The sequence below is a fragment of the Mus caroli genome, unplaced genomic scaffold, assembly GCF_978045245.1.
Source record: "Mus caroli unplaced genomic scaffold, Mus_caroli_1 scaffold_17, whole genome shotgun sequence".
In the NCBI taxonomy this organism is placed as follows: domain Eukaryota; kingdom Metazoa; phylum Chordata; class Mammalia; order Rodentia; family Muridae; genus Mus; species Mus caroli.
Window position 1 is genome coordinate 92,707,152 of NW_028227272.1, and position 71,911 is coordinate 92,779,062.

At 46.9% G+C, this 71,911-nt stretch overlaps 1 protein-coding gene across 1 annotated transcript; it reads left to right on the plus strand.

The window, feature by feature from the left end:
* Positions 1 to 22,196: 22,196 nt before the first annotated feature.
* On the plus strand, positions 22,197 to 39,657 carry Ets2 (ETS proto-oncogene 2, transcription factor). The gene is made up of 10 exons (XM_021184567.3): positions 22,197 to 22,421; positions 26,152 to 26,223; positions 29,303 to 29,414; positions 31,083 to 31,202; positions 31,500 to 31,700; positions 32,952 to 33,035; positions 33,582 to 33,800; positions 34,621 to 34,884; positions 36,436 to 36,554; positions 37,496 to 39,657. The coding sequence occupies exons 2-10, from the start codon at positions 26,152 to 26,154 to the stop codon at positions 37,709 to 37,711; spliced, it is 1,407 nt and encodes a 468-aa protein (XP_021040226.1). The 5' UTR covers positions 22,197 to 22,421; the 3' UTR covers positions 37,712 to 39,657.
* The last annotated feature ends 32,254 nt before the right edge of the window (positions 39,658 to 71,911 follow it).

Here is a 71,911-nt window from a genome sequence, read left to right on the forward strand (position 1 = left end):
GGCTGGTGATGCAGAAATGTGTGGACTCCCCCCATCCCCCATGCTGGTGATGCAGAAATGTGTGGACTCCCTGCCCCCCTCCATGTGCTGGTAATGCAGAGATGTGTGGACTGCCCCCATGCTGGTGATGTGGAGATACGTGGACTCTGCCCCTCCCATGCTGGTGATACAGAGATTTGTGGAGCCCCCTCCCCATCCTGGTGATGTGGAGACATGTGGACTCTTACACACACACACACACACACACACACACACACAAAACGCCACCACTTCAGGGGGCCCATTTAAAGATATAATCGTCAAAGTTCAAACCCAAGTTTATTTGTCTTCTTTTCCCCAGAATAGATGCTTGCTTTGTTATTTTTCTCCCTTTCTCTTCCCCCAGCAGGATGCTCAAAGCGCGGAGTGTGCTCCCTTCTTCTGCTGCAGCTTCCTTTTAATATCTAATATCTCCTAACCACGTCATGGTTAGGAAATCTAATCATCTAATTCTATTGCAATTTCTCCTGTGACTGTTGCTTCACTTGTGTCCTCTTTGGGATGTATTGTCAGTTTTGTTTTTTTGAGACAGATCTTCATGTAGCCTAGGCTGACCTCCAATTCACTATGTAGCTAAGGATGACCTTGGACTCCTGACCCCCCCCCCCCCCGCATCTACCTCCCAATTGCTGAGATGACCTACATCACCAAATGCTGTTGATGTGACACTGGGGCTCCAACCCAAGGTTCACACATGCTAAGCCAGGGCTTTCTCACCCTCCTCTCCCCACCTCGGGGGGAACAAGGACCTAACCAGGGCTGACCTGGAATATACTTAGGAAAATTATGATTTGAGCAAGGGATTCCAAGGGCCAAGATGACGCTATATGGTTCTGGATGAATGAAAGCTGAATGCCTCATCTTACCACACACCCTCAGAGCCACCAAGACAGAGGGACTGGCATTCTGCACTGGGCTCCACCATTGAGTGTCTCCAAAGAGAATGTCAAGCTTGTGACAGGGATAGGTGTCCATGTGGTGACTCACTAGAAACAACAAATCAGTGGACCATTAAAACTTTTATTTAATACTGATGTTAAGAATGGCACAAAATAACTCACATATTATAATCCTTCCCCATACATTCTCTCTTGATCTTAAAGCAAGGCGAGTTTTCTTTTCTTTTCTTTTCTTTTCTTTTCTTTTCTTTTCTTTTCTTTTCTTTTCTTTTCTTTTCTTTTCCTTTCCTTTCCTTTCCTTTCCTTTCCTTTCCTTTCCTTTCCTTTCCTTTCCTTTCCTTTCCTTTCCTTTCCTTTCCTTTCCTTTCCTTTCCTTTCTTTTCTTTTCTTTTGAAACTGGCCTTAGAAATCGCCCAAGGAGAGGCAGAATTTGCCCATCCGCGTTCATTTGTCTGTGCTGATGGTGATGTTTCCTGTATACAGTTCTGGAAAATTTAAAAGGGAAACGTGGAGGGGACTTTATGGAAGTCCACGCATTCGGCATCCCTTTAGATTCACCCCAGTGTTTCAACCAACTGGGCAGACATTTAATAATCCACCTTTATAACAATCATAAAAGCTCAGGCAGTTTAGTGTATGATGTCAAACATGTCTTAAAAAGGAAAGGACTTTGAGCACATGAGAGAGACCTCTGCGGATACAGACCCTGTAGAGGTCACACAGTGACACCTCAGCACTTTCCTGGGTCCCCTTCCTCAGCCCTGTGCCTTCATCCCAGAGGCCACAATATCTGACTTTGCATTTTAAATGAGGGCTACTGAGTCCCAGCAGGAAGCAGATGAAGGGCAATTGAGTTTGAGTTTGAAGCCAGCCCAGCCACATACCTAAGGAGCTCAAATCCAACCTGGGATTCACAGGCATAGCCAAACACACAGCATAAAGGTCCCCAACAGGCATTGGGGCTCCAATGGCTTGGAGATCCCCGACCCTGGCCCACCCTTTCTGTGGGTGCAGAGTCATGGTCGCCCAGTAAGGGTTTTGTTTTTATTTCCTACCTGGTTTCTGTATACCTCAAAGGTCTTTGATGGGGCCTGTGACTCACTGGTGACCCTGTCTGGACTTTCTCCCTCAGATAGCATCTGGGTGACTCATGCCCATGACACCTGGGAGCCGGTGGAGGTACTGTTTGCTCAGGCCATACTCACCACCTCTCTGCTCTTCCTGGAACACTGTCCAAAAGCTGGTTGCAGCCATCCCTGGCTCTGTCTCTCTCTCTCCTCTCTGTCTCTGTCTCTGTCTCTGTCTCTGTCTCTCTCTCTCTCTCTCTCTCTCTCTCTCTCTCTCTCTCTCTCTCTCTGGAGTCACAGAAATGACACATTGGCCTAATCAGCTAGCTGCCACATGACTGAGAGGACCTGGCTGATTCTGGGAGTGAGTATGAATAGGTGACCCTAGAGTGGAGGTCAAAGCAGGCCAGAGGCACCTGTTCAGAAGGCCAAGCTGTCCCAGGACCTCGTACCCCACCCCCTCCTCCAGTCAGCTCTCAGCCGGTCACCTTTGCTCCACTCTCAGAAGGGAACATTCACCTTGGTTGTGATGCCTCCTCTCACTCCACGGCTCCACCTCGTACCTCCCAGAAAGTATAAAAGGTTTCTGTGTGAGCGGACCGATGCCCACGAGCAGAAACTCAACCAAGACTGTGAGCCTTGCAGTTGGCCCTTTCATGGCCATGAGCTCGGTCATTGTTTAATTTAGAAGTTGTCACTTGGTTTTGAGCAAAACTCAATACCTGGATGTTCAAGTTGCACTGGAATAAGCAGCAAATAAGCCCATGGCAGAGACAGAGCCTTGGCAGAGCAGTGGAGGGAATAGGCCTTGGGCCGTGTTGCCAAGCAGCCATGAGACCTCAGGAGCGTACGATCGCACTGGGTACCCAGATTTTCTCTTCTCACCATCGAGGAGGTTGTAACAGTCTACATCTGGAGACACCTGGGTTCCGGAGCCTCTTGACCTCTGACATCACAACTCTCACAAGCGTCCTTGGCTTTCGGTATCCTTACCCCTTAATGTGCATAGCGTTTTCCAGAAGCACAGCTTTGCAAGGACTGACTCCAGAGGCAAGTGTGAGACCGCCCCATCACTGTTCGCAAAGGCAGAATCGGACCGTTTATAGAAATGTTGAACAATGGCGTCCCTCAGCTAACCTTCCTGTTTCAGGAAATGCTGCTTTCCATTTTTTAAAAGTGCCACTTGCAGAAACAAGCCTTCCTACTTTAAAATAAATGTTCTAAGCACTTGTCTGTTTTGATTTCTTGTGGTTTTTGTTGTTTTTGTTTGTTTTTTGTTTTGTTTGTTTGTTTGTTTGTTAGACAGAATCACATACACACACACCAGAGCTCCTGTGGATTTTTAAAACCCAGTTGAGAATGTAGCCGTGGAAACAAAATGGCTCAATAACTGTGCTTGCTACACAAACACACGGGCCTGAGTTTGGATTCCCAGCAACCATGCGGAAGCCATGTGTGCCCATAATGCCAGTGCTGGTGGGTAAAGATAGGAGGAAACCCCTACTCTACCTGAAAAAGAACCAGGGCACTCTGCAAGCCACTGTCTCAGAAGGAGCAAGGTAGAGCATTCTAGAGGAAGCACATGCGCACTAAAGCACACTTTAAAGGAACACTCCCCCAAACGCTGCTCACAGGCCCCAAACTGAGCTCACAGTCCTGGGAAACCATCTCTTCAAGGATCCTAGCAGCAAAGCAGCTACCCCCACACCCAGACACCCCACGCTTGACCTGTGCCTGTCTGGGGAAAACAGCCTGTAACTTCCCCATTCTGATTCCTTACCCTTAGCTACGAAGACCTCAGTCTGAAGCACTAATGCGTGGCTTTCCTGAACACTGGTCGCCATGCTTCTGCGTTCTGTGTCCTGATCTCAGTGTGGCCAGAACTTGACACTCCACCTCTTGCATTAAATAAAGTTTGCTCTAGCTGTTTGGGCCATTGAGAGTCTCATCTTTGATTTCTTCCTCCAAATTTGCTTTTTACTCATCCTTACACACACACACACACACACACACACACACACACGGCCAGCATGCAGGACACATAAGCAGAAGGACTAAAAGTTGGAAGCCAGCCTGGGCTACACAGTAAGATAGTGCCTCAAAAACACAAACCAGAATCAGAGTTCCTGAAAAGTTATAAGATTCACAAAATTTCCTAAGGAACAACTGGAAGGTGTCCGTCCACCCCGCTGTATGCACGTTGCATGGGGGGCTCAGGATGCAGCCTTCACCTGTGCTGGACTCTCAGAGATGCAGCTGCTCCAGGGTCAGCCCGCACCCATCACCCACTAACCTTGCCCTGAAAGGAGCCTAAATCACCACCGCATTGGCTCACGAAGTAAGCCACAGGCGGAACTGTTCTTTGGTCTGTCATCGGTATCCTATCCAGAGTGTTCACATTTAAAAAACGTGTAGATTTGTTTATTGTGTTTTATGTGTATGAGTGGTCTCCCTGCATTTACATGTGTGCACCACATGCATATGGTGCCCAAGGAGTCCAGAAGAGGGTGTAAGACCACCTGGAGCTGGAGTCATGAATGGTGTAAGCTGCCGTGTGGGTGCTGAGATGTGACCCCGGGCTTCTGCGGGAGCAGCCAGTGCTCTTACCCACTGACTCATGTCTGCAGGTATTCTCCAAGAAACAGACTCACCCAGCGAGAATATGTTTCCCAGTCTCCCTTGCAGCTACATGAAGTCGTGCAACGGAATCCCAAGTAATTGCCACCTACTTTTTGAATCACTGCCCTTCAGAGACGCGTGCCTCGGCTTCTCTCCTTACTCAGGCGTGTGGGAGCTAAGCAGGAAAAGACGACATCGAACAATCATGGAGTTACCTTGGGCCATTGTCCGGAAGACTCATGGACAGAACACTGAATTTCTATCTCACTGGAGCCCCGGTGCTCCTGGGCACTTTGATGGACACTTTATTTGTAAGTGTGGTTTTTCTGTGAGCATCGGATCATTTGTTTTAATTGTATTTTTGTTGTTTTCAGACAGTCTCACTCTGTAGCTCACAGTGGCCTAGAACTCATATGATCTCTTTTTGCCTTATAGTACCAGGATTACAGACCTACCCTCCATCCCCCCACACTCCCTATTCCTGTCCCATGCCTCACTCCCCCCACCTCCTTTGCTGTATTTTCAGTGAGAAGACACAGTTTGTAACTAAGGCCCCTCAGAAACACCCTTCTTCTGCCCAGCAGCTCTGTGTTGATTTGTGGCATGAAGTTCTTCTGAGAGGCATCCTCAGCTATGACAGCCTATGAGACAGAAGCCACTAGGGTCTACAACATGACTCTAGGAAGGAGTGCGTACACTCCTTAGTCAGCCATTGCAGGAGGATGCACAGCTTCCTCAGGTCCTTGGAACTAATGAAAACAGTTTGTGTCAGGATAGCCTGGAGGCCTCTCGGTGACGCTGAGAAGGCTGAGAAGCCAGACCCATAGAATCTGTGGCCAGACATGTGGCACATAGTCGTTTATCTTCACAGGCAAGGTCACAGAAGGAGCTAATGGCCCCCAGCAGCTGTCACCTAGAGGGACAGTCCTCGTAACATACTCTCTGGCTTTACGTTAGTCATTGGTGAATGACTCTGATCAGGGTTAAAGGTGACCCTGAGTGGTTAGTTGGATAAGAAGAGAGTCATAAAGAGCTGGAGTAAGTGGGACAGTGCTACAGACAAACCTGGCTCTCCCCATTCATCCTTTAATCATTGACTAGATGCAGGAGTGCTCAGAAACACCTAGAGATCCCAGGCACCCGTAGAAAGTACTGGAACACCATAAGGAACATGTCAAGGCTCTGCCCTCCCTGAGCTTTTGTTTGTATATGGGAAAAAGATAATAAGATTAGCAGAATACTAACAAGGTGACTTTCAAAGTGACAAAGGCTAGGCTGGGCGTTAGCAGCTGAGCTAGGGACAGGAGGCTGAGGGCCCATAGCAGCAGGGTCAGAAAGCATTCTGTGCCATTGAGTTTGAATTATGAAATAGGCAGACTTACAGCCGCCGGGGACGGGGGATTCCGAGGCACCCTAAGAACAAAGGCCCGGGAGCAACAACATTGGCTGTTCCAGGACAGTGGGCACAAAAATGGGCTGGGCACTGGGGTTGGGGGATGGACTGGTGGGCTGCATATCAGCCTGGGAGGTGGGACTAGTGGCTACCAAGAGAATGTGATCCTATCCTTTGCTTAGGATTCAGAAGAAATGGTGACCTTGTGGGATTTACCAATGATAAGGTTGGCTGCTAGGTGAGGGGAATCAGAGCGTGGCCTGGCTGCTGAGTGGTCCATCCCAGTGGTGGTGATGACCAGAGGACAGCAGGGGATGGCGGTGAGAGGAGGGTCCAGCCGGCCTGTGGTTTGTGATGGAAATAAAGCCCAGAGGACTAAGGGATGGTAGATGGTTAGGCGGTGAGAAAAGAAATTTAGAATGAGTCCTGGAGCCTGGAGAGCCAGCAGATGGCCGGTCTTAGTTACATTTCCGGTAGCTATGACTAATTACATAACGAAAAGCAATGTAGAGAAAGGGGTTATGTCTATTCATGAGAGGCTACATTTCATCATGGCGGAGGAGACTCAGAGGCAGCAGGCTCCAGGGTGACCGGAGCTCTATGCTGGAGCATCTCACATCTTAGTGAGCAAACAGGAAGTACACAAAGCTGCTCAGACAGTTCCCAATTCAGCATCCTACTCTTCACACCTTGCCCTGCCCCCAATCGCCTCCATAAGACACCCCCACACACACACCCCACCCCCCACTCTCTCAGAAAACAAAGTTCTCTGACCTTGAGGAACTTGAGCCAATGGGGAGCGTTTCACCTCAAATGCTGCATGCTGGGGTCACTCCGTGGGCAGAAGCCCCTTCTCCGTTGTATCTCTTCGGGGATATTTATATTTTGGTCCGTCATGGGAGCCCTATCTAGAGTAGGTAGACATGTGTCTTGAGTCTCCCCAGGAAAAATTTTTTACACAGCACAATTGGCACCTGAAGATGAATTTGGGGAGCAGTGAATACATGGTCCTGGCTGGGGGGGGGGGGTAGCAAGGCATGCAACTGAGGCGGAGAAGCCTAAGCATTTCCCAGGAGGAAATTCCCCAAGAACTGTATGGTGTGCGTGACTGTGGTTGCATGGCTCCTGTCCTGGGTAGTGAGATGAGTAACTACAGCCGAGTCATCATCAGGAGTGTCTGTGAAGGAAATCTCAGGATGGCGATCTTCGTCTATGTGAAATGGGACGTCATGCCTGCTTGATGACTGGGGTCTACCACAGGAACATGGAGATGCCCTGAAAACAGTTAAAGGGGTTTAGAGGAAACTTGGCCATCTTTGAGATTTCAGCATAAGGGTGAAATTGTCAGCCATAGGGGCAGATGTTGCCTGTCCACTGTTATGTGCAGCTAGAAATGCACATGAGGCCAAGATGGTGGCTGAGCAGGAACCTGTTCGTGTGAAGAAGCAATTGTAATGAGAAAAGGAAATGGGCAGCATCCTCTGTGCTAGGATCTGGCAGGTGATAACGAGATAAACGAGAGGGAGAGATGAAGATGTTAGCTTGCTGCTTCTTACGGCTTGGGGGCCTCAACTCAAAATCCCTTCCTGGGACCTAAGAACTGGGAACCCATGGAAAGATTCGGAGAGAGAAGAAGAGGAGATGATAAAAGCAATAGAGGATTCAAGTCCAACCTTTAGCAGAAAGAGAGAGAAAATCTAAAACCCAACATGCAGATGGGGCATTAACCATGATTTGGTGCTAGAAACTGGTGTGATCTGAAAATACTCCGCATTTGAACTGCTGGAATTAGTGGGCAGTGTCCCACCCTGGCCTGTGAGGCTGTGGGGCATGGGAGCAGTCTGACCGCCGGGGGCACAGGAACACTGAGTACTGTAACCTCCCATCCCTGCTGGATTAGCTTATGAGAGCCATTAGGTTATCTTCACTAGGGAACTGGGGATAAGGGGCTGTGTTTGAACCCCAGCTCCCTGGTCCAGATGGAACTCTGTTCACAGAGGAGTTCAGAGACTGACCCATCAGGGACCTCAAGCCTGGTGTGGACCTTCAGTGGCTTTGCTGAGTCTGTTGGCGGGACAAGGCCTTCAAAACGCAGGACCGGCTTTGACAGATCTCAGTGACTTAGACAAGGCTGCAAAGAGCATCTGTAAAGTAGAAGAAACAAAGGTCGAGAAAGACAACAGAAAAAGGAAAGGCAAAGCAGAGGAAGAGGGCTGTAATTCTTAAGACAATAGTGGCAGGATTTGTGTCTCACTGGAGTTCCTAAGGAAACACACACACACACACACACACACATACACACACACACACACACACACACACACGAGAGAGAGAGAGAGAGAGAGAGAGAGAGAGAGCTAAAGGACTTCTGACAGCTTAAGGCCTGAGGAGCTGTTCACAGAAGACACCCATGAACTCTAACCCTAACCCCTTAACCCCTAACCCTTAACCCCTAACCCCTAACCCTTAACCTAAACCCCTAACCCCTAACCTTTAACCCTAAACCCTAAACTTTAAACCCTAATCTGGTTAGGGTTAACCAGTGAACAGGTGAAGACAACCAAACCTGGCTAGGCTGGGTAATTATCCCCACACACTGAAGAGGGTACATTTCCCGCTGCAGAAGGTTATACTAGGGGCAGAGGTGGTTTGCCCAGCCAGGATCTCCTCCAATAGCCAGGTATGATGTATGGGAAGGTGATGGCTACAAGCACATCCAAAGTGCCCGTCTGATCTGGGGAGCCAGCAGGCGCAGCAGAGGAGAGAGAGCAAGACTACATTTCCCTTTGGCCCTGAGTAGGGCTGAATAGATTAAGTCAGGCTCACTAAGAGAGCACATCAAAGAAGGAGAAGAGGAGGAAGGCTCTGTGGAAGAGCTCCAGGATACGGATGTGAAATGGCTCAGGGAGGATGACTGAGGATCACAGGGGGCTGAGTAACTTAGCTCCTCCATCCATGCTTCAGACCCAGTCTTGATTGGTGGATACAAATGGATAGAGCCTTTCCGTGCTGTTAGACCTTGCTTATCTGTGACTTTAATATCGTCTTAGTCAGGATTTGTATTCCTGCACAAAACATCATGACCAAGAAGCAAGTTGGGGAGGAAAGGGTTTATTCAGCTTACACTTCCACATTGCTGTTCATCACTTAAGGAAGTCAGGACACAAACTAACACAGAGCAGGAAGCAGGAGCTGATGCAGAGGCCATGGAGGGATGTTGCTTACTGGCTTGCCTCCCCTGGCTTGCTCAGCCTGCTCTCTTAGAGAACCCAAGACTACCAGCCCAGAGATGGTACCACCCACAAGGGGCCTTTCCCCCTTGATCACTAATTGAGAAAATGCCCCACAGCTGGATCTCATGGAGGCATTTCCTCAACTGAAGCTCCTTTCTCAGAGATAACTCCAGCCTGTGTCAAGTTGACACACAAAACCAGTACAGTGCTAGTATCTTTTTAATTGTGAACTGGTGGTGTCTCCTGATACCTGTTGAGAACAGATGGGATCCCACTGGCTATTGGTTAAGGGGTGGGGTTCAGGATGTTGTCCTGCCCATCATCTGGAAAGGTTTTGATAATGATAACCTCTGAGTGTTTTGCAGGTTTGGAGAGACAACCTGGTACACTGTCACTATCACCTACCTCACAACCCTACTGGAACCAGGTGAATTGTCCTATGAGCTGTTGGCCAGGGAACACCCCCCGCCCTCATAGCTACAAGGATCATGAAGGCCATTGCTGCTGTATACTGTATACTGTTGGTTGTATAGCAGGCCTAGACAGCAAGGCCCTGCTGAGACAGCTCATGTGCATGTTTTGGCTAACGAGAAATTAAACTGGGAGTAACCAGGAAACACTCGCCCTGCTAACTGGCTTGTGTATTGTCAGAGGGGGCCATGCAGGTGGAGAAAGCCAACATTCCTGCTTAGCTCCGGACCCTACATGCTGAAATACAGTTATGCTAGGCAGGCTGTGCCTGCCTGTGCAATAGTGTCTGGGCTGTCACAGGTAAGGCCTTCCAGCTCCACAGGAGGGAACTCACATCTGTCTGGTACTGTGAGCTGTAACAAAAACCCGCAGCTGGGAGGTCATAGGTCCCCATGGGGAAGGGACCGCTATGGTTTTACTAGATGGGTGTGATGTGTCTGTCTAACTGCCCACAGGCAGTCTGTCTGTCTACACCCATAGATCACTGTCATCCGTCTCAACTCATAACCACTGATGACGATGCTGAGAGCAAGTGGCTGTTACTGCTGCATGGTGGCTCTTCTTTACCCATAGGTGGGCGTCTACAGTCGTGTAGAGGCTCAGGGATCATTGAGGAAGAGGAGGCAGAAAAAAATTATGTAGTGAGAATTTTGGTTTTTCTAAAAACCAAGTCACAATGTGTTATGTGACTATGTTTTTATCCCAGGTATGGGATATGGGGTTGCTTCAGTTTGTCCACAGCTGCTAACTATTGCTGGGAACAAGCAAAAGAAATCTATTCTAAGTTCTACCCTTTCGTTTTCAGACTCCATTTAATCATAAGGAGAAACTGAATTCAAGGTCCGAGTGCCCCAGGGGAGCTGAGGACTTCCCAATAGCCGAACAGCTTCGTTGTAAGCAGTTGTCTGAATCCAGCCATCTCAAGGACAACTTCAATATTTTGCTGCCAGGGTGAAACAAATTCATGTTCCCAGGCCTGGGAAGGAGCTCCTATCCCACTTCTCCAGAGGTGTCCCTAATTGTCTGTTGACCGGTAAGGAATATAGAAATTGCTGTTATCTAAACCAAGGTGCCTAAGTTATAAAAGTACACAATGAGTTGGCATTTGTGCCCTAATTAACCACAGCCATCTGACCATCCCCTTTGTCCCTGTTCACTCTGAGCTCCGGACCTAATGTCTAGGAAGATGAACTAAGGACCCTGAAAGCCCCAGCACTCGGGAGGCAGAGGCAGGCGGATTTCTGAGTTCGAGGCCAGCCTGGTCTACAGAGGGAGTTCCAGGACAGCCAGGGCTATACAGAGAAACCCTGTCTCGAAAAACCAAAAAAAAAAAAAAAAAAAAAAGGACCCTGAAAGCCAGCTACCCTGGATGCGGCTTAGTTTCTAACGAGTACTCCCTTGCTTAACCCATAACGCCAAAATACAACTGGATAACGCCACAGCTCCCCCCCCCCCCAGTTTCCCCCTCACCTCGTGTTCCTATCCTTTAAAAATGTTGTACCATCTCCCTTCGGGATGCAGTTCCGATCCTGAACTGGCCACATCCCTGAGCGTTTCACAAAGTAAATAAAGTGTTCAGTTTTAAGCTTCCATATCTGGACTGAGTTTTCTCAGCTCCCACCCCAAACCCAACACTAGGATTGCCTCGTGCTCTAGGAGAGGCGTGACTTTTGCCCAGCTGCAGACAGTTTTAATTCTGGAGACTTTGGAGGAGGTATCAATGGGAGAGCCTCTAAGAAGATGCTGTCCTACTGCTGCTCCTGGTTGCTGTTGTTGTGGTTGGTCAAGTGGTCATGAGCAAAAAGACAAGAAGAAGAGGAGGAGGAGGGATGAAGAGGATGAAAAAGAAGGAGGAAGAAGAGAAGAAGGAGGAGATATCCTGACTACAAAGATTGGACTTGCCCCATGAAACGACACCCCTAATGAGCAGGAAGTAGCCTAAAGAGATGTAAGCCCCCTTTCTCCTCTACCTAGTATTAGGAGTTGGAAGGGCTTGGGGTAGAGAAGGGTGATAGATATAAGAGGCCAATAAAATAGTCAAAAAAGTACCCCCCAAAAAGGTAACCACTGGGATAAGAAGTAGAACACTGTGGAACAGTTTCTTCTGAGACTGAAACATTCCATCCTGACGGGACACTCTTTAAAACAGGAAGGTGAACTTCCTTTCAGGCAGCCCCTGGAAGTCCCTGAAACTGACCAAATTCACTATCCCACATCCTCCCACCCTGCTAACATAAATAATAAAAGCTGGGTGCTCTTTAAAATTCATACTTTATTTAATTTTGTCATATTTTGTATATTTACATGTACATTTTTTATTTCTACTGTATACATTTATTATTTTCGAGCTAGCGACGCTGTAAGGACGACTCTCAGAGAACAGCTGCAAAGAAGGCTCAGACCAGAGCAGCTGCCTAGAAGAAACAGAAACCAGCTGAGCTGCCTGGAAGAGGTTTAGACCCACTGAGACACCTGGAAAGGACACTCTCCAACCTGCTGAGCTGCCTGCAGGCTGTGCAGTGTGCTCCAGGTTCCCGGCTTTGTGAGATGAATCCATGCTTTGGGTGGGCTTTGGTTCAGGCAGCTGTCTTTGAGTCATTTCTGCTCCTGTAAATAACCCTTCACCCACATTCCTATAAGTAACCCCAACAAAGGCCATTGGTTCCCCAAAGTCGACTTCGGTGATATCTGCACTTTGGTCTGCCATGGGTTCCCTTTCTGGGGTGAGTAGACAGGTGTGTGGCAGCTCCCCAGGAAAAGTTTTGTCACACAGCAGCAGTGAACTAAGGTAGATCTATGTGGCCAGATATTTTGCATATCATCCCTGCCACAGATCAACAGATAGGCTGGAAGGAACCCAGTGTGGTCCAACACAGCCAGGTGGTTATGACAGTGACTAACTTTCAAAGGTGGGATGGCGCCAACCTAATTCAGAGAGCAACAAGGGCACCAGGCAGGGGCCAGGTCTGAGTGGAAGGAAGGAAACAAAGGCAGCGGCCTCCCCCAGAAGCCAGAGAGAGCAAGTGAGAGGCCCTAAGGCACAGCAACATGGCATCCAAACCAGGGGGCAGTCTAGACTTCGGGCCCTGGACTAAAGGTGCACAGGTCTGGGGCTGGCTTTCCTCATCAAGAGTGGACTCATGTTGAGGGGTTCCCAGCGACCCAGCTCTGAGGACCTAGAACTGGCAGGGGCTTGAAAGCCCACATGATCCATGATCCCCCCCCCCCCTTTCTGACTTTCTTGTCCCTGACACTATTGCAGGAATTTCTGGGAAACTGAGTCACCAAACTGTTTTCATTTGGGGAGAGGAGCTCCCTGCTTTTATTAACAATAAATAAATAAATAAATAAATAAATAAATAAAATCTGCTAGTATTCAGATTTGTAAGCTCTTAATCATGTCAATGGTCTCCCATGTGAATTGTAGAGACTGGTCGCCCCTGGGGCTTGCAGTTAGCATTCCAAAACATAATTGCCCTCATAAACTGAGTGCTGATTCCACTGGCTTCTGCTGGTTTTAGAATTCCTCCTCCTCCTCCTCTTTCTTCTCCTCCTTCTCCTTCTCCTCCTCCTCCTCCTCCTCCTCCTCCTCCTCCTTCTTCTTCTTCTTCTTCTTCTTCTTCTCTCTCTCTCTCTCTCTCTCTCTCTCTCTCTCTCTCTCTCTCTCTCTCTCTCTCTCTCTCTCTCTCCCTCTCTCCTCTCCCTTCTCTTTCTTTTTAGACAGGAGCTCACTCTGAAACCCTAGCTGGCCTGGAATTCACTGTGCAGAGCAGGCTGGCCTTGAACTAGTAGAGGCTGGGACATCTGCCTCTATTTTCCGGGTGCTGGGGTTGAAGCTCTGACGTGGGCTGCTCTCATTTTCTTGGAGAGAATGAAAGCACTATGCCACGGAGGAGTTGATTGTTTCACTCTCTGTACCAAAAAACAAAAACAAAACAACAACAACAAAAACGTTTTTTTTTTTTTTTTTTTTTTCTTCTTAACTGTCTTGATAAGACACTCATTTTCTTTTCTTAGACAATTTCTCATCACGGCTTCCCACTGTGCTTCCAGCCCCTCTGCCTTCCATGATCACTTCTCATGGGGCCTGTACTTATTTTCCGGGACTGTCATGGCGTTTTGTACAAACCAAGTATCTTAAATGAGAGAACTTACTGCTGCTCTGTTCTATAGGCCAGAAGTCCAGAGCCTAGGTGTCTGTAGGAACCATGATAGCATGGAAAGCCCCTGGGGAAGATCCTTCGTCACCTCTCCCGACTTCTGGTGGCCCCAGGCGTCCCTTGGCTGTGGCTGCATCAGTATAATCTCTACCTCCATCTCTAGCTAGCCTTCTCTTCTGTGTCATGCTTCTGTGTGTGTCCCTCCTAAGGATATTATCATCAGAATCAGGACCCATCATAGTAGCCCAGGGTGGCCTCATCTTTGGATACCCGCTGTGACAACAAAGTCTGTTTATCCAAATTAGACCACACTCCTAAGCATCAGATCCCGGGTGGGGTCCATCCCTTTTACCCCTCAGGATCGCACTTGCCATCCTTTGTAGAGAGTGACTGTGGGTCCAACTTCATCATGGTGGAGTACATATCTGGCAGTTGGTTACATCTGAGGTGTTCTTGCTAGTCACGTGGCTGAGACAGTTTAGACTCCCAAGTTCTAAAACAAATCTTTGTGGGGCTTCTAATGACCGCCAACAGGAAGAGCTTGGAATCTGTCCCCTCTGCAAAGCACATTGAGGTCAGAGTCGCAGCTCACTGTCTGTTCCCATGTCTGTATAAAGAGCACAGAGCCAAAGGGCCACTGAGTCACTCACCACGTCTCTCACGTAGACTAGGGTGACGATGCCTTTTCTACCGTAAGGAAAAGAGGTGAGGGGTGGCGTCTTGGTCCGCACACACCTAAAGCTCTGTTCTGTGTGAATGGGAGAATATTCTAGAGGAAAACTCAAGAGCTAGTGTTGGAGCTTCGGGGATAGGCTCTGGAACTTACACTGGCGACTTACATTTACCTTCCCAAAGAGCAATGTCACCGATCGCTGTGGCCAGGAGTGTTAAAAACACAATATAAAGGATGGGAGTGATGAGTTGGCTCAATGGGTAAAAGCACTTATCACCATGTGTGACTGCCTGAGTTTGATCCCTGGAACCCACATGGTGGAAGAAGAGAAATGACTCCCACAAACTGTCCTCTGACCTCCATGTGTATGCCATGATGCATGAACACACACACATACATTAAGTTAATGTAAAATTAATTGATTCATCAAAGTAGTATGAAAACGAGAATTCTGTCACCAGTTAGCAAAGCATCATCACGTCTCTACTCTTAACCCATGCATTCACATGTCGAGGATACACAAAGACCTTTTGGGAGCTTTTCAGAATTAGATGAGGTCATCAAAGTGGGACCACGAGGAATGAGAGGCTTGTGGGAGAGAGCTGCATGACGCATCCTGCCTCTCTTGGTTTGTGGCACCTCTGTTACAGAAAGAATACAGTCACATATGCCCAGATGCCATAAAGGCTTATGCTAAACATTTGATGTGAAACCGTCTGAGGAAAAAAAGGGTCAAATGGGAGAGAGCCAGAGGGCCCAGGGGAGGGTAACGGGATACAGGGGAAGATGCTCGAAGTCATGATGTCCTTGAATAGAAATGGCCTTAGCAGCCACACATAACACATTTAAAGAAAATCCAAAACAACCCCTCCCCCCTCCAAAGCGGGAAGAAGATCTCACCAGATGTCAGCACCATGCTCCCAACCTTTCCAGCTATGGACTTAATTAATAAAAGTCTGTCCTTTATTAATTACTCTGTCTCCAGCACCTTGCTGCAGCAACAACACACAGAGTGACTGATGTTACATAGTGTGTGTATGTATATGTGTGTCTGTTTAACCAATGGAACTTTAATACATACCAGTGCTTGCTAACCAACATGTTTACATTTGAAAGGTGACAAAGAGCCATGCTGAGAATTAATCGGGGAAATTCATTCCAAAGATATTTATTAAATGCTGTGTTGGAAATTTTTCCAGTGCTGCAGAAAGGTAATACCAAACCAAACACAATTCTGGCCCTAATGGAATGAGATTTATGCTGGAAAGACAAAGAATTAATTAACATGATAAAATAATCAATTAGCTAATTAATTAATTGATTAATTATCAATTAATTGAAAGAAAAAACTAGGAAATGTTGTTGAGGAACACCTGCCTGACAAGGGCAAGGTCCCATCTCCCGCATGACAAACAAACAGTCAGAACTAAAAAGAGTATTAAACAGCGTCAGGGGTTTAGATAAAAATAAATGAATTCACTTGATGTAGTCAATTAAGTTGAAAGAGTGTCACTGAGCAGCCTGGGACAATCACCAGGTGGCTTCTCAGTTTAGCTAGGTTGGATTTGAGAGAGAAGGCAGGTAAGGACAGGGGGTGGAGTCTTGGGAGAGAAAGGCTCAAGGAAGCCTCCTGGCTGGCAGTTGGGGGGTGGGGGTGGTGGATGGGGGAGGAGGGAGGTTGTACTGAAGCCAGAACAACAGCCTGAAGTGGGAGAAGGCCTCTGGGAGGAGATGAGCCAAATGGTCTCATGGAGAGCCAGGTCTCATGGTGTCTCCCAGAACTCTGGCTTTTCCTCTGAGTTACAGGATCAGCTGGAAGGCTTTAGCTGAGGAAGGGCTCGCTGGCTGATCTAACACAGTCCCTCTGTTAGAAGTCTCGAGAAGAATGCGTAGAAGAATTTAAATTCACAAGTTCCATTGAAAAGTCATTTTCTAAATGTCAGACGCCTGCTTCTCCCCCCCCCCCCCACTAAAGTACAGCAAGCAGGTGGTTCTTGGCAGGAAAGCAGTCCACTCCTTCTGACACAGACACCGAAGGGTGGGATGGAGATGAAGACTTGGGAGGCACACTCGCTAAGTTTAGTCAGTCTTCACACTTGCTACCGAGAAGCACATATGCTCCGGCTCAGCACCGGGAGACGGTTTCCTTTGTCTCTCCCCACACCGGAGCCCAGCTATTTTGGGGTGGCCAAGTGTCTGGAAGAGGCTCTGCTACTCCTGATTCTGCCAGGAAGGATGGGGCTTACAGGCTGAGGCAAAGGCTGGATGGGTTATCAGCATGGTCTTGCCTCCTCCTCCCCAAACTGAGGCTGGTTCAAGAAACAGACATGGAGCTATATATGATGTCCTTGCCGTGGTGTTAAACACCCTACACAATTCAGCCATCACTCAGACCAGCAACTTCCCATGTACCTGCAAACAGAAATGGGATAGTTGACCACAAAAGAAAACGGAGACTGTGAAGGAGACAGTGAGACTGTCTTTGCAGCAGAGACCACACACTGCACACACACACACACACACACACACACACACACACCCGGGACAGTGACTGCTGGCTTCCTGTACCATGGATGGCGCCCTTCCTAGGGCTGCGTTGAATTCCCAGAACAAAATGGAAAAGAATCTCTTGTTCAAAATCTGTGATTTTCAAGATGGCAATAAAAGGGGAATGAAGGTAAATGCTGGCATCCCAAAGGCTGTTCACTTGCTAGGAGACTTGAGGCAACACCAGCATTCTGTGAGACTCTTCCTGAAGAAAAGGCCTGCTGATCTTCCCCCATTGAAAGCTCAGACAGGAGGCTGGCCTTCCTCCTAGTTGAAAGGCAGCAGTGGGATGGAGAGATGGATCAGGGCTAAGAGCACTTTCTGCTCTTCTAGAGAACCTAAGTTCGGCTCCGCGCACCCACATCAGGCAGCTCACAACCCCCCAAGGGACCCCACACTGTCTTCTGGTCTCACTGGGCACGCAAATACATACAGATAAAAATGGTTGTTTTTGCAACTGGAGCAAAGCACGTGGAGTGGAAACTACCGCTGTAGAAACCGGGGTCTGTAGCTCCGCTACTCTGGAACAGACATGATCTTAGAATATGTCCCAGGACGTGGGGAGTCTCCACTCCTCAGAGGCAGCACAAGACCCCGAAGCCTCTGCTTTAATCTTAAACTTCCAGGTCCCAGAGCTGGGAGACCTGAGTCCTCACTGTTTGTAAACCATTCTCTGGGTCCAGTTCTCCACAACCACAGCAAACAACTGAACTACCCCCTTCCACATCAGTTTATGCAGATATATACTCATATATATGTATATATATATGTATATATGAGTATATATATACTCATATATATATATACACATATACATATATATGAGTATACTGTGGCTGTCTTTGAACACACCAGAAGAGGGCATCAGATCCCATTACAGATGGTTGTGAGCCACCATATAGTTGCTGGGAATTGAACTCAGGACCTCTGGAAGAGTGGTCAGTGCTCTTAACCGCTGAGCCATCTCTCCAGCCCATTGCACCTGGCTTTCAAGACTTGGAACCAAACTATCGCACTGCCATAATGATTTCCTCCACGCCTACTGAAGCCTGTTACATTATCCTTTAGGTCTTTAATCCAGATCGCACCTTAATCCAGGTTTTGTCTTGACTCTGGAAGTACGTCAAAGACTGAATTTTGCTGGAAGGTCTGACTGGATTGTGAACAACTCTTAGTTTATTTGTGGTTCAGCGATCCTGGTGGCTCAGAGCTAATGTAGAAGTCATGTTTGATTCAGAAGGGGAGAAAAAAAAACCCTACAAATCATATATCTGTACAGGTCTGACTCAGCACAGACACATTTATTTAGAGATTATCAATTTTACAAATACCATGGGTCCTTATTACGAATTCAGTTGTTCAGACATGCCTAAGGCACACCACCCTGCAGGTTAATACCATGGTGGATTTTCAAAACAGTTGATGCACTTCAAGAATGGAGCCGTAGCCTTATAAGGGAAGCAGTTGTGTAGGGTGATGGCGGAGTGGACAGCATAGCACTGAGACCAGGGGTGTGGCCCAGTCCTGCAAGAAAACTGCTCAATGTCCCTGAGCAGGGAGCCAAGCCTCCTTCGGCCTCAGTTTCCTTCTCTGTAAGTATGAGTATTGACCTTATTTACTGCCTCTGAAGAGTTTTCAAGCTTCGAAATTCAGATTTAACTCCAGGCTTCTCTTAACTACCAAAGCCAAGAAAATCAAAGAAACCAAGACTTCTCTTGACAGCAATGGTCTTGGCGTTCCTGGTTATGAGGCCTGGGCCTTTGGCCATGAAAAGTGAGCCTGGCAGGCAGAGACCAAGTCTACCTAGGCAGAGAAATGGCTGATGATGCTCCCTATTTTCATTTCATTGTGTGACCACCTTTGTTCTGTGGGCTGGACCTCAGACCAGAGACCTACAGACACTTGCCCCAGGGGCCACAGCTGGATAACCAGCAGAAGGCTGAGCTAGGGTGATCCCAGGCAATGTGACCTAGCAGCTGCCCTTAGAGGTTAGGAGAGCAGGCTCCACGCAAGGAGTCTGTCTGTCTTCATGCCTAGGGCCCTGAGAGACACAAGAGACCTCAGGCCAGCAGAAAACATGCTAGAGGGACAGTGGGAAAATATTTTTCCCAAGGATTGTCCATCTTGACATTAGGGAAGACCTAAGGCCTTGACAGGCATTGGGATCCCTTGGTGGGACCTGGAGAGACTTCCAGCTCCCATGTCACACAGATTCCCAGGACCCGTGCAGGCTGACAGACTGGTGAGAGAGGACTGGTTTGGAAAGGTGTGGGGTTAGAAAGTCTGCCATTAATCTGTACCTTGACCCCAACACCAGTGGGATTTGTGAATCAGTTAACTACTTCATGACGCATTCCAGGCCATACTCAAATTGGTGTAATTCTACCTCCCCACACACTCCAGGCCCTTACTTGCCTCTGCTTTCCCACCCTCTGGGTTCAAAAGGCTCCACTCTGTGTGCGATCCCCACAATCCAACCTCAAGGGGCAGGAACACAAGCCCCACTTTCTTTTGTCCTCTCCGCCTCACACTGTGTTTGCAGAGTGAATATTGTACACCTCAGACTAAATGTTTAACTTGGAGCTGGGACCCCGCCCTCCCACCCCCCAAGATAGAGCCTTTGAGCCAGATCACAAGGTAAACACAGCCAGCTCTTCAGGAGGCTGAGATGCTCGGTTTCTGAAAAGGATGACTTAATGGGTTAATCATTGTTTCATAATTATGCCCAGGTCCTAAAGAACTCTGCATTTCACACTCTAGGTAATTCATATGCTCTTTCATATTGTCTCCCCTTCTGTTCAGAGGAGGGTTGGCTACATTTGTCCTCATGCTGCTCCCCCACCCCCACCCCCCACAGTCCACCTGCTCTGCTCCTCACCAGCTCCAAGCCAACGAGCCTTCCCCAGCCTCCATTTCCTCCTAACGCCATTGACTTTTGATCTCAGAGCAGAAGGAGTGCGCTTTTATTAGATTCAATTTGCAGAAAGGCCCCAGCTTCCCTGTGAATCGAGCCATAATAGTCAATGAATAATCACAGGGCTCAGCCAGGCTAGGCTTTAACTCCTGCTCAGTAACTAGGAAACCATCCAAGAAGAGGAAGGGGGTGGGGACCAAACAGAAAAGGTAAATGTGTATCTGTTATGTTCCTGAGTATGTAACTGATCAAGGCTGAGGTGGGCCAACCACAAAGCAGAGGCCTGTCTAGGGTATGCTTGGGATCCGGGTTGCCTCCTCCAGAGGGCCAGGCAGAACACAAAGGTGCCTGACGTCTGTGAGAGCTTGCTGGTCTGCTGTGCTTGTTCTAGCCGCTGTTGGTTTACATTAGGTTTCCACATACTCAGACCTGACAGGTCTGGGGTGGCTTTCCTGAATTCCTCTTCATGTATATGACAGTTTTTCCCCCCAGAGATTTTCCTAAAATGCTCCTAAAAGAGAGTTTAGAAAAACTTGTCATTCAGGAATTTAGAGCCCATCCCTACCAAGTTCTCCGTCCTGCTGATAAATTCTTTTACAGGTTTGCTTCATCATCTAATCAAAGTTTAATGACACGGGTACTGTGACACTTGGGTACTAACTTCTTTTGTAGCTTTCTGCACAGTATTACCAAGAGCTGCCCTCCAGCTGTCAGCCTGAGTAGCCCTGAGAGGCTTGGCTCAAGAAGGCCTTTGTGGACCAAAGAAGTCCTCGAATGCCCACGGTCTCAGGAGCAGAAGTGATGGAAGGAAACAGTCCTGTTTTGGGTATCTGAACTTCAAGAGATCACTGTGTGTACCAAGCTTCTCAGATACGTGGTCAAGGCATGAAAATACGTGCAGGAAGATAGGGCCAACTGACACACTCCTTCAGACAAGTCAGTACCTTCTGCTATTTTTTTTTTTAAGTTAGCATATGCTGTTCCATGTCTCCATGGTAACAAAACAGGGACTCTTTCTTCTATTTATGGAGTTCCTCCTTGACCTGGGTTCTCTGGTCTGGATCTGAATACACACTGAGAAGCCATGAGGAAATATCAATTCCCTCTGGACCTAGCTGTTTTAGCTTAGTGGATTAGGACTTGACTCCTGCAAAGGTGATACACTGGAGAGAAGTATCAAGTGCAATAGTATCTTGATTGGCAATAATTTCAGATGGGGAGTTGCCATGGAAACCAGGAACCCTGCGGTACCAGAGAAGCTAGAGCCTTCCACTCCCTTCCCGGCAAGGCTGTCCTTGTAATGTACCAATCGTCAGTCCCGTGGCCTTGCCTGAGCTTGCCATTTGCAATTTCATATGCCATCTCTGGTAACAACCTAAACTTGAGAAGGAACGAAATAATATTCAACGTACACCTGTGCCTACGGATGAATCCCACAGGTTTCTAATCATGGACTCAGCACCTTCTGACCAAAAAGGAAACAACTCTTTGGCTTGTGTTTTGACCATGAATTTGGGAGAGTCACGCTGGACTTGACATGTAGTTGACCTGGTAGACCATGTTAAGTAGAACACCAGTGCCTTGAAGGATTTACTAAGACTAATAATAGATGGCGCCGGAGTGCTCGGCCAAGTCGGCGCTGAGACTCGGCTCAGCCCTAGGGGGCGCCATCCGCGCCGAGGCAGTAGGAGGGGCCTTCCCAGAGGAGAAGCGGCTGCGCCACGTTCTGCTCTTCCACTCGCGACTCCGCCACCCGCCCACTTTGCGACTCCCTAATCCCACGTATGAGTCTTTTCACGACGGAAGGACCAGAAATCAGGACCCACACGTAGCTCCAAGCACAGGGCAGGCTCCACCGCAGAAGCCTAACCACCCAACCCAAGTGCCACCAAGGCCCCCAGCTCGGACCTGCAGACAGCCTTGCGCCCGGAACGCGGGCGGATACGGCCCTGCCCTTCTAGCTGGACCTCCTGGGCATAAGGCCCGAACCGGGCTCCAGGAGCAGGGGCCAGTAGGCAGGCGACAGCGAGCTGCAGGGGCGCAGAGAAGGGCCCGGGAGCAGCGTGGATCAGCCGCTGCCAGAGCGCGCTCTCCTCCCACGCCGGCCTCGCGCTCGCTCCTCCTCCGCGCTCTCTCCGTCACCCCTGCTGTCCCCTCCCCCGGTTCCCTCCGGCCCTCCCCCAGCTCCAGAAGAGCGCGCGGCCAGGAGATCGGGCTGGTTACTTCCTCCACCGCGGCGCTGAGCACGGAGTGGACACCACTGAGGCCCGTCAGTCCCCGCCACCGTCCCCGGCCCCGCGCGCCCGGATCGGCCCTACGCCCTCGTCTCGCCGGGCCTCGCGCGCCGGGACCGCCGCGATCTCCTCTCCCCGCCGCCCTTCCGCTGGCCCTGCCTGCTGCGGCGCGGTAAGAGCGGCCCCTGTGCGCGATGGTCCTCGGCAGAGACTCCGCCCGGGGTGGGGTGTAGTGCGGGCGGCCCCTGATCCCGCCGGGCGATCGCGCGCCCCAGAGCCGCTCCGGCTGGTTCCTAGGCACCCAGTGGCCTCGGAGGGGGACCCAGGCATCGGGCAGGGCGCGGGCAGACCGCTTTTGTTTTGGGGAAGCCAGTGGCCGCCCCGTGCGGTTCCTGCCCGGGGTGCGCGACTGCGTTTCTCGAGGGGGCTTGAGGCACCTGGAGAGGTGGCCGAGGTAGCCCCAGGTTCGGGGTGACTTGAGTTGGGAGGCGCTAGGCCTGGAAGGATGTGGGGGTGTCCGGATCATGGGACACTTGGGAAGTTGCGGCTCCCGGGAACGTGTCACCTGCTTGGCCAGGTCTGGGCTCCCCTGGGCCCTGGGAAGCCAGCACGGGATACAGTCCAAGTAGGGGTGCTGGTGGCTGCTCTGCCTTTATTTTCTCCTTAAAGCATATGAATGAAGGGGTAACCTGAAGCGTTTGCGTATTTGACTTTTTTTTTTTTCTAATTTACTATTTAATCTCATAAGACTTGTACTAGCTTGCACTCAATTTCAGGGGAGCCTAAAATAGTAGTTGACTCGCTACTTATTTAGAAAGTAAAGCGGTGAGCAGTCCTGGTTGGAGACAGGAGTCATTTAATTCGACAGTTGAGAGACTTGCTCCCGCTGTGGAAGCTCCTGCCTGCCTACACCACCGCCAATCCGGAGATACATCTCAGTGTTAAGCTTTTATTAAAATCTGAGTAATCTTGCAGTGCAGTTAATGTGAACACCGCGCATCCCACGGGGAAATAGCCAAACTCTCATATATGGAATTAGTCATTCATTTCTCTAAACTGATCGCTAAGCAAAAAGCAAACCAACCTTCAAAGGGTTTTGTTCTTTTATTTTAAATACAAACGCATGCTGTCTTATATAAGTGATTACCTGTTCCACTAAGGATACAGTTATCCATGAAATTCTTGTTTAAAAGCCTAACTATTCCCAGTCACTACATTTCTGCCATTTTCTCCCATTTCTTGTTACTTTTTTTTTTTTTAGCCCACCACCAGTACCAAAAAGTCTAAACTTGAAATTGATTTATCTAGAGTCTTGACTTGTCCCAGGGGTTAGCAAGCACATCCAGTCGGATAAATGAACTTAAATTTGATTAGCTGTGGGTCTGCCTGAAGCCATTTAGTGGAGGGCTTTAATTCTACATTTTTTTTTTTTTTTTTTACAAAACTCATTAAAAGCCAGGCAACAAAGGAACCCTGTTCTGCAGCCGGTAATTACAGCATTTATGTGGGAGTGGGAGCCTCCCTTTTCTGCTCCTGTTTGTACACAAAAGGCAGGGGAGCTCTTCCCCATCTCCGAAGCTATTCTCTGCCCATCTCAGAAGCGAAAAATCACAGTGAAGTCCCCAAGTGTCTGTACACTGGGGCAACAGAAAGCGCTGTCCGACAGGCCCTGGAGAAACCACGTGGACACCTCTGCCTCTGCTGCTGGTTTTCTACAGGAGGCTTGTGTTTAGTCAACAGGTTACAGGCTACAGGGCTGACTCCATCTAAGTAGGCGACATGAAGTTCTCAGTTAGCGAGCGTTTCACAGGACTGAAGTGTGACAGAAAGGCCTGGTTTGCTCATATTTGTGTGCTCTCTGCTTCAGTGGGGTGGGGTAGGGAGAGCCCATTCAGGCATGGTCAGGATGTAAGGCCCTACTGATCTGAGGCGTAATCGCCACAGACACCCCCAAAGGAGTGTAGTCCAGGCCGGTGACCCAGTGTCACTGGTCCTCAGTTGCCCCAGAATAAAGTGATTTTACGTTTGGAACCTGGACTCTCAGGAGGATTGAGGAAGTGGGACTTGAGTCTTCACATCGGGAGCTAGGCATGCTGTTGTGGTGGTCTTCGTCTGTGAGGAATATTGAACCCTCAGTGGGTATAGCTGGTCTAATATACCAAGGGAGAACCTGAACAAGTGTCCCCGCTTTGGAGACTGCACAGTCCCTGTTGTGACATCACCAGGATGGTGGCTCCTTCAAGGCCCCTCAGCTTTTCTGGGCTGCTTTAACCCTGATCTGCATATCTGGGCTCCCAGCAGCCTTCCCCTAAGGCCTCTTTCTGCTCTTGTGGCCTTTTATCAAGGTGTGAGTGTGTGCACTCACACATGTCGGTGTATGTATGCGAGTATGCGTTCACTAGGAAATTGTTAAGCCATCTGTCATTGGCCCATAATGTTGACTATTAAAAGAACACAAGAAAGAGGGATCAAAGCAAGTTAAATAATTCTTTGAGACTATGCTAGCTGCTGCCTCTAGTGAGTTCTATCAGTTGCATGCTAATTTTAGTGACTGTGTGTGGTTAGCAGGTGGGTGCCCATGAAGAAGAACAAGGGGGTGGTGGTGGCTGGGGGTTGGACACTCTACACAATGGAGCTATCGAAGGCTCCTGTTCTATAGCTTGGAGCCTGGAGAACGGAGAGCTGCCGTCCAGTGATGGTGATCTCTGGTGTGTGGAAATGAGGCTCCGTGACTGGGTCCGTCTAATGCTCTGATATTGTTGAAGGGCCTTCTTTCATTTAGCATGTCATATTAGGGCTCCAGAAAAATTTTTCAGACCACTGCAGTTAACATTTTGTTTTTTGTGTTTTGTTTTGTTTTTTTCCTTCAACATGCTCAAAACAGTCTTAACAGATCAAATCGGTTTTACTATATTCAGTCAACCTAATGTATTCACAGCGTTATATAAGCACAAAGTAAATCTCCAAAGGACTGAGACGTCTTCCTTTCTCCTACTGGCTCTTGAGATCTGATGTGTATCTTCTCTCAGAGCCTGTCTCCCTTCACAGTAGCCATGTTCATTGCCAGTAGCCACAGGTGGCCAGCTGGTGGCTGCTTGGTTGGTCAGCCTAACTCTGGCATATAAGCCCCATTATTAAAGCAAGGTCTAGCCTCACGAAGAAATGCAAAACTGTGCTACCCACCAAGGAGAGATGTTCTCAGATAACATAATCAGAGCCCAGGATCTGGGACAGTGTGAGGGGTTGGAGGTTCAGGGCCGTGTGCTTCTGTATAGCTCAGAGAAGAGTGGGTTTGTGTGTGTGTATGCTGGTCTGACTCTCATGGGAGCTTCCAAGGCAGGCACCCCTTTGTGGCTTCTATTAGGGTCAGGTTGAATTGACTGCCCTGTGTAGGACAGGAGATGGTGGCTTTGTGGCCCTTCTTGGCACCACCTGAGGTCTCACCTCAGTTGACCATGAGTAACACAGCCTCCTTGCTCAGCTACGCCAGGGTTCAGGGAAGCCCGTGGAGTCTCACATCGAAGTGGAACTCAGTGGGACCCCTCCCCAGATCTTGTTCTCCTTGAGAGCTGCTTCGCCTGGATTCCTTTTAAATAAGAATTCCTGTATCCGAGTGTGTGGACGTCGGCCACCGGCAGTGTTCCGTCTGGCTAAAGACTGAAGCCACGGACAGGAGTGGTGGTGCACGCCTTTAATCCCAGCACTTGGGAGGCAGAGGCAGGCGGATTTCTGAGTTCGAGGCCAGCCTGTTCTACAGATTTAGTTCCAGGACAGCCAGGGCTACACAGAGAAATCCTGTCTTGAAAAAAACAAACAAACAAACAAACAAAAAAAAGACTGAGCCACCATCAAAACTGTACTTCAATGGTAACCTCTGACTCTGTCTCACTTTTTTTTCTAAGATGAATGACTTTGGAATCAAGAACATGGACCAAGTGGCCCCTGTTGCCAACAGTTTTCGTGGGACACTCAAGGTATGTGCTTCTTATCTAAATTAGCTTGACGGTTTTAGAAACTACATTAATCAAGAGAAAGCCCCCATGGCCCTGAGTTTTAGATATCTTAGCTGTGTGGCTCTGATGAAATTGTTTCCTCTCTTTGAGCCTCAGTTTTCTGTGCTGTCAAATGGGTATCTTGATGCTATTTGTACCTGTCCCCCAAAATATAGAAGTAGTTCATTTACAGATGAGTTCATCCTGAAGTTCCTTTCAAATGGGAAAAAAACAAGTCCCATGATTCTTAAAGAAAACAGCTGGAAAGACCGATCATGGCTGATCAAGAGGGCTGTTTGTTTCTGAACTTCCTTGCCTTTGTTTATTTGTGTCTGTGCACATGCACCATGATACACACACAGAGGCAGGAGGATAGTTTATGGGAGTCAGTTCTCCTTTACTTCCACCGTGGAGGTCCTGGGATTTGAACTCAGGTCACCAGCCCTGGCCCTGAGTGTCTTCACTAGTCAGCACCATTATTCCTGGAAGGCTGTTTAACTTACATGAAGAAGTTGAAGAATAGGCATCTTGTGCTACTTCCATCAGGAGGGGCTGCACCTGCCAGGTTAGAGGGAGCCTGCTCTGTCTGCTGCAGCAGCTCAAGGCTGTTTATGCAAACTCCAAACAGACTAAAGACAGAGCTGGCTCCCCTGTTGTGGCCGTGACATGTTGTCATCCTTTTGGAACACTCTTGTAGCATAAACTGGTCATTTCTTGTGTAAGGGTGTGTGTGTGTGTGTGTGTGTGTGTGTGTGTGATAAGTGTGTAGTGTGTGTATATATGTGGGTGTGGTGTGTATGTGTGGTGTGTGTATAATTGTGTTTGTGTGGTGTGTGTATATGTGTGTATGGTATATGTGTGGTGGCTATGTGTGTAGTGGCTATGTGTGTGATGTGTATGTGTGGTGAGTGTGTGTGTATGTGTGGTGTGCATGTGGGTGTGGTGTGTGAGTATGTGTGTGAGTGTGTGTGGTATGTGTGTGGTGGGTTGTATATGTGTGTGATGTCTTACTAGTTTAGTAAGCCTAGCACTAGGAAAGTAGACACAGGAATCCTAGACAAGACTAGCTTGTAAGCCACAGGTTTAGTGAGAGATGCGGTCTCAAAAATAAAGTGGAACGCAATAGAGAAAGACACTTATCACTAGCCTACACACACACACACACACACAGAGTCACACAATATTCACATACATATACACAGACATCACACACATAGCAAGCCAGTCTCTAGTGTTGGCTCTTGCCTAACCTTTTCTTTGAGGTAGGGTCTCTTGCTCTCTGCCGGCTGGCCCCAAGTTTCTGGGGGTTCTCCTGTCTGCCTCCCTTCCCAGCACACTGGCGTTACAGGCCAGGGGTCCCCTGTGCAGCCTTGCATGGGTCCTAGGGATCCTAATACATGTGCTCATGCTTGCCTAGCCAGTTCTTTTCCCACCCCACCTTCCCCCGCTCCCCCAGCTCCCTAAACCATCTTTAAGGTTATGTGTCTGGTGTAAACTACAGAGGCAGAACCTGGCACCTGCTTTTCTGTTTGATTTAGTCACGTCCCTTGAGTGGGGGCAGAAATGGTAAATGGTATAAGGAATTAGTGTGATGGAGAAGAAGCTACACACCCCCCTAAGGAAAAAAAGCCCTCTGTAAACTGAAAGAGCTTGCTGACGTCTGGTTTCAGAGAAGACGTTGGTTTTCAGAGTCTGTGTGGAAATGTGTAGCAAGGTTTGCACTGTTCTTTAACTTCCTGGTTTTAAAAACAGAACTTCCAGAGAGACACTCTCTAGAGGCCAGGGCAATGAGTGGGGGAGTGTTTTGGTTTGGTTTTGTTTGTTTGTTGTTAACATCTATTTAATATTTCACCCAAAATACCTGCATAAAATCCTAGGTAGAGTACTTCACGTTTCTCAGTGGGCCTGTCCTCCCAGGTAGTTGCCAGTCCCGGGGGGTTGAGGATTTGGGGTTGGGGCGGGCAGCCTGTCTGTCCTCTTGTGCAACAACAGGTCTGTCACTCGCTCTTCTGTGTTTCTGGAATGAAGGCACGGTGTCGGGCTGACTTATTTGTAAATGTGTTACACATTTTATTCGCCCGTGACTCAACACACGGGTCATTGTGTTACACACAATGTAAGATTTCCAGATTATGTTGGGAAATAGAACTTTTCTTCACCTTTCCTAAACAAACCAGGCTGGGGTGGACCAGCCTTGCCCGGCGCTTATTCACGCTCCTCCCATTCAGGACTGCTGTTTCGTAAACATGGAGTCTGTGAGCTCATTCAGCCGTCCACACTTTCCAGGGCTTGGTGTGTATATCCGATTCTTCCTGAAAGATTCCTCTGAAAGCCTTCCTGTGGTTGAAGTTTCTCTTCTGCAATCTCTTTTTTTTTTTTTTTTCCAGAGCTGAGGACCAAACCCAGGGCTTTACGCTTGCTAGGCAAGTGCTCTACCACTGAGCCAAATCCCCAACCCTTTTTTGCTTGTTTTTTTTTTTTCTGCAATCTTTTTTTATTTTTTATTATTATGGAAAATATTAAGGCTGTTTTCACAGATTACTATTGTCTGAACTACTGTGTGTGATGAGGAGGAATTCCCTCCCTTCCCTTAAAGTGGTAGATACTTCAAAGGAGCTTTTTATTTTATTCAAAGATAAAAATAGCTTGTTATTGTTTTGATTTCCCGTTTCTTCCCAGCCTTTGCTTTTTATTTGAATTGCATGACACCAAAACCCTGTGTCAGCTCAGATTTTTCTTTTCCTACACACCCAATCTGACGAAAGAGGTCTTGGTCTTCCCTGAAGACCTCTCAGTGTGGTTCTGTGATCCTGTTGTTTTTAGATGTATTTCATTTATTAAGTTGATTGTGCTGATAAAATAATCTTCCAGGCCATCTGGCCCTGTGAGGTTAATTAAAGAGTGTGGAGTGAGATAGAATTGTTTGCATTACTTGGAGGTCATTGGCCTATGTTACCTTAGAATGGCTGATGTCATCAGGACCCATGGCAGGGTTACTTGGACCACTAAGAAAGCACGCCATCAAGTGAGTTCACGTGGCATTTCTTTTTCTTTTCCACAGCGCCAGCCAGCCTTTGACACCTTTGATGGCTCTCTGTTTGCTGTGCTCCCTTCTCTCAGTGAAGATCAGACACTCCAAGAAGTGCCCACGGGCCTGGATTCTGTCTCCCATGGTAATTTGTCCTCCACCCTGACAGATGCATGGCTTCCCTCAGCATCGGGTTAATGAAGACATGATCAGTTAATAGAGATAGACCATTCTCCAGCCAAGAATATCGATATCTTGAGTATTGGGTATGAGAAGTCTGATAGAAGCCTGGGGCCTGGGAAAAGACAGTTTTCCTCTTCTGTGAGCGAACTGGTCATTCTGGTGTCGTCACAGGCAGTTCCCACCTGTGAGCCGAGACCTGTCACTCACAGCTCGGAACTCTGAGAGTCATACTTTGTTGTTTTCAAACACTCCCTCATCTCCCTGGTGTCTTTTTCAAATAGAAGGTAGTGGGCATGGAAGGGTGCCCCAGCTTACACGCATGGACACATGCACACACAAGTGGACATGCACATGCACACGCCCATGCACACACATGGACACACATGTGGACACACACACTTTTCCCTTTGAGTCTTGGAACCACAAATTACTCTTGTTCCTCTTAACCCTTTATAGTTCAGTAGTTCTCACTGCCATTCTTTCAAAGGCCTAGCATGTCACATATGTCTCTACAACTACTTCAGACAGTAATTGGTTGGACACATTCCAGATCGACTTGTCATATTTATGAAGTGGGTGCTCAAACTCACAGCCCACAGAGATCAATTAAAGGTCCCGTGCTTTCATAAGTTTGGTGTTGTCTGGCAGTCACTTATCGTTCCCGAAATTTCTGAGAGCATCAGAAAAGATTCCTTTCCAAAAAAGTTGTGGGTGTGCCCGTTTTACCGTGATGTGTTGTCTGCGCCTGACATGCCCGCCTTCCTTTGCCAGTCTGCTTAGTTTACTGGACACAGCTTCCATCAAACACGGTCACTGAAGGCAGCCAGGGACGATAGCCTTTTGACATTGCAACCTGACATTGTCATCTACAGAGGCCAGGCTCGATCGATAACCATGCTGTCAAGTTACAAAAAGTAAAACCTCATGCTTTGAATACGGCTGACCGTTTTGTGTTGGGCTACGTTCACGGTGGCGCTCAGCTGTGCACAGGCTGCAGGCTGCAGGGTTGGACGCTTCTGAAGCGTTTTGAACAAAAACTGTAAAATTTTAAAAATTTCAATACATTTTAGGTAGGAATGGTGTCTGTGCATCTCTGCTTTATGAAGCTTTGCCAAACATTTAATTTTTGTTTTAAAAGTTCACACACACACACACACACACACACGAGGACTTAGCCGACTTGGAACTCACTGTGTAGCCCAGGTTACCTGTCATTATTCTCCTGTCTGCCAAATGCTGGGATTACAGCTGTGTACCACAAAACTCATTTTTATTCTGGATTTTCCTTTCCATAATTGGAGTAATTTTAAGAAGCACAATTGGTTTTTATTCCGAATGTCTTTGCTTACTTTTTTAAAAGAAAAAAAAAAGCATGTCAAATTATATCTCTGTGATTACTGTAGTAGAGTCTACTTTTTAAAAATCTTTCCTTGTTTGCTTTTGGAGTTTCTTTTTTAGTAGTACTGGGTACAGATCCCCCTGCATGCTAGGTGGCACTGCTTGGCACCCCAGCCTTGCAGCTGGAATCATGTCAAGATCTGTGATCGGGGTTCTCTGCAGACTGGGGCTTATGCTAAGCTTCTGTCAACATTGCCACCTGAGTCCTGACGTCCCTGTGGTCTCTCTCTAGACTCGGCCAGCTGCGAGCTGCCTTTGCTCACTCCCTGCAGCAAGGCAGTGATGAGCCAAGCCTTAAAAGCCACCTTCAGTGGCTTCCAAAAGGAGCAGCGACGTCTTGGCATCCCCAAAAGTAAGTGCTGAGCTTTGAGGCTGGTGAATATGTGGTGGGCCTGTCTTTAAAATGCTCCTGGTTATCTCGCAAGAAATGTAGCTGCCCTGAGTGTGGCCTGCTGTACACCTAACCCCACACTCTTTAAACACCAAGTGCCATTTGGTATCTTAGAACATGCCTGTGTCACAGCGGGCTCGTGTCTTATTCATGTCCTGATTTGGCGCTCCCTGGGCTTGGTGAATTGTTGAGGGCCACGTGCCCTCCTGGTCTTCCAGATGTTCACTGGTGATGTCCTTTCTTGCCCTCCCTGCACAGACCCCTGGCTGTGGAGCGAGCAGCAGGTGTGCCAGTGGCTGCTCTGGGCCACCAACGAGTTCAGCCTGGTGAATGTGAACCTGCACCGGTTTGGCATGAACGGCCAGATGCTGTGTAACCTCGGCAAGGAGCGCTTCCTGGAGCTGGCGCCTGACTTTGTGGGTGACATCCTCTGGGAACATCTAGAGCAGATGATCAAAGGTAAGGTACAGGACTTGGGAGGCGGAGACCCAGGGAAACAGAAGGTGTGACCTTCCTTCTACCTCAGGCTGCCCAGTGGTAGAGTCCATTGTCTCAGAACACCCCCAAGCAAGTCAAACGGGGAGGTGATGACGGGTCTTCATTCCACGGAGTGAAGCGTGTGCAATGTTCGTGGAGTGCCAGGTGTAGCCACAAGGCAATAGCCTGAGTCACCAAATTGCTGACTGTTACCAGACTGTACTGGTTGTACCAGCTCAGAGCACCTTGGATATGTAGGCCAGCCAGGGTAGCAAGTGGGTGAACTCACTAGGAGGACTGCGAGAGACGGGGTTGCTTGAGTGTAAGGCAACCCACCTGGATCACTGTCGATTTGGTCGGAAGTGACTCCAGGTCACTGAGGATTTTGGAGAATGGAACTGTAACCAATGATTTATATATACATCAAAATGTTAAAAGCAGACACCAGACTCAAATCTCATCCAGGCTAGAGACCTCTCTTGTCACCAGCCTTAAAGATCAGTGAGACCTGCTTAAAAGATACCTGGGTTTAAATGAAGGACAGCGACAGCAAGACTAACAAGTTAAAACAACAACAACAAAAGTTTTAGCACCATGGTTAAACTTTCAACTTATAAACTCAGAATTTCATTTGGGGTTCTGTAGCCAGGCTGGCTTAGTTATGCTTCCTAGAGCCAAACAAACAAACAAACAACAACAACAACAACAAAAAACACCTTTAAAGAGTCCCTGATTCCTGGGGAGCCTGGACTGGTCTTACCTGATGCATTTCTGGGAAGCCATTTGTGTGGCAAGTCTGGACTCCTGGGCTTTTGTTCAGTGTGTGTGTTTGTGTTGCTCGGCTTCGAGGAATGAAATGTGTGATTGTGATATGTGTGATTTCCCTGTGGACCTCAGGGCATCCCAGACCAACCTGTGGAGGATGTGAAGCCTCACAGAGGGCAGGAACCAAGTCCTTTTTCTCTCACCCACTGCTTTCCCAGCCCCAGGACAGATGGCTCTTCATAAACACACAAACCGGGCTGTTCTGGACAGTGACATCACTGATTTTGGGAAACTTACCCCAGATTATTAGGAAAATATCTTGTAATTTTAAATATAAAGAGGCGTAAGCTGAAATGGAATGTGAAGCACTGGCGGTGAGGCGAGTCGTCCTGGTGTCCACATGACAGGAAGTTGAAATATGGCTCTCCTTGTAGAGTTTTCAAACTGTCTTCTGTGTCTTGTTTTCAGAGAACCAAGAAAAGACAGAAGACCAATATGAGGAAAACTCTCACCTCAACGCGGTTCCTCATTGGATCAATAACAATACATTAGGTTAGTCGGGTGATTGTGCCTTAAGATCTCTGGTTTTGTTCTCTGCAGCTCCTCAGATAACCTAGACTTATACTCTTCCTATTGTGGCTACACGCAGCATTGATCCACTACGCAGCTGAAATGTGTAATGAGAATCTAAGATTTTGACTAACTCAGCGGTCTTAAAATGAAACCAAGAATGTACGCTATTCCTTGATGAGTTAGGATACTCTTTGTATATTGAGGTGACCACTGCTATGCTGGGTCAGTTGTTCCTTGAGCTTTTTAATGTGGCTCCTAGAAAACTTAGCATTGCTTAAGTGGCTCCTACATAGGAGGCAACACTTGCTCTAGACCATTTTAACCATAAAGAGGAAGAAGAAGTCAGTAGACACTAATGTGATATGACAGAAGAGGTGGCCAGAACAAATGTGTAGAAAACTCACCGTGCCCTGGACTCTTGGCACCGGGATACCCGTCCCAGAACGGGGTCTTCTGTGTGTGGGTCTAGCTATTGGAACACTGACTGAGTCTGCCGTCTGATGTCTGATTCATCCTTTCGTTCAGGCTTCAGCATGGAACAGGCTCCATATGGAATGCAGGCACCAAGCTACCCCAAAGATAATCTTCTGGACAGCATGTGCCCGCCGTCGGCCACGCCTGCAGCTCTGGGCTCTGAACTCCAGATGTTGCCCAAGTCTCGGCTCAACACCGTCAGTGTCAATTACTGTTCCATCAGCCAGGATTTCCCCAGCAGCAACGTGAATTTGCTCAACAACAGTTCCGGTAAGAGAACGTTCTAGAATAAGGCTATTATTGGTTTGTCCTGGAAGCCAGTCAGGATGAGAGATGCTTGGTAAGCACACCCTGTCGTTCGGCCATTGGAGAAGGAGGCTAAAGGACTGGGCCACCTTCCAAGCGACTTTCCAAAGAGCAGACTCATAACCTCTTTGATATTGAGTGAGCAACATTGAATAGCTAGAGGACTTTAAGCTAATTTCCCTATGGTAGAGTACTCTGTGGAGACACATGGGGGTCCACACATCTGAGATTGTACATCTGGTTGAATTAATGGGGCTGTGCGTTCCTTTCTTAGCTGCCGTCCACACAGAGACAGAATTTCTATCCATCTGTAAGGTTTCTTCCCAGCCCTTCCCAGCCCTCTTTACAAGAGTGACCCATTAGCCTTTGCGTCATTACGGATTGGCTTTTGCTGCCGTCCTGAGACGTCACACGTGGGCTTTGGCTGAATGTCTTCTTTGGGGTTTGTTTGTCTTTCCCGTCTGAGTTTTATCCATACGGTAGCATTTTTCTCTTTCTTGTGATCGTAGAGTGATTTACCACATGCGGCTACATTTTATCCATTCTTCTGTTGGAGGAAGGTTGTTATTTGCATATAAAGTTGTCTAAGAAATTAGTGCCTGAGTTTAAGAGTGCTCTGAGGAGGTCTCAGTGACGCTGTACCAGCCGTGTGTATAGCTGCCTTGGGGGTGGTTGGCGGGGATGCAGGAGTTAGGATCATGATGCTCCTGAATTAATGACCCAGGGGTACTGAGTCTTCTCATATCCTGGAGGGGCCTCAGCATTGTTTGGTGGTTTTTACCAGGAAAACCCAAGGACCACGACACTCCAGAGAATGGTGGGGACAGCTTCGAGAGCTCCGACTCGCTGCTGAGGTCCTGGAACAGCCAGTCGTCCCTACTGGATGTACAGCGGGTACCTTCCTTCGAGAGCTTTGAGGAGGACTGTAGCCAGTCTCTGTGCCTCAGTAAGCTGACCATGTCCTTCAAGGACTACATCCAAGAGAGGAGCGACCCAGTCGAGCAAGGCAAACCAGTTATTCCTGCAGCAGTACTAGCTGGCTTCACTGGTAAGTGAACACTCAGGGCCCCAGCGGGCTCCTATGTGACCAAAGCACCCACCACCCTTACCCAGGCCTTGTCCAAGTTTGCCTGGGATACTCACACTGAGGCTCCCTGTATACAAGCCCTATAGGGCCAGGCTCATAGACGTTTTATGTTAGGATCTGGGGAGTGGGGAAGATCCCAGGCCACGCCCTCTACCTGGGACGGGAGGTGGAGAGGTAGGAGGTCGGACAGACTCTAGCCCTGGCTCTGACTCACACTCTAGATCTCCAGGAATGTAAACTGACCTGGGGAAGGGCAGGAGCCAGCTCAAGGGATGCCAGCACTGTTTACCCCTCTTGGCCTCCAAAACCATCCTAGAGAGGATGAGAGCCCTCTTCTAGGCAGAAAGCAAATCTTAAAGCTGTTTTTAGAACCAGACAATTTTCAAAACTGGGGCAAAAATATCAAGAATGTTCTTTTTTTTTTCCCTCCAGATGACTTTAAATAGATCCCCTTTCTGTATGCTGGCCACAAGAAGTCACTGTGGATTTTAAAGCCCACTTTTAAAGATATGAGATTAAAATGAGGATGTAGGGGTTTTCTTTTCATTGTCAAAAAATAGCTGCATATATGTATAAAAATTCATAAAGGGGTCTGAATCTGTGGCTGTTCTGATACCTAGGAATCCAAGAACTGCTAAGAAAACCCCACAGCATTAGGAGTGTCTACCAGGATGGTAATAGTACTGCCGTTTGTTTGTTAGCCCCGTGGTGTTAGCATAGGTAGTGTGGCCCAGCCTGTGGCCCGTGGTGTTAAGTGTGGGTAGTGTGGAAACCCACTGGTGAATCTGTTCAGAGGTGACAAGTCCTAGTGGCCACTCAAGTGACTTTCTAGCTCAGTCTGGTTCAGTCCTTGCTATGCTTCCCCAAAGCCTTTTATATCTGAGGAGAAGGTGACAGCTTATGGTCAGATCTCGACTTTCCTTCCCTAAGCCGTGACAGGGACCCAAAACAAGTTGCTCTACATCCTAAGAGAGACAGGGCCACAGCAAACCTCTCTCTCAGAGTAGTGGTTTTCAGTACCCATGTAGCAGACAGACAGTTGTCCGTGTAGGTCACCCCTGTGTGTCCCATGCAGCAAGTCTCACGAGACCGTTTGCTTATGGTCGTGAGGGATGGACCTTTGATAAAATGGCCCTGGAGTCCGCCCCCATCCCCACTGGGCATTTTCAGCAATAAACTTTTAAGGCTCTTGTATAGGAAAGCAGTAAACGTCAAGACGGTTAGTGCTCATGAGAGTTGCTGGTCCTGTATCCTCCTCCCGGAAGGAGAAACACAGCGGCTGAGGTAGAGCCTTGGCTAAGCCATCCTCTTGGAAGCCTAGTGGGTAGGGAAGGGAGTGGACAGTGGCTCCTGCCCATTACAGTGTTTACTGGGTGCTCCCTGGAGCCCTGCCTACTCATCAGCACGATGCCCAGTAGAGCCATGTTCTCAAGACAGCCTGGTCACTGAGAGAGAGGGTCAGATCCCTGACGATCTCAGACTCCCCGTTTAACTGGCCTCCCTTTACCCCAGGAAGCGGACCAATCCAGTTGTGGCAGTTTCTTCTGGAGCTACTCTCTGACAAGTCCTGTCAATCTTTCATCAGCTGGACGGGGGACGGATGGGAGTTCAAGCTTGCTGACCCTGATGAGGTATGGCCACTGGCGCTGTCAGTCTCAGTCTGTCATGTTGGGTCCTAAAGCCAACCCTTGGCACAAGGAAAGCCAACAGAGCCAACAAGAGCCCTCCTCTACCAGGAATCCCTGGCTCTTAGGCTGAACTATAGCCGCTGCCTCATGGATAGATGGGCCTGGTATTCATTGGCCAGTGCCTTCCTCTGTGGACATTGTCTGTCAGAGGTCTCTGGTGACCCCCAGCAAGCTCTAGAGGGAGCTGACCTTTGTTCCTAGTTAGACAAAGCACGTAGCTGCCCAGCAGCCTTCAGGGCTGGCATTGAGGCTCCCTGCTGGAGAAGGCTTTGGTAGGCATGGTGCCAGCGATCTGAGTAATCTGTCACCCTCTCTGTATCTGGAGGAATGAGTGTGGCTCATGGGCCAGAAGAGTCTCTTCAGCTATCACATGGCTTGAAATGTGTCTCAGCTGGCAGAGTGGCTGCCTTGGGTTCATCTCCAGCACCACGTCATAAATCCGGTGTGATGGCACATGCCTACCTGTAACCACAGCACCTTGGGTGAGGGCAGGGGGTAGGGTGGGATGGGGAGGCAGAAACTGAAGGATGAGAGCTTCAAGGTCATCCTCGTCCACACAGTGAGTTCCTGGCCAGCTTGGGATACAGAACACTCTGGCTCTTTAAAAGAGAGGAAAGGATGAAAACTTGAAAGAACCATGAGGGCACTCCTGGTTCCAAATGGCTGGTCCAGGAGACTATGCTGAGATGGCACTGGGGACAGAGACAGGGACATCACCGGCCCTTGTACAGGGAAGCATCTGCATGCATTTATAAAGGTCCAGACTGAACATCTGTCGGTCCCAGTGACTGTCAGGTTTTTCAGGGTGAGCACCCAGGGTCGGAAGCCAGTCATGACCCAAGAGAGGACATAGGTGACCCTGACCTTTCTGTGTCTTCCCAAAGGTTGCCCGCCGGTGGGGGAAGAGGAAAAATAAACCAAAGATGAACTACGAGAAGCTGAGCCGGGGCTTACGCTACTACTACGACAAGAACATCATCCACAAGACTTCGGGCAAGCGCTACGTGTACCGTTTCGTATGTGACCTGCAGAACTTGCTGGGCTTCACTCCCGAGGAACTGCATGCCATCCTGGGCGTCCAGCCTGATACAGAAGACTGAGGGCCTCTGGACCACCCTGAGCCAGTCCCGGGCCCCGGGGACTGAGTGGGAAGCCCGTCCTGACCCACTTGCTCCAAAGACCCATGGGAGGGCAGGATGGAACCCCTCTGGGGAGAGCCACCAAGCAGCAGTGGCCTTTCATCCACGCCTCTTCCACAAGCCAATGCCCCATGGTGGAAACCGGCATAGCCTCTCTGTCCTGTATGAGACCCCCGAAGGGAAGAGTCTCTGGGAAGCCACTGTGGCACCAAGCAGGCCGTGTGCATTGTGGCTATTTGAGATGCTCCAGGGAGCCAGCATGTGGTGGATACACAGACACTGAGAAACATTGTTTTTCCTTCGGCCTTTTGCCTCCAGGAGTAGCAAATGCAAAAAGCCACCTCTGCTTGAGAGGGCCCGGCAGGTGGAAGGTGTGATTGTCCATTTCAGAAGTCAGTTTGTTTGTACATACTATTGTATCTTAGAATTCTCCTAATCCTCCAACAGTTCTATTTAACAGAAATTGTATATTGTATTTAAAGTAATTATAACTTGTCTGAATCAAGAATGCAGATACCTGATAGGTTATCCTTTTATTTTATTTTTTTTCACTAGTACATAGGAACGTCATTTTACACCGATTTAATCTCTTAGAAGCCAACTGAGAGAAACCGTGATATTCTGTTTTTGTTTTATTTACCAGCAGGAATGGGGTCTGAAGGATGATCCTGGTTTTCACTTTTGTTTTGTTCTGTTGTTATTATTGTTCATTATCTGACCAGGACTTTGTATATTGTTTTTTTTTTTTATAAGAAACTTAATGTTATTATTTGAGGGTCCATATGGCCTCTCCACTCTCTCCTGGACTGTAAAAGCTGTAAAGCGGTATTTTTCTTGACAAATGGCACATGTTTTCCACTTCCCTGCATGCCTTAAGCCAGTTTATACACAAATGTATTTTATTTTTTGGCGTAACCGTGTTTTCCAGGCAACTCCCCTCCCCCAGCCAGTCCTTCCCTTCCTTCGCCCCAAGATATTCTGTGTGACTACAACAAGAAGACTATTTTTGGAAATATATGTCTCCTTTTCAGATATCAGAAGGGATTTATGTAGCAGCTATTTTTACTGCAAAAGTAACTCACTGGAAAAAAAATATTGCAATTTGTATGAAAGCTTTATTTTTATCTTAGTCACATAAAGGGAGATGTGTCGGGTGGGCAGGGCTCAGGGCAATCAGGAGGGATCTTCCATCAGCCTTGACCTTAAGTGAAGTGTGGTGCTTCCTGTCTTGCTGACCTGCTATGTCTCTTAACCATCTGGGCTGCATGCTCCTCTTTCTGCTCCGTGTGCTCAGAGATTTGCTCCTCTTATTTTTTTGGCCATGGATACCCAGAAGCACAGACAGAGCAAGCATGCTGGGAAATGGTGTATTGGACCAGTTCTGTATGAGGAGGTTCTCATCTAGTGAAGAGCTAACTCCACCGTGAGACCCCCACGCTTTCATCTAGTTGTGGACTGGCTTCGCCGTTTACCAGCACGGTGACCTCAGACCAGCAAGTGACATTGATAAAGAGCCGTTATACCATGAGACCACACGGGACGCAGGACCAGCTGGGACCTGCTGTGCCAGTCCTGGGAGGTCTTGGCCTGCATGCCCCGAGAGAAATGCTTTGTGGTTAAGCACAGGGACCTGTTTGTCGCTGGGACATCTGTGTGTAATATAAACAGACATGGGACTTGGAATATCCTCCCATCGGAGGCCTAATCCTCAGTCAGTTTATGTACAGTGGAGCCACACGACATTGCCAAGTTTAACCTGAGTCTTGTCAGCCAACATGACGGTTTTACCTGGTTGAATCTAACAGTCATGGAAGTCCTCAGAAGTCTTTGGCTGGGTCTTAAGTATGAAGGTTTTGTAATTTGGCCTCCTCTTTCTCAAATAATAAAGTATTTGGTTTATGACAAGGCCTCTTTGTAATGTTGGCTCCTTGGAATATTCCTTCTCTTTTTCCAGTCTTCATACAAACGAGGTAGATGAGGATTTGAACCCTCATCTGCATGACATGAAAGTCCAGTCTACAGCTCATTAATCTAGAAACAAGATGGAATCCACTGAGCCCTTCCTTGAGGAATTAGGAAAAACAAAAGCTATTTATTGTGGAAAAATAAAATCTACCTGGGAAGGATTAGAGTAGAGGTTTGGAGAGAGAAGAGATTTTAGGAAGCTTGTGTGAATTGCTAGAATCTAAAGTTGAAGTATCTTTGTTCTTTGAAGCCAGGGCACCATTTCCCTCACTGGAGTTCTGAGGTGACAATGTGGCTAGTAGTCTCAGGGTGCATGCTCTGGCTCCTAGGACATGTCCACAAAGATACTGAGAAACCACACCCATGCCTCTTTACAAGTGTCCTAACTGTGACAGTATTAACACTCAGCAGGGGCTGAAATCTGTGCCCAATACCCATCAGGGAGCTGGTGGCAAACACTTGGAAAACACCAGTTGGTTATTGTATTACAAATTAAATTTTTAAAAGTTAAATCAGAGCAAGAGAGGTTAAGAGCACTTGTTGATCTTGCAGAGGACTTAGGTTTGGTTCCCAGCACCCATCTGGAAGCTCACAATCATCTGTAACACCAGTTCCAAAAGACACAACACCCTCTTCTGTGGCAATGCAAGCATGTGGTGTACACACATGCAGTTGATTTTTTTTTTTAATGTTCAGAATTCTCATTTCAGAATCACATATATTAGCCTAATAGCACTTGGAAGATTTTTTTCAAGTACATTATAGCATTGTTTCCTATGTTTACACAACTCTTTAATATTTGAGCTCTTGTGTCTTGAACATAAAATGAAAGTCAGGCCTAACAGATTCATAATCACATCAAGGAGGACTGCTCAATGGCTGTCAGATATTGTGGACATTCTATATGATACTGCAACAGACATGGTAACCAGAGAAGGTGAACTGTGGTCAGATGAAGCCACACAGTAGCTTATTGTTACTGTGTTCTACCACATCAGTCTATTTTGGATCTTTGCCCGTTTATGATTTTGTAACCTGCTTTCATTATTTGGAAAACACCTCTTCAAGTGATAACACAGTTTAGCAGATACAGTCAAAGGGTTTCTGAACTTAATATCACTGCCGTCTTTACAGAAAAGTGCCATGAAGTTGTCAGACTCACAGTGACAGATAAAAATTCTTAAACATTGAAAATTCGGCCTTTTAATATCAACAACCATCTTTTCCTACTTTGTTTTCTTTGAAAGTATCAAGCTGTCTCATCTAATTCTGAGAAACAATCAGCCAAATATCCATAGTAAGATTTAGTTTGTCAGTTGTTCTTTCAGGAAAAAAAAAAAAGTAATTGGATGAAGTGGTTAGTTTAGCTGGCAACTCAAACATGGCTGCACTTCCTGGGAACAGTCACCATGCTTTATTCAGAATACAGCAGGCTTCTATTACAGAATTGAGAAGAAGTCTGTTCTATGAGTAAATGAATCTTAACTGTTTTATCAAATCCATTCTTACATATGACTTTTTTTTTTTTTTTTTTTTTTTTTGTGGGGAAGAGTTCTCTTTTCTTCACAGTGTAATAAAGAAAACAATTGACAACCTGTTCTGACCTCCGAAGGGGCGCCTGGAATTCTTAATAATAATTTGGTTTGCACCAAAGCCAATGTCAACACAGTTAATAAGAGTAAATAGGTTGGTATTATTACAAAATGTTTTATGTCAGAAACCTGAGGACTATGCCTTGAGAGACATTCTGGAGAGGAGAGATTCTTGCATAGAACAAAAGGGACAGAGTATTGTAGAGAAGGGCAAATGAGCCCTTGGCCCCTGGAACCCACTTTCCTCATCTCCATCACACCCCTCCATAGTTAATGAGGACACATTTTTACTTAAATACTTGAAACCTCTTTCTTGTTCTTTCATGATGCACCACTCCAATCCTAAACCTTGTAAGAAAAAAGTTGTGTATTTTTCCACTTATCTTTGACAGTTCTGAATCATACTAGATTATAATTATCTGTTTAATAAAAGTGTTACTTTCTATCGCTAAACAAAATACTTGAGATCATCTATTTATAAAGAAAAAAAAGGTTTGTTTGTGATCACAGCCTGGGTGAGGTCAGTCTGTGGTCAGCAGATCACCTGGCTGCATTGCTTTGCATCTGTGTTGAGTAAATGCTTCATGGTGCCAGCATTGGCACAGCAGAAATGCCTGCCCTGAGAACAAAGAACAGAAGAGAAAAATGAGGCCAGAGTCTACAATCCCCTTCAAAGGTGCGCTCCCCATGATCTGAGGATCCCTTGAGAGTTCTCACTAGGCCCTAATGGAGACCAGGCCATGGATATCACACATGGACATCTGAGGACATTCAAAGATCAACCTATAGCAGCAATGATACAATTCTAAGAACTATCTCTAGGGGACTGGGAGTTGGCTTTGTAGGTAAAAACGCACTTGCCTCCCAAATCTGATGACCTGAGTTCAATCTGCACAACCCACAGCAAGAGAGAACCAATTCCTAAAAGTTGACCTCTGACCTCTGCACAAGTGCTACAGCATACACACACAATAAATCAATTAAAGGTTTAAAAATGGTAAAGCTTTTGTAAAAAAATAATTTCCTTGTGATATTAGGAATTGAAAACAGGGCCCTGCATTCACGAAGCAAGCACTGTACACTGAGTTGTGTCCTCAGCACTTGAATTATTTAAAATGAATTATTTAGAAAACTACTTCTAGGTACATTGTCTTTTAAAAAAATTCTAATATTTTCTTTAAAGGTACAAGAAAATGATGTGTGGGTTTTTGCACACGACTATAAAATAACGGCTCCAAGCCCACCAATGAATCTAATGAATCAATAATACTTTTATTATAAGGTAATTAGCTATTTGTGGCAATATCATCAGTTCAGATGTTTTATATGTGTGACTGATTTCAATTTGATATAATTTTTATAAAATCTTCCCAAAAAAGAGAAGGAACTATATATATACATATATATATATATATATATATATATATATATATATATGTGTGTGTGTGTGTGTGTGTGTGTGTGTGTGTGTGTGTGTAGAAAAGTAATTTTTCGTTAACATTTTATTACATTTATATGAGACATACACATGAGAGAGGGAGAGGAAGAGAGAGGGGGAGGGGGAGGGGAGGGGGAGAGGAGACCCAACAGCATTCATGTGGAAGTCTGAAAACAACTTGTGAGAGTCAATTCTCTCTGTGGGCAAGTGGAACTGTGTCACTAGACAGGAACTGGGAAGGTTTAGTGGAGTCAGGAACCCCGGTACTCTCATATCTGAGAATGGTAGGCACCTTTTCTGCTCCTAACCTGGTTCCTGACCTGGAGCGCATGACCATGACTCCCCACTTGAGGATCATGACCTCTGGTCATAGAGCACAGAACACAGAGTTCTCCGTGCTAATGAGGTATCTGGATGGGCCTTGAGGGTTTAGCCAATAAGCCTCCCTTCCCAGACATTCCTTTCTGCAAAAGGTTTTTAATCTCTGGTCTACCCTGAGTAAGTTGTATACCTCCATTTTCCACTATGAATAAACAGTTTGAATAAGTAATCAAGAACTGCTGTAGGGGGAAGCTTCATCATAGAGAGACTTACCCTGAGCTAAGTCAGAGCTCCCCTCCCCCACCCCCATCCCCCACCCCACCCCTCATCACTGGCCCTGCCTTCCCCACCCCCCATTCTCAATTCCTCTTGCTTCCCAGCAGCAACTGGGTGCCCAGGAGTATGAGAGCACCAACCTTGGCCTCAGCCTGCGTGATTTCTCACCAGGGGTTGGGGCACCCATCTTAGGCTGCATTCTGCCACCCTGGAGCGGGCACTGGCACTGGCACCACCATGGTGGAGAGGATGGAATGTAGCCTAGCACCTCCCTGTTTGGTGCTTGAGTGGCATTCACGCACCCCAGCAGCAAGGCTGAACTCGAACCTACATCTCTCCTTCTACCATGTGGGACCTGGGGATCAAACTTATGGTCAAGCTTAGCAGCAAGGGCTCTTATCCACTGATCCATCTCGCCAGCCTCTCATATTTTTCTTAACTCGAGACTGAGCCTCTCTGAGCTGAGGAGTGTGGGTAGCCTCTCCATGGTGGGGAAATAGTAAAGTTAAAACAAGGGGCAGTGGTGCACATCTTGTAATCTTAAAACTCGAGACACAGAGGCAGGAGGGTTGTCAGAAGTTCAAGGCTATCTTATTCTACATATGAAGTTACAGGCTTGCCAGAGCTACATAATGAGAAAACCAGCAAGACAGGTAGGAAGTTAATTCAGTCCCTTTGTGCTTATATCTCTTCTTGGCCTGTTGGCATAAAAGACATATTGATCAACTGAATTAGAAAAAAGACTCAGAGATAATCTCACACGCTTACAGACACATGATTTTTCACAAACAAGTCAAACAGATACACTGGAGAAAAGACAGCATCTTCAACAAATAGTCTTGGCCAAACTGAATAGCTTTATGTAGAATATAAATAGATCCATATCTATCACCCTCTACAAAACTCAACATACCAGAACGTCAACCTAAGACCAGGATTCCTGAATCTCGTAAAAGAAAAATGAAGTAATGGGCTTGACCTTATGGGCACAGGAAAAGAATTTCTGAACAGGAAGGATATTGATAGGATTAAAACCCAATCAATAAATGGGACTTCATAAGGCTGAGAACCTTCGTATGGAAAAGGATACCACCAGGCAAAGCAAGACCCTATAGAATAGGAAGAGACCTTTGCCAATTAATTATACACGTGCTAGAAGTTTAGTGCCTAACATATACAAAGTACTAAAAAAAAAAAATCAACAAAACAAACAGCTTGGTCAAAACGGAATACAGAACTGAGCAGAGAGTTCTCAAATGAAGAACACACAAATGGATGAGGAAGGCTAAAGAAATGTCCAACATCCTTAGCCATCTGAGAAGTGCAAAATTAAAACTACCTTGAGATTTCATTTACCCCGGTCAGAATGGCCAAGACCAGTAAAACAATTGACAGCGTATGCTGGCAAAGATGGGGTGGGGGGGAGGCTTATTCATTGTATAACCACTATGAAAATCAGTACTGGAGGTTCCTCAAAAAGCTGAAAATCAATCAAACACAGTATGCAGCTATATTACTTTTGGCCATATACCCAAAATACTCTCTCTTGCTATAGAGATCCTCGCTCATCTGTGTTTGTTGCTGCACTATTCGTAATAGCTGGGGACTGGAAACAACCTAGCTGTGCACCTCCTAATAAATAATAATGAAAATCTAGACTATTTATATAATGAAATATTTTGCAACTGTTAATAAAAATGAAATTATGAAAAGTTCAGGCAAATGGGTAGAGCTAGAAAAAAAAAAAAAACCATCCTGGGTGAGGAAACCCAGACGAAGACAAATTTTGCTTATTTCCTCTTATGTATGGATGCCATCTCTTAAGCTTTAGATATGTGTGCTTCAAATCAAATAGCCATCGAGGTAGATAATAAGGGACTGGGGGCGGGATCTTCCAAGGAAGGGGAAAGAGACTGTAGTGCTGTAAAGAGATACAGAAAACAATACTAGGAGGGTGAAATGTGGAGGGCGGGGGGGGAGAAGGATGGAGGAGAGAGTTGGGGGAGGGGTAACTAACACCAAAGGACACAAAGCTCTAAAAGCTTCCTAAAGTATACACGTATATGAAAGGAATGTAAATGGAGTCACTGTGTAAGGGGCAAGACAATGCCTCAACTGCACATCCTATACTACTAAGTATAATCTCCAACACCAAGAATGCCTTACATCACCGGAGAGAGCAGTCCATAAACAGGTCTGCCCTCACCCCCAATACCACAGGCCGTTGCAAATGCTATTGGTTGCTATCCATACATGATGGTAAGGCCCTATCGCTGAAGACACAGCTTACGTATGTCATCAACCATGAAGAACCTGAGATGCTGCCCCACTAGAAGCTTCACCAGGTCTGACCAGCAGACACGGCACCCGGAAGTTACTCTGTGCTCTACCAGAGGGGGGAAAGCAGTCATCAGAACCAAACTTCAGCCTACAGCAATCAGGCGCTTGTCCGATAGACTGGTGCAGGCGTGGCACAAATGTTATGGTAATAACCAAGCAGGTTTTGCCAGATTTAAGACCTACTCCATGAGACAGAACACAGAGGTGACTCTGAGGTTATATAGGTCATGGGCCTAAGAAAAGATCAATTACTGTGACTCTTCTAAAGGACATTAGCAATAAAACGTAGCTTAATGCTATACTCCTATGCCCACAGATGGAAGCATCTCTCAGCCCTTACCAGAGAAGCTTCTTGCAATAGATGAGAATTGACACAGAGACCCACAGCTAGATAACGTGCAGAGAAGATGTCTTTATCAAGCCCTGCCAGACCTCATCAAGGCTCAGGGATCTTTATGAAAGTGGAGGGGAAAGATTGGAAGAGCCAGAGGTATCAGACATAACAGGATTGATAAAATAAAATAATAATAATAATAACTCACAGAGACTACAGTAGCATACCAAGACCTGCACAGGTTCAAACCAGACAAAATCTCAGCATGGAGGAAGGGAAGTAGTCACAAAGTATCACCCCTAACTAAGAAACTATTTGCAATGGATACCTTCTGGTAGAAGGAAAATCCATTGTCTCAAATGGCGTATCCCTGGGAATACCACACTCCAAGGCAGGTCCCATGCCCAGGAGTAGTTAGCAACACAAAACCAACTCCAGAAGTTTTCTTTGGGGGAAGGGGTCAGGCACACTATTGTTTTCTTTTGTTTGGACATTTTTTTTTTGTCCTATTGACTTTTTTTTTAGGTTTGTGTTTTAATTTTCAGTTTTGGGGCTTTGTTTTTGCCTTGAGAGATGCAAAGAACATGCAGTTGGGAAGGGATGGAGGTAGGAAGGATCTGGAATTTAAACAAGGGGAAAATATATGATCAAAATATACTGTATAATTTTTAAAATAAAAATGTTATTTATTGGTGATGGCATTCCTTCTAGGCTCCACCCCACAGTTCCTGGCAACAGCCAGGTGTGCCTGACTCACTATAAAAGGGGCTGCTTGTCCCCTCCTCACTCTCTTCTCTCTTCTTCTCTTGCTCTCTTACCCTCTTCCTCCTCTGTTCCTTCTCTCCCCACTCTCTCCACTCCTCATGGCTAGCCTCTACTCCTCCCCTCCCCTCCCCCCCCTCCCCTCCCCTCCCCCCCTTCCCCTCCCCTCCCCTCCCCTCCCCTCCCCTCCCCTCCCCTCCCCTCTCCTTTTCTCTTCTCTTCCCCCCTCTTCTTCTTCTCCTTCTCCTCCCCTTCTCACCTCCCCTCCTCCTCCTCCTCCTCCTCCTCTCCTTTTCTCTTCTCCTCCCCTCTTCTTCTTCTCCTTCTCCTCCTCCTTCCTCCTCCTCCTCCTCTTCCTTCTTCTTCTTCTTCTTCTTCTTCTTCTTCTTCTTCTTCTTCTTCTTCTTCTTCTTCTTCTTCTTCTTCTCTCTCTCTCTCTCTCCCCCTCCCCTCCTCATACCCTAAATAAGCTCTATTCTATACTCATCCTGTGACTGGTCCTTCACGGGGAAGGGATGCCTCAGCATGGGCACTCGGAGGCACCCCCTTCCCCAGTACCATACCACTCGTCCACCACACATGCCTGGCTTCTCTCTCTCTCTCTCTCTCTCTCTCTCTCTAAAACACAATTGTTATTTTTAAAAAGGAATCATCAACACTACTGCAGATGTCACACTAGGGCTCCTTCAGGCTCCCAGTTCCTCTATCCACAGCCCTTGGTTTGCATTTCAAATTACCCATGACCTTCAGATCTCTTCATCTGGGCCAGATGCTGATCTGTCAGCTCTCTCAGAGCAATACAGAAGGGTGAGACCCAAAAGTTTAGCCGGGGAAACCCCCGGTTATGAAAGCATGTTGTAACTCTCGGGCGGAGCTCAGTCATGTGAGTCCTGCCTGAAATATGACACTTGGGAAAGACCATTTTTGGGCATAGCTGGTGTGATGACATCGTTGCAACTGGAACTGACATGGTTTTTGTTCCAGGCGCTATGAGTAACTGTCCCCTCCCTGCCTCCCGAAGCCATGTTCAGGTGGCACAATGGTTCAGGATTGCCAAAGCCAGTTCCCACAAGCTGTCTCCATGTGTCCAACTCTAATCTCTTCAGATGTAGAGCCAGGGTTCAGCATGTGATCACATGGCACAGCAGATCAGAAGCACGGGTTCGTGCAGTCCAGTGGACCAGAGAGAGGCGGGCTGGCTGGAAGACAGAACATGGAGGCTATAAAAACTGCACATGAGACATAGACTCTGAATAGAAAAGAATTACATGTTGGCTGTAGTCACCTTCACATGAACCTGGTGCTGAGAAATAACACCCACTTTGGGGTTGGATGCGGCTGTCCATGTCATAAAGTAAGCACATAATTAATGGCTGCAACAGCCAGCACCATTTTCAAAGTTCACTTTCATCTGCCATTCCTTTTTTTTCCTTGAGAGGTTGGTTTTACTACACCCATTTTGCAGATGTGGGAATTGAGGCTTAGAGAGATAAAACTCCTGCACCAGAGGGGCTGGATCCTGATCCATCAGTGTAGCTCCTGACTTGCTATGCCTGATGTGTATGGGAGCTAAGGCTTCGGTCCTTGGAGCGTGCACATGATACATATACATGTGAGCAAACACCAAATGCACACACATGCACACACATGAGAAAACACCCCGCTGCTTTCACATTAGCTGTTTCTGTTCCTTTTAGTCCACCCTCCCACATCTTGTAAGCATTAACTCCGTGGGGCTGGCATCCAGGGCCACACATGGGCAGCATTTATTTTATTATTGCTCTGCAAGCTGTTGTGTGACGTGAGGATGTCACCAGTTTTGTTCCTTTTGGGAAAATAAGCATCATCCACCCCCAGCTCCTTTCCTGCTGTGTGGACATAGACACAGCGTCCGTGCACCATCTACCCTGTCTGGCTCTTCACCCCAGCCTCCACTTGCTGCACAGGAAAGTGGTGCTCCTGTGTCCACATCCTCCTGTTCATAAGATAACAGCAGCCTGCCTTAGTGCACCACGGAGACCTAATCCTAATCCAGGTGCCTCTGTAAAGTCTCTGCTGTCTCTGAACCCAGCCCCACCTTGAGGTTCTAGGGCTGGAAGTGAATGGACGACTCTGAGAGGATTCTTCTGAGAGGATTGTTCAACTCATGTCCCCAACACTGATCAGATTCATGATAGCTTCAGTACCCCACGCGGTATCTGTGCTCTTGGATCTATCTTAAACGTTAAAAATATTACAGACACAGAGAGAGGCTCTTACTATAAAGAGTAAACAAGGGGTGAGATTTGCATTGCTAAGGGCAGAGACAAAGTAAAATCAGATCAAACACTCAAATGAAACCCAGAGCGAAGAGAGGACTGAAATGCAGCCTGGTGGTAGAGCACTTACCTGAGCTTGTGTAAGCCTGTGGGTCCCAAACTAGCACAGGAAAGGAAGAAAAGGAGGAGAAAAGGGAGGAGGGAGGGGGAGAGGAGGGAGGGGAAGGCAGGGAGAGGGAAGGAAAGGAAGGGAGAGGAAAGGGTAAGGAAGGGGAGAGAATAGGACTGGGGGGAAGGAAGAGGAGGGAGAGGAGGGGGAAGAGAGGGGAGGGGAAAGGAGGGGGGAGGAGAGGGTAGACAGGAAGGGAGGGAGAGGGAGGAGAGGAAGGGCCAGATAAAAAGAACATTTTTTATTTTAAGATTAATTTTATGTTTTACCTACATGCATGCATGTATGCCATGTGTATACATGCCTAGTGCCCTGGAAAGAAGAGCAACTCAGGTCCCCTGGAGTTACACATGACTGAGAGATGCTGTGTGGGTGCTGGGAACAGAACCCAGGTCCTCTGCAAGGGCAGTGCACGGTCTTAGCTCCTAAGCCATCACTCTAGCACCAAGAGTGGTAGAAGATTTTTTTTTTTTTAAAAAAGGACACAGATAACTGGTAAATAGGAAACAATACAGCATTAGCAACTCAGATATATCTAAACATTAGGCAAACATGAAGCAGAGGGATCCCCAAAAGGAGTCATCCCTGTGACCCTCACAGGAGGGGAGCATTTGATCAGAGGGGGCTTCACTAAGAATGAGCTACGCTGCCTCACCAGCCTTGGGTGAGCCGAGTCTGACAGAGAACACCCCTGCTAGGACCTGCTAGAGTTTGGGTAGATGGTGCCTGGGAATGACTGCGTCCCCTGCACTGAGCTGTTTCCACATTCCCAGTATACTCCAAGGACCGTGCTGCTAGTAACTGTGTCTTAAGAGGAACACAGCTAGGGACACTGGCTGTCCTCCTGTCTTCCAGCCCAAGAGAGGACTGGCCCTAGTAACTAGGTACCTGTTTGCCTTAGAGACGGAATATTCTACAGGGTTCTGAGCAGGTGGCTGGCCTGGAGGGTTCCGGTTAAAGGAAGCAGAGATGTGGAGCCTCTGAATTTAGGAGGCCTGTGGCCATAGAATGTCTCTTCTGTGCTCCTAGAGTGACTGTGAGTGATCCTGTGAGTGGTGACGGCTCAGGCATTTTCCCACATCAACTGTCTCTCCTGTATCCCAGAATATCTGTGGGTGATGACATTGTGACCATTGGGCCAGGGTTGTACAGCTGAGGAGGAAGAGGAGGAGGAGAAAGAAGAAGAGGAGGAGGAGGAAGAAGAAGAAAAGGAAAAGGAGGAGGAGGAAGAGGAGAAGGAGGAGGAGAAGCAGGAGAAGGAGGAGGAGGAGGAAGAGGAGGAAGAAAAGGAGGAGGAGGAAGGGGAGGAAGAAAAGGAGGAGGAGGAAGGGGAGGAGGGGGAGAAGAAAAAGGGGAGGAGGCGGGAGCTGAGCAAGAAGTGTTCTGCCCTCCAGAGTGTCCACAGAAAGGAATCAGAACACAGGAGGAAGGGCAGGAGCCAGGAAAGTTCCAATTCACTGTAGATAGCAGCAGGTCTCTGGTTTCCCTTCACAAACATCTCAGAGGTCCTCCCTGAAGGACTGTAAAGGCATTCTGGGAAAACAACAGAAAGGCATGACCAGTCTCTCCTACTTTCCCAACTGGTGTTGCAAAATACATCATAAAAGCATCAAAGAGCAAGGGGAGAATAATGCGTGGTTTGGGTAAAAATAGCAATGTTGACAGAAAGCCTAGGCATGCAGCTCAGCCGAGAATATACAAGAAGGAAGAGTTCACAAGCAAATGATCAAAGGGGCCTTGAAGGAAACTGCAGACTCCCCACATCTGCAGGGACTAGGCCAGGAAGGGCACCTCTGCCCTGAGGGAAAGCTCTGGACAACTGGCCCCATCTCTGTCTGTCTTAGTTGTTTCCCCTTTGCTGTGGTAAAATGCTCTGACCAAAGCAACTTAAGGGAGAAAGGGTTTATTCTGGCCATGGTTCAAGGGCACAATCCTTCACAGTACAGAAGGAAAGGCAGCAGGAGCCTGAATGAGCTGGCCCTGCTATATCCACAGCTGAGAACTAAACACGTGTAACCAGCTTACAGTGTTACTCATTGACACACTCCAGGATCCCCTCAGGAAATGGCCTCAGCCACAATTAAGATGGATACAAATCAGTGAACACATTCAAAATCGTCCTTACAGGCATATCCACAGGCTCATCTCCCAGGTGATTCTGGGTCTCATCAAATTGACCATTAACACTAAGTGTCACAGTGTCCATCCATGGTGTGTATGGGGGAGAGCCTAATATTGGAGCAGAGAGACAGCTGGAGCTGGCTCTGAAGAGCCCAAATTCAGCCTGACCAGGGGCCCGTGTTCCTATTGCTTCTCAAGAAATTGGCAGAGTCCAGAGGAACCAGGGTCCCAGGGAGAGGATGGTGGGTTGAGGACTCTGGTGTCCACCCAGGTGGCCCACAGGTTTGAATCATCCCTCCTAGTAGGGGCTCACATACCCATAGGCCACCTGCTTGATCCTGGTTTAACTCCTGTCTTGCTACTGCTGTTTGATGGATGCTAGAGTTCCCTTTAACTGATAGATTCATGCATTTCCACAAACACAGGTACCCAGAAGGCAGCAATGGTGGGGAAGGATGCAACGCTCAGATCTTGAGGGGGCTGGAAGTGATGTCATCTGAGCCCAGTAAGGATCAACTAAGAGATGGTGACAACTGTCCACACCCTTATTCCTACCTTCCCACTGACTGTCTGCCAATGCTTGGGCATCCACTGACCAGGGACTAGCCATCCTTGGGGGGGGGGTGTCCACCGACTCTGCACCCAAGGTGCTTCCCTAATGCTGTCTCAGGTCCCGCACAATTGGAATGGAACAGAAGTTGTATTCCACTCACCTCATGGGCACAAGCATGCCAGCAGAGGTGCATTAGAATCTGGGGAGCATGCAGCAGTGGGCACTTCTGATGAGAACTTCAGTTGTATGGCATTGCCCACCTTAGTCTGTTGGGCAGGTCTCCTGCTCTGTTTCCAAGAAGAAGATAAAGTAACAGAGAGAGCATGGAGCTCTGAGGACCCAGAGTTGGTGACATTCCATCAAGGGCATCATTAGGTAACAAGGGGCAGATAGACTATGGTCACAGTGCTCTGCAGACGTTCCCCAAAGAGTGATGGGAAGTGGGGACAGTTGGAGAATACCCAGGCAGTAGCAAGCAATGTAAGGTCTAAAGGTCAGACACAGGCAGCCTGAAAAAGTCAGGGGCTTTTGCACGGCAGTTTCTCCTAAATTGAAACATTTCATCCAGGAGGGAAGGTGAGGATTGGTCTACAGAATTTCCCAGTGAACTCTACTGCTATACCAGAAAAGAGGAAAATAAAATAAAATAATAAAACAAACAAAAAGACACTGAATCAAAATGCACTGTATATACTTTTTCAAGTGTCATGTGCCCGTACGGCTTTTGGTTTTGATTCATCCATTCATCAAAGAAGGAAGATTTTGAGATACTACCACAGACAGACAGACAGACAGACAGACAGACAGACAGACAGACAGGCTTCCAGGCTGTAAAACCTGGACTCAGAAACATGTAGGGACCACAGCTGTGGCCTGTGAAGGTTCCCTCCTGTGTGGGGAACAGGGGCAGGTTGGTGTAAGCAGTGTCGTTAGGACTCTCTAATTGTAGCGCCGATAAGAAGAAATTGCAAAGGTAAAGGAATCACAGAGCTCAGAGCCATTGGCTCAGTGGCAGGGAGCTGACCCAGCATGGACAAGATGCTGGATTCTACACCATTGGATCCAAAACCAATGGTGACACCTCATGTCAGGCACTTAGGTCGCTGGAGACTTTTCCATAGGATTCCCACGACCTTCCATGTTTGCATACAATGAAGTGAATGATTTTATTCCATGCGTGCTCTCTCCACCTCACTATGAGACCAAAGCAACAGAGCCAGATGTCAGACAGAAATGTGTAAAGAAACTGTGAGTCAAACAAATGTTCTTCCCCTAAGTGATTATCGATCTCAGCACTCTAGGCACAGGTTTCACTGCTGTGAGCAAATGCCTGACACAAGCAACCTAAGGGTTGATTTGGGCTCACAGTGTGAGGACAGCCCGCGACAGCAACAGGGGTGACTGGACATGTTGCACACCCAGTCAGGAAGCAGAAAGAGACAAATCTGTAGTTCAGCTCCTTTTCCTTTAGATTCAGTCCTGGAACCCACTCCAAGGAAAGTGCTGCCCACACATAAGGTGTGTCTCCTCGATTCTATACCCTACTCTAGATAGACCTTCACAGGCACACTCTAAGAGACTTGTCCCCACAGTGATTCTAGAGCCTGTCAAACAGAGAGTGGGGATTAACCCTCACCCTCGGGATTCCATTCCAGTGGTGACAGGTAGTTAACTGACATGAGTTCTTTTTTTAAAAAATCTCTCTATTAGTAGAAGGAATTTGCATATTCTTTTGCATAAAAGAAACACAGAAAGAAAAAACGTTTCTTTCTGGGGTTGTGGGGGTGGGGGTGGGGCAGCTCAATGACAATGTCCATTAACTGAGACAGGATATCTAGCTGCCCAAGGGGTGCTGCTGACTCCAGAGGAGCTGCAGGATGCAGGAGGTGGCTTTCCTGACATCCTTACCTTCCTTAAAGACTGAGAGCCCATGGGTTAAATATGTGTGTTCCTATTTAAAATGGTGGGCTATATACATATGCATATGTATTTATATACATGCATACATATATATGTGTGTAAGATACACACACACACATATATATATGTGTATATATGTATGTATATATATACATGTGTGTGTGTGTGTGTGTGTGTGTGTGTGTGTTGGTCATCATAATATGGTGACCATCTTGGCTAAGGGGTCCAGAGGAATTTTTCTGGATGCTTTTTAATCTAAGCTGCTGGTTGCAGGAACGTGACCCACATGTCTCAGCCTTCTTATGGCATTGACAAAGGCTCATGAAGTTTTCTTTCTGAAGTTCCTTCACTTCAAGAGTTTTTGACTCATCCAATCCAAACAGGCATCTCAAAAGAAAATAACCGAATACCCAAGAGGTGTGTGGATGAGACCCAGAATTAGTAACCATCAGAGAAATGTAAATCAAAGCCCCCAAAGAAGCTCTGCTTCCCATAGGTCAGAACAACAATGACCAAAAAGGCCACAGATAGCAAACCCTGGCGGGGTCAGGGAAGAGCAGAGTCTTCACCCACAGTGTTGGTGGGGAGCATGGAGAGCGAAGCTACTGTGGGAGTCTCCTCAGAACGTGGAAGACAACTGCCATGTGTATGATCCAGCCACCCCACCTGCATTGTCTGCATTCAACAATGGGAAAAGGTAACTCTTTATCAGCTGGAAATCAGATGAAAATAAAAATATATCTTTATTCCCTGTCTCAGTCAGGGTTTTACTGCTGGGAACAGACACCATGACCGAGGCAACTCTTATAAGGACAACATTTCATTGGGGCTGCCTTACAGGTTCAGAGGTTCAGTCCATTATCATCAAGGTCATGCCAGAATCCAGGCAGGCATGGTGCAGGAGAAGGAGTTGAGACTTCTGCATCTTCATCTGAAGGCTGCTGGCAGAATACAGGCTTCCAAGGTACTAGGATGAGGGGTCTTAGAGCCTATAGCCACAGTGACATGCCTACTCCAACAAGGCCACACCCACTCCAACAAGGCCACACCAATCCCAACAAGGCCACACCCACTCCAACATGACCACAAGGCACACCCACTCCAACAAGGCCACACCTACTCCAACAAGGCCACACCTACTCTAACATGGCCACACCCACTCTAATATGGCCACAAGGCCACACCCACTCCAACAAGGCCACACCTACTCCAAACAGAGCTATACCTGGGCCGAGCATATACAAACCATCACATTCCCCATCCAAGCTTATTCTTGGGCCTTGAATTTCCATAGGTGACCACCTGTCCTAGAGCATCAGGGTCAGGGGACTGGAGAGAAACACACCCTGTCCTGGTGTGAGCCTGTGACATTTGGAAAGATGCCTCAGAGAATTCCACTCTGCGTCCTTTCTGCAACTCTCCTAGGAGACAGGCATTGTGCGGTGGCAAGCTTTCAGAGCAGGTAATTGTCTTTCCAGAGCTCTCTTTATTTACCTGCATAGTAAGTTCACTCTGGTGGGTGGAGAGCTCTCACAAATGGTGAAACCAGAGTGGATCTGAAGGAGAAGCCTCCAGGGCTCCTGTGTCCCCAGCGACAACCTGGCAGGGCAGCTGGTCAAACAGGCTTGCCGGCCCTTTGTTGGAGTTATTTACAAACATTTTCAGCTTTCAGACTCCTCTGTGGAGAGGGATTTGTGGATTTTTCTGCTATCAAATGTCTTTTTCCTCCGGTTTCCACTAATCACCAGGCTCAGGCTGTCCCAGCTGCTCACCTAACACATGTCCCCTGAGAGTCTGCTTTCCCAACTCCTGGCCTGATGGTGTCTGTCTTTATCTCCTTCCCTTTTTCCTGTCTTCAGAGACCATCCCTCAGTGAGCATGACACCCCAGCCAGTCCAGGTTCTGCCTCAGAGGTTGGAACTCAGTGCCCTCAGCCATTCTGTCCCCTTTGGCTGTCTTGATTGAGATTTGAGCTGTTACCAGCTTAAAGACCAAAGGCCAGAGTCCCTATGATACCTATAACCAAGGATCCCGCTGTTTCTGAAGCCCCATGTTCTAGTTTTACGAACTGTCCAACCAACAAGCTCTCTGGAGGCTCATGGCGGTTTTCTCTGCATTTTTTTCTTTAATTGTGAATCCTACTGATGTAGCCTGTACCAATCCAACACTGAGGAAAGTTTGCCTTAAGTAGAATACTCTGTCCAGAGTCACATACCCTGCAGAGCGAAGGCATGCCAGCATCTGAGTCTCACTCGGCCAGCCCTCTCCTCCAGGCACACCCTGGCATTTGTTCTCCGGGGTCATTCTGCATTGGGAGTGTTTTTGCTAGGTTTCCAGGCCTTCCCAAGGAATGCAACTGGGGCAAATTGAAGGCTTGGCCTTGACCTCTGACCTCTGTGTAGCTGATTTTGCCGAGGCTCCTGAAGACTGAGACCAGAGGGGCAGAGACACAGCACAGGGACAAAGATGTGTTGACTACTCTCTAATAAAACACCAGGACCCCAGCAACTTGAAAAAGAGTTTGTTTGGGCTTTCAGCCCCAGAGTCCATGGTGGCTTCAAGTAGCAGGTGTGGAAGCAGGAGCAGAACCTGGGAGCTCACATGTTGAACCACAAGTAGGAGGCAGAGAGAGAGAGAGAGACAGACAGACAGACAGACAGACAGACAGAGACAGAAAAAGACAGAGATACAGACAGAGACAAACAGAGAGAGAGAGACAGAGAGAGACAGTGAGTCAGAGAGAGACAAAGACAGAGAGACAGAGACAGACAGAGATACAGAGATAGAGAGACAGACAGACAGAGATACAGACAGAGACAGAGAGATAGAGAGACAGAGAGAGACAGAAACAGACAGAGATACAGACAGAGACAAACAGAGAGACAGTGAGGCAGAGAGAGACACAAAGAGAGATAGAGAGAGACAGAGAGAGTCAGAGAGAGAGAGAAACAGACAGAGATATAGACAGAGACAGACAGAGAGACAGTGAGATAGAGAGAGACAAAGAGAGAGACAGTGAGAAACAGTGAGCAAGACAGAGACAGTGAGCAGAGAGACAGAGAGAGGGAGAAAAAGACAGAGACAGACACAGACAGAGACAGATAGAGAAAGAGGAAGAGAGAGAGCTCAAAATGGCACAAATCTTTAAACTCTCAACTTCCATTCCCAGTGACGCACTTCCTCCAACCTTCGAAGTTTTCCCAAACAGTGCTACCAAATGGGGACCAATTATGCAGATGCTAGAGACTATGGGGGGAATCTCATTCAAACCACCATGCAAGGCATCCTCAGGGCTCCGTGGGCCTCAGCACCAAGACACCAGGGCAGCAGTGGTCCAGATGGGGACCCATCCTTAGACACACAGTACAAGCTACTTATGAGGCCAGAGGAAGGACATCTACTGAGCTCACACATCGAGGCTGAGCCACCTCTCTGTTTCCTCCTCCCTCGTAAGCAGTGATCTCTGACCTCCACAAACACCGTTGAGATACTCTCAGCTCAAAGAACAGCCAATCTGAAGCTGGCTTTATACTTGAATATTCTTTTCTGTTCCCTCTGCTGATGAAATTTCAGGTCCAAATCATTAAGATCGGGCTGAACAAAAGCTGCTAGATGAGCGTAATGGCAAAATTGATGTGCAAGGACAATCATTCCCCCTGCGCCTGCAACATTTCTAACATCGGGTACAGAAGCAGTCCTTCAAAGGAAATCAAACCAGTACCTGGTCCAGTACTAATAGAGTCTCTGAACAGGGTAAGGGCGTGAGTCAGCTCACTCCATCAAGATCCACAGAAAGCAGTCTTCACAGTAGTAAAGGCGTTCTCTGACCATTCTTCCAGATAACTAGGAAACAGAGGGTGTGCGGAACAGGATGTATGGGGTAAGAGGACTTCAGAGGGCAGCAGAGGGACACATGGCAGACTATCCCCTGAACCAGCTGATAGAAGGTGTCCCATACAGAGGCCCAGTGTGGCTTTAAGACCCTGGCCCTTTTTCTTGAGCTTCCTAAACACATAATCTATAACACAAAACTCCAAGGCTCAGCCATGGTTGTTAGAAAGTCCCAGATTTAATGCTTGCCTTGATTGGAGACCATCCCTGAAGGCTGAAGGCAGCTGCAGTTGAGCCTCCCAGTGGCCCTGAACCTACCTACTCCTGCCTGGGACTCATCCTGCATTCCTTGAAGTGAAGCTCTTTCTTCCCTAAGACCTCACTGAACCCTAAACTATGAGAAGGAGAACAGGTTGTCCAGTCACCTGTGGCCCTTTGCGTGGGATGGATTGACTCAAAATAACCCAGGGCCATGTGGGATGCACAGGACCATGTGGGAGGCAGCAGGAGTATGGTGGAAACCGTGGAAACCGAGAGGGAATCACCATGGCAACCAGCTCTCTAGCCCTCTCTTCCCTGTGGCGTGGTCTAGACTTCCTCTCTCCAGAACCTGTGGCCTGAGCCTCTTCCATACTGCGCTGCAGGACCTAGCAGGTCTCTGTAGATTTGCAGAGTTGGGCAAAAATGAACATTTGGTTTGTAGTCTCTGCACTCAAGGAGGAGCCCAAAGCCCACAACCTTTCCAGAGCCTCAGGTCCAACACTATTGGAAGGTTTCTTTCCCCCCAGAAATAAATAGTTAAGATAAAGTCATAATAGATAAGGGTAGGCACCGCAAGCAATGACAGGTCTTTTTATAAGTGAGAAAATGGAGTCAGGAAGATTCACGGGGTGAAGTATAAGAAGACAGAAGGGCAGGCAGAGCCCGGAGCAGAGTAGCCATAGTCACAGAATGCCAATGAGGGAGAGCCAAAGAGGAGCTGGAGAGAGGGTAGGAGAGGGTCTCCAGTGTGCCTGGGCTGGTTCACACACTTCTGAGGGCAGAGCCAGGTGTGGTACGACTGTTGGAAGGACTAGGTGGCAGTGCTTTGCTCCAGCAGTCGTAGGAGACTCAGGCAGTACCACGGGGGTAGAGGATGGCTTTATTTAATTCAGAGTACGCTGTATGGCTCTGCTATTCACTGGAAGCAGCCAGCGATCTATTCCAGCTTGTGAAAGCCCTTTAATACCATAGTGTCTAGAGTCACAAGAGCGCTGCTGCTGACATAGGGGAGACAGGGAAAGGAGTGATGATGTTCCTTAAAGGATTTTTTTGTCCTCCTCAAGTCTGTTTCATATGAAATGCAAAAAAAAAAAAAAAAAAAAAAAAAAAAAAGCTTAAATTAAAATGAATCACCTGTAATGGCTGACATTTGGGAAAACAGTGATATATCTTCCGTATATAGAGGTATTTTTCAAAGAAATGTTCTATGTTAGTACAATTATACACATGTATGGGTCACAGTGTGCTAATTTGGTGTATGTATGTGACATGATGACAATTCTGAGTCACGCGCACTTCTCTCTCTTGGACATTTACTATGTAATGTTGGGGACTGGAAGCACCTTAACTCATTCTTTATAAAATATACAATACATTATAAATGCTACTTTATCATTCCACACCATTACCAATTTGACACTTTCCCCACACACCCCACCTTTCAATGCCTCCAGCGACCTCTGCTCTGCAACTCAGCTTCTATGACTTCACTTCCTCTGGCTTCCACACACAAGCAAGAACATAACACTTGTCTTCCTGAGTCAGGTTTGGTTTACTTAACATTCTTCTGCATAAAATGAATCATATGTGTTCAGAGGTGTGCTCCTCACAGTCTCTGCCCAACCCTACCCAGACATCAACCAAGCCCCTAAGAAGGCCGCTCTTCGGTCTCCTCTTCTTTGCTGAGTTTCTGACTATACAGAGGTTTATCTCCATTGCAGATTACTCCTGTCACAGGGGCGTTTACCACACGGTGGGTGAATCCTGCTTGCTTCCTTGGCTTGGCTTGGCTTGGCTCTGGCACTCCCATTAGCCTTGCATATTTGGAAATATTTCCGAGTGGACGGCCCCTCAGAAACGCAGGAAAGCCATTCTCAATCCAGAAAGTAGGCTTTGCCAGCCTTGCTTTTGTTTATCCTTGAGCAATTAGTGACATCACATCTTTTACAGAAAGGACTTCCAGGGATGACAAGTCTTGACCTGCGTCGTGTTCCTCACTGTCTCCTGAGCTGCGGCCTGCTCTCATGGCGTGAGGAGTCCGGTTTACTGGAAGTTTGGGTAAACAGCAGTCCTCTGAGTAATTAGGATCCAATTAGGCCACAGTTTCATGTCTGCGTGAGTCAAGCTCTTACCCAACCCCTGGGAAGAATTAAATAGGTCAGGCCTCTGTTTACAGAGCAGAGCCATGCTGGCGGCTGCAGGCCGTGTTCAAGTTATCCCTGGTAGCTAGAGGAAGCCCATCCATGGTCTCACGTTGGTCCTCGTGAAAGTGGCTGAGCCAAGGCCAGAGGACGGATCCATCCTCTCCGATATGGTCTGTGGGAGGGTCCACAGCTCACTGGTCTCAAGTCCCTATCTCCTTATGCTGACTGTGAGGAAGGACCAGCCCTGCCCTGTGAGTGACAAGCTCACAGCCACTATCCTCGTAGGCAGTCTTGCCGCAAAGGACACCTATAGTGAGTCTCCCTGCTGACTAATGTCTAAGCTGCCTCACAGTTCCCAATCATGTATTAGATTTTGAAAAGTATACATGCGTTCACATGTACGTTTCTACACATATGATGGCAGGAGGCACTCTTCAGTGACGTTCGTTCCTCCCATGCTGGCTGACTTGCAAACCCCAGAGATCCACCTGTCTCTGTCTCCCCGTGCTGGGATCACAAGTGTGGCCTCCAGTCCTGGTGTTTTTTGTTGTTTGCTTTCTTTTTTTTTTTTTAAATGAGAGTTCTAGGGATCACACTCAGCCCTCATGCTTTTAAGACCAGTACTTTATGGCCGGAGTCATCTCCATAGTCCCTCAGATATTTTAAATATAGTTTCCCCTGTACCCGCAGAGTACTCATTCTTGGAATTCCTCTGTCAGCTCCATAACACAGTCTGTGTGTTTGACTTCCCTTATATAGGGAATGTGTATGAATGTGATTTATAAGCCTCATAATCTGCTTAGAAAACAGTGGTGGGAACAAGTCAGCAGAGATGCATTTTTTTTTCCTTGAATAAGTTCTACCCACAGTTGGTGGGATCCGTGTATGAAGAACTTACAGAAGGGGAGGGTCCGTCTGAGACTGGAAAGGACAGAGACTAGGGCCTGGGCTATGAGCTCACTACCTATTCCCAACCATGGCGGACGCTTTGCTCCACTGCTCTGCACACACCTTCTAAGAAGAAAAGCAATCTCTAACGCAGACACAAGGTCACGGTGACAAACGGCTGGAGAGAAATTGCTCTGATCATTTCTGTGTGTTTGTTTTTGTTGCTGGTTTTATCATTTGGTTTTGTTTTCAGTCTCTAGGGTCTGTCCTGACACCTTTTGGTCCTGTGGCAGTGATGTGCATGTCTCCTGGGCTAAGTAGATCTCGTTAGATGTTTACCAGCTGCCGGATGCATGTCTGTTTTTACTACTATTGTTTGATTGTTGTTTTGTTTTGTTTTGTTTTTAGGTTTAACATTTTTCACTCTTGTCTACTTCGTGTTTATTTTTTCCTCCTTCCTATTCTGGGATTTAATTTTTCATCTCTTAATGTGAAAGGTTAGATCTTTTCTTAGCTGTTTCCCACAAATTTGAACATGCTGTGTTGTTATTCTCATTTAGTTCAAAATAGTGTTAATCCTTCCTGTGACTTCTTCTCTGACCCATGAGCTATGTTGTTTAACTTCCAAATATTTGGGGATTTTCCAGATTCTTCTGTTGTTGACATATTAAATTCTGCTGTGGGCAGAATATAAACTTTGTATGATTTCAGTTCTCTTAAATCTGCTGAGGTCTGCTCTTGGGTTCAGCACAAGATCTGTCTGAGTGCACATACAAAAAAATATACATTCGTTCTGTACCTGTCCTGGTCGACACGGTCACATCCTCAAGTCATCTTGGCAAACAGCGGTTTTTAGACCTAACATGATTTTTTTTTAACAACTGTTTGTTTGTTGAAACTTTTAGTTTTGTGTGTGTGTGAATGTGTGTGTGTGTGTGTGTGTAATGTGGAAGTGCTCATACCATAGTACACACGTGGTGGTCAGGGGACAACTTTGTGGATCCACTTTTCTGTGGGTTCCAGGAATTGGACCCAGATCACCAGGGTTGCGCAGCAAGCACCTGAACCCATTGAGCCCTCTCATTGGCCTTTGTTTTCTCATGCTATGAGATCTGCCCACTTCCCCTTGGGCTCCGGCTGATTTTGCTTCCATCTTTGTGCACACTGGGAGGAGTGTTATTTCTCTGTGATGCTCTGGACCTCTGTCAGAAGGAGCATTCCCGTCTCTAGCTGCATATGTATCGAAAGATGGCCTAGTCGGCCATCAATGGAAAGAGAGGCCCATTGGACTTGCAAACTTTATATGCCCCAATATAGGGGAATGCCAGGGCCAAAAGAATGGGAATGTGTGGGTAGGGAAGTGGGGGGCGCTATGGGGGACTTTTGGGATAGCATTGGAAATGTAATTGAGGAAAATATGTAATAAAAATATTAAAAATTAAAAAAAAATGGGGCTCAGAACTGAACGAAGAATTCTCACCTGAGGAATACCGAATGGCAGAGAAGCACCTGAAAAAATGTTCAACATCCTTAATCATCAGGGAAATGCAAATCAAAACAACCCTGAGATTCCACCTCACACCAGTCAGAAGGGCTAAGATCAAAAATTCAGGTGACAGCAGATGCTGGCGAGGATATGGAGAAAGAGGAACACTCCTCCATTGTTGGTGGGATTGCAAGCTTGTACAACCACTCTGGAAATCAGTCTGGCGGTTCCTCAGAAAATTGGACATAGTACTACCGGAGGATCCAGCAATACCTCTCCTGGGCATATATCCAGAAGATGTCCCAACCGGTAAAAAGGACACATGCTCCACTATGTTCATAGCAGCCCTATTTATAATAGCCAGAAGCTGGAAAGAACCCAGATGTCCCTCAACAGAGGAATGGATACAGAAATTATGGTACATTTACACAATGGAGTACTACTCAGCTATTAAAAAGAATGAATTTATGAAATTCCTAGCCAAATGGATGGACCTGGAGGGCATCATCTTGAGTGAAGTAACACAATCACAAAAGAACTCACACAATATGTATTCACTGATAAGTGGATATTAGCCCAAAACTTAGGATACCCAAGATAAAAGATACAATTTACTAAACGCATGAAACTCAAGAAGAATGAAGATCAAAGTGTGGACACTGTGCCCCTTCTTAGAATTGGGAACAAAACACCCAGGGAAGGAGTTACAGAGACAAAGTTCGTAGCTGTGATGAAAGGATGGACCATTTAGAGACTGCCGTATCCAGGGATCCATCCCATAATCAGCTTCTAAACGCTGACACCATTGCATACACTAGCAAGATTTTGCTGAAAGGACCCAAATATAGCTGTCTCTTGTGAGACGATGCCGGGGCCTAGCAAACACAGGAGTGGATGTTCACAGTCAGCTATTGGATGTATCACAGGGCTCCCAATGGAGAAGCTAGAGAAAGTACCCAAGGAGCTAAAGGGATCTGCAACCCTACAGTTGGAACAACATGATGTACTAACCAGAACCCCGGAGCTCTTGACTCTAGCTACATATGTATCGAAAGATGACCTAGTCGGCCATCAATGGAAAGAGAGGCCCATTGGACTTGCAAACTTTATATGCCCCAATATAGGGGAATGCCAGGGCCAAAAGAATAGGAATGGGTGGGTAGGGAAGTGGGGGGCACTATGGGGGACTTTTGGGATAGCATTGGAAATGTAATTGAGGAAAATATGTAATAAAAATATTAAAAATTAAAAAAAAAAAGGAGCATTCCCCCCTCCCTGTCACTTCCCGATGCCAGCAGAGTCACATCTGCCTAGTTTTGAGTATTTGTGTTTGTGTCCCTTCCTGGCCCTTTGATTTTTCCTGTCTTTACTGACTCGTTTAAAACTAGGTTTTGCGTAGCTCACCCTTGCCCATCTTCTGAGTATTTTTACTGTCATACAGGCTCAGCCTTTTGACCAGAGTGTTACCAGTGTGCATCGCCGTGTAGTTACAGGACAGCCGAGAGAGTCTGCCATCTTGCTTTCCTAAATCTCTGTTTCCTAAATGGGAACCTTTTCTTCCCATTCTAACTTTCTTCTGGGGTGGATGCATAGGCTCTATTTTATATACACTACTGGGTAAAAAGCTATACTCTCCGTGTTTAAATGTGCATAGTCTAAGACACACTTATTCTAAGACACTCAACTGCAGCTCAGCCACTCCACAGGTACCGCAGCGTCCTTAAAATCTTACACTTTTGCCAGGTTTCTGTTGGGCTGCTTTATTTCTCATGTAATTTTAACTGAAAAAAAATGTTTTTGCTAGTTCGCCTTAAATTTTAAGAACCTTTTTCTAAAAGCAAGGTTTCACTGTGTAACCCCAAGATCTGCCTGCCTCTGCTTCCCTAGTGCTGGGATTAAAGGCAGGCACCACATCTGGCAAATCACACCTGGCAGATCACACCTGACAGAGCACACCTGGCAGAGCACACCTGACAGATCACACCTGGCAGAGCACACCTGGCAAATTTTAAGTGACTTAAAAAGTTAAGTTCACTTCTCTTATGTGGGGAGTGCATACATGCGTGCTTACATGCAAAAGGTCTGAGGAGAACTTTTCTCCTACCTTACAATCCTGGGATTATTCATATTGTCACCTCTGGTGGCACCTTTGCCTGCTGAGCCACCTCCTGACCCTTAAGTAACTTTAAAAGAAAAATTTTAACAAGGCAAACACTTTGCGTGTATCCACCCAAATGCTTGGCAGCACAGGGTAGTCTTTAAATCATGCAGCCATAGGTTTTGTATTCCTGTGGTTTAAGGGACTTAGTTTAAATTTACTCTCCTAAATTTACAGTGGGTCCCTGGAAGTGTTTGTTTCCAAACTATTTTGCTCCCATTGCCAGACGGTTATTTTCCACGCGTATATGATTACAGGCTAATAAGGCCTATTTACTGTCTGTCAGTCTGCTTACCATTTAACACAGCCTGGTTTTCTCTCTGGCGCTGCATGGTTTCTGAGAGAAATCCACGGCCACTCTTATTCTCTTTGCACAGATGTTTCTTTTCTCTCTGTGCACACGAGAATTTTTCTATCCTTCTTTTAAGCTATCTTATTATGGGGTTTTATAATGGACTGTATACACGTGTGTGCGTGCGCGTGCGTGTGTGTCCTATAGTAGGCTTCTTAGGTGCTTAGCTAAGTGATTTTCATCATATTTGGAAACACTACGGCCATTATCTTCTGCCTGTCCTCTTTGGTGTCTTCCAGGAACATTGTAGTGGAGGACTTTAGCTTGTCTGCACGTCACTGAAGTTCTCAGATTTTTGAATTCCTCCTGACTTACATTGCATGGTGACAGGGTTCTTGACCAGCGTGTAACCAAGTTGTCTTTTTGCTCCTTTCTTGTTTGGGCTATACAAGGTCTGGAAGATGCTATGTATAGTTTGATTTGGGGTGCAGACAACTCTGGGTTTCTTTATCGGCTGCAGGGCTTCACTTGGGAAGGTAGCTAAGTAACCTGTTGCCAGATGCCTAGAAGGTCAGCCTATGCTTTCCCAGGGGAAATCTAAAGTAAGGATGCCCCAGCAGGGTCTTATGATGCCCCCAGTGGGAGTAGCTTCTCCAGACTGTTCTGTATGTAGCCTCTGCTTCGACAAGTCAGAATTCTAATATCCTCCCACAGGGCCTGGTCCTTGAGTTATCTTGTAGCTCCCTGGTCATTTTCTACCTATAGACACTGAGGTACATGCTGCAGAGGCACAAACTGTAATACTCAGCAAAACCCACAAAAAGTCCCCATGCAAATTTTACAGCTATTGTTCTGAGTAGCTTCCTTCTGTTTGGAACTCCACTCTGTAACTTTTTCATAACATTACTTTTACCTCCTCCCTGAACTGTCATGGCTACCTCTTCAACTCACTGAAGCTACCGGGCTCTGCTTAGGATGCAACTTCTACATCTGTCATCTGAAAAATGCCTCAAGATAGAAAGCCAGGGACTTGTAGAGTTTAACCTTCAGTTTTCCCATTATTGAGGCTCATCTATTATTGGGGCTTGTCTATTATTGGGGCTCATCTATTATCGGGGATCATCTATTATCAAATGTTCCCTAAGGGTTCATTTATTAGGGGATTGGTCTCCAGACTGGGGACACAAGATATGTTGAGACTGCTAAGGAGTGGGTAGAGGGTACAGCCCTCAGAAGGGATTAGTGTAGCTCCCTTGAGATCTTTGTTCTCCCAAGACTGAAAAGACTAACTCTATTTTAGAGGAGGAAGGGTTCCAGAGGAAGGGAAGAGGACAATTCAAGAATATGAGCAGTGTGTTATACACACGGCGCAACCAAACTCACTGTTTTGCACAACTCTTACTAAGGTTTCAATTTGAAAAAAAAAAAAAAGAGTGAATCTGATTTCTCCCATATTCTGGTTTTCTTTCTAGCCATGTGATCTCTGTCTCTCACACAAAATTCCTCCATAATGCCACCTACATTGATATGAGGCTGTGCCCTAGCCTAGGGAACCCTCCTCAGAAGAAGGCAGCGCAACCACCTAGATTTCAGCCTCTCTAAACTAAATAAACCTCTTTCCTTTATCCGCTACATCTCAGATGCTACATTGTAACAATGGGAAACAGACTAACAATAGCACCAAACTATCTACAGTGCATTTCTAGAAGAGCTGCCTAGTCTATTGTGTCCAGATGTCAAGCAGTCGAGTGAGGCAGGAAGCCTGGGTCTTGTTATTTCCTCTGGGTCAGAGGGCAGCAATATCTAATTTTTAAGTTAATTTGCGTCAATGGTTCTTTCTCCTTTTGTGGGTTTTTTTGTTTGTCTATCTGTTTTGCACGCTCTCTCTCTCTCTCTCTCTCTCTCTCTCTCTCTCTCTCTCTCTTAGATTGGCTTCTGTGCCTTGTAATTTTTAAATTAAATTTGGCTTTGTCATATCTAATGGTTTTTAAGTTCCCAACTCTTTAACCTTTATCTATTGGTAGGGTTTAAATACACATGTTCCCCACAGGCTCCTAGTTTCAAGGCTTGGTCTCAAGCTGGTGGTAGAGGTGGGGCTAGATGAAGAAGTAGGCTGTAGAGGGTATCTCAATTCTGGTCCCTTCTGGTCACCTCTGCTTTTTGCCTCCAATCACACTCTTGCCATCCTGGTATTCTGCCTTGCCTCAGGCCCAGAGCCAGCTAACCTTGGCTTGAAACCTCTAAAATCAAGAGCCAAAATTAATTCTCTCTGCAGGGTTTGTCTCAGGTATTTTGCCACAGCTATCTGTGCCATCCCCTCTTCTTCTGTTCCCCCCTCTCCTATGCCCCCTCTCCTGCACCCCCCCATGCCACCTTCTCTCTTTTTCTTACCATTTAATTTTAAAGTTCTAATATGATCTCACATTTTGTTTTAACTCTTAGGCTCTATAGTTAAGTTAGGACTATACCTCCCACAATGGGCAGACTGCGAATGATTCTGGACCACAGGAGCAATGCTCTAGGTAAGATCCAAATACTCCCAGGTATTGATACACCATAATTCACCTTTATAAAGCATACAGCCTCAGAGAAAACCTATGCACCAAGAGGGTCTCCCATTCCCTGCATTTCTGTTGTTTGCACTGGGAACTGAACACAGGGCCTCATACATGCTAAGCAAGCAGTTCTTCACTGAGCCGCATCCCTAGTCCAGTTAATAATTCTCTCTGTGTTTCCCTGAAACCCTTGGCAACCACCAATCTGTTTTCTGTCTTTGGGGGTCTTGATCACCACAGAGTGTGATGTACACAGAACCATACAGGAGCCAGCATTCTGTGGTTAGTGTTCTTCACTGAACTCACAGGCTTCGGTTTCTACCCAAGCTGAGAGTGGGTTCAGTTCATTCTTTGATGGCCAACGATGTGTCCTGTTCCGTCTCTCCGTTCCTCATCTGACAGTGTCTGCCTTCTCATCCTCTGGTTATGATGGACAGTGCTTGCCAGGAACACGGGTGTACAGATGTCTGTGTAGACACATGTTCTTGATGCTCGTGGAATGGAACCACTAAGTCAGATGACTGCTCCAAGATCAGCTTCTTTGGGGAATTTTCAAACTGCATTTCAAAGCAGCTTCATTGTGAATGCTTATTGCTGTCTGTCTTTCCTTCTTCCTGTGAGCTATCCTGGTGGGTAAAGCATGTCACACTGCAACTCTTATTTGTGGGGTTTTTTTGTTTGTTTGTTTGGTTGGTTGGTTGGTTTTTGTTTTTGTTTTTTTGTGAAGATTTAAGCGCTCATTTATTTACAGAGCCATCAATTAATTCTCTTTCCTCAGATCAAACCTGTTTTTCTAAGACTGTTGCCTCTCATGTATAATCCCTCTTTTATTTCTAATATTAGCAAAGTGTTAAGTTTACTGTGGCATTTTCAAATATCCTGGTTTCTTGTCTCTCTCCTTTCACACTCATGGTCTTTCTGTGCCTTTCTGTCTTGGCAGCCACTTTTCTACTTTGATGACACAGTTTGCTCAGAGGTATTCCCCTTTCTCACAGTCTCCTGCCTAATTTCATTGACTGTACCCCAAACCTCCACCCCCCATATATTCACATCCATGAGCCAGAACCCATGATGAAAGAGGCCCTGGAGTGTTTGTCTGCCTAACTCTGAGTTAACTTTTCTCTCAGTCAGGGTTTCCATTGTGACAGAATACCATGATCATACACAACTTGGGGAGGAAAGGGTTTATCTTAGCTTACACCAGGTTCTCTGTCGTGTGGTGAGCAGGATTCACTTTTCCGTATATTCCTGTATTCTCCCTCAGAGACTAGAACCAAAACACTAGTGAGTATGGTGAGTTTGATTGGGGAAGGTTTGAAGAGAGATTGTTGGTGTCACGTTTCATTTGAGAAAATAAATTTCTGTGGAGCGGATACAGGTAAGAACACTAGCACCGGGGAAACAAAGAATTGGTTTGTTTTATATCCATCTTTGGCAGAGCCACAGGAAGTCAGTGCCATGAAGGACGGTACTCCTCTGTAGAACAAAGCTGGCATGGAGCAGCAAGTTTCTCCACTGCCTTTCCCGCTGTCAGAATTCTGGTGTACCAGACACTGGGAAGGATTCTACATCTGGAGTAGAATCCTTCAGTCAGATGCTGGCAGGAGACAAATGGGTGGGCGTGAGCAAGCATGTCTATGGCCATCTGAGGCCATGGAAGTAGGTGCATTGGTTCCTTCTGGCTGGGTTTCTGAAGTCCAGTTCCTAGAAACAGATACAGGGCAGTAGCTGGGGGAGGGGGTGGAAGCATGTGTGAGTGGATGTTCCCCTGGTTGTTACATAGCAACCAAATACTCCCTGCTCTCGCGGAGATTCTGCAAGACTTATCACACCATCTGAAAAGTCACTCCTGTGTGGAGTGCATTCTGCAGTCTGTGTTATGAACAGTGTCATTCGTCTATACGAGGGGTGGGGCAGTTAGTACACATTTTTCTGCAGAGAATTGAATCTAGATAAATGGTTCACAGAAGGCTTGTCTAAGAGGAAAAGTTAACATGCTACCAATTGGAACGAAACTGGAAAAAGTCAGAAACAAACCCCGATGACTCAGAGGAGGGAGGGAGGCTCTTACACATGACTTACTATGCAGACCAGAGATATATTTGGCAATGGAAAGTTAGTACTGGAGAACTCAAAAATATTTGGCAACTGTTTGACACGAAATACTCCATCGTCAAACAATATCTGAAAATCAAAATCTGATCATTGACCGTGTACCTCCAAAATGCAGCAGGCAGGGTGGTAGCCTCAGGGGAACAAAGTGTGGTAAAAGATCAAAGACTCTGGTAAGTGAGCATTCAAAGCAGGAGATGGCAGGCAAGGTGCTGTACAAGAAGCAAGCTTTTCCTAACATGTGAGAGTCCAGCCCAGTGAGCCAGGGTTGATATCAGTTCTATAGATGAGGAGAGAGCAAACATTTGAAAAAGGACCATTCGATGAAAGTGGACATTTGCTTTGGAAGCTCTGTAGTTGGTGGCATCCCCTGTGACACCCATAGGTGCTATAGCTGATGTCTATTTCTTCTACTTTCCTGGGAGAACCAGAAAGGCTGAGCAGGTCACAGCTGGGAGGCTCTGGCCAAGGAAACGTTCAGATGGAAGGACTGTGAAAGTTCCTGAGGCTGGTGCTTCCAAGCCCAATCACAGATGGCTGCGAAGGTCCAGGCCTGGTCCCAAGCCAAGAGCAGAGCAAGAGCCTGCCGCTGAAGACATATCTGGGGCTCCTGCACTTGGACACCATGTGAAGAGGAACCTTCAGTGAAGGGCTCAGGCTCACAGATTTCAGAAAGAACATTAGTGAAACGTTAACATCAGTGTAAACACACATGCACACACCCCAAAACAGTGGGCCCCAAAGAAGCGGAGGTGGGCCAAGGCAGGAGATGAAGAGATAAAGGGGCTTACTGAAACAGGAAAAGCACTCTAAAGAAACCGAAACTCAATAGAATCAATGTTTGGAGGAGGCATAGAGTGGAGGAGATACCACTCAATGTTTCATTCTTTAAAACCCTGTGTGCACATAACCAAGAAAACAGGGCACTGAACATGTGGAAACCACAGGATGAAATATTTCCTCCTTTGGCTCACCTAACCAAGAGCAAATAAAAAAAATTAGACATTTCCAAGGGTGGGGGAGGGAAGAGATAGTGGGAGAAATGTAGATATGCAGGCCAGGGGTCAACTGATTAATTCCCAACCAAATAAATCATGAGACCTCAGGAGATAGGAACATCCAGATAGACAGTCGGTGGTATTCAAAGACTGCTAGTGATGGGTGGTGCCAGATTCTACTTTTCAGGAATATTTATATATTCCTCTAAGTTGAGATGCTGGGAGGGAGGGGCAGTGAGAGAAGAGGTAACTGGGGGCACAGAGATAGGAAGTTCCATGGTGAGCTGGTTCACAATGAGGCTTCACAACTCCCTCTAACACTGTTAAATAAAAGTTTGAAAAATTAGTACAAGCAGATGACTTAGAGGGTAAAGATCCTCAGTGTACAAGCTTGGGGACCTGAGTTCCATCTCCAGAACTCAAGTAAAGGTGAAAGGGGAGAACTGACCCCACAAAGGTCTTACACACACACACACACACACACATATATACTCACAGAGTGCATGCACACACATGCACACACACTCACTCACACACACACACATATACTCATAGTGCATGCACACACGTGCACACATGCACACACACATAATAAGTATGCTTTTTTAATTTTGAAAAAGTAAACTAAAGAAGAAACAAGAATGACAAGCAGCTTTCATATCCTACTCTGAAAATATAATAGAAAATTTTTCAAATGAGAAAACTTTGGGGAGCTTGTTAAATGTGAGTATATTACCAACTGCAGATAAAATTTAAAGCGCAATTAAAATATCTCAAAAGGGACTTTCTAAGTTTTGAAAGCATTAGTTATATCGACAATTGCATAGCAGATGATCAAGGAGATGCATAGTCTGTCTGTGGGGCTCAATCAGCTCCAGCTCCAACGTGTGACAGAGATGACATACAAAAACTACAGGTCAAATTTAGATAGAAGCAATATTCCAATCTGAACGTACTTATAAATGATCTTAGAGAATTTTCTAGTGACCCAGAGGATAACTTGTTCCATCTTAAGACTGAATGGCATCAATATTAGGAAATCTCATATTGCAGTGCTTCCTGTCAATATTTCCCTCTAATGGTGACTGGTGGGCACTCTACTGAAGCACATTTGAGAAGGCTCTGAGTGGGGGTGAGGTGTGAACAGAGGCTATGAGCCGTGAAAGGACACCGCGTGGTGGGGGAGGGTGTTGAGGGATAGAGCCTTGGATGCATGAGACATCCGGAGGTTGCAGGGGACGCAAAGGTGCATGGGGGTTCAGGGGTCAAGGAGAATGAAGAAAATCAACAGAAAAGACTTGCTTTAAGATGCCACCTGCAAATCTAAAACCAGGTATGCTGATTTAAATTTCTAAATAAGAGTCTTGGGAAAGATCATAAGTGAGGA

Bases quoted from the DNA above. Each gene is read 5' to 3' on its own strand.
- Ets2 (XM_021184567.3), top strand. From the start codon at position 26,152: ATGAATGACTTTGGAATCAAGAACATGGACCAAGTGGCCCCTGTTGCC. The intron at 26,224-29,302 runs GTATGTGCTTCT...TCTTTTCCACAG, and splicing joins GTTTTCGTGGGACACTCAAG to CGCCAGCCAGCCTTTGACAC. The intron at 33,036-33,581 runs GTTAGTCGGGTG...CCTTTCGTTCAG, and splicing joins GATCAATAACAATACATTAG to GCTTCAGCATGGAACAGGCT.